The 71,388-nt window shown below is 44.0% G+C and overlaps 2 protein-coding genes and 1 long non-coding RNA gene across 15 annotated transcripts; 2 read left to right on the top strand and 1 right to left on the bottom strand.

Annotated features, from left to right (window-relative positions):
• Positions 1–10,909: 10,909 nt before the first annotated feature.
• POU3F3 (POU class 3 homeobox 3) lies at positions 10,910–12,270 on the bottom strand. Its single transcript, XM_054271904.1, has one exon. It carries the CDS (start codon positions 12,268–12,270, stop codon positions 10,951–10,953), a length of 1,320 nt encoding a protein of 439 aa, XP_054127879.1. The 3' UTR covers positions 10,910–10,950.
• A 3,176-nt stretch (positions 12,271–15,446) lies between these two features.
• On the top strand, positions 15,447–44,196 carry LOC128934372 (uncharacterized). 13 transcript variants are annotated; one of them, XR_008482843.1, is made up of 5 exons: positions 24,501–24,562; positions 25,002–25,111; positions 31,389–31,470; positions 40,327–40,412; positions 44,104–44,194. XR_008482843.1 is itself a non-coding variant. In XM_054271906.1 (3 exons), the coding sequence occupies exons 1-2, from the start codon at positions 23,979–23,981 to the stop codon at positions 40,394–40,396; spliced, it is 654 nt and encodes a 217-aa protein (XP_054127881.1). In that variant the 3' UTR covers positions 40,397–40,412; positions 44,044–44,196. The 13 variants fall into 13 exon arrangements, 4 of the variants coding, with proteins under 4 accessions (XP_054127881.1, XP_054127880.1, XP_054127882.1 ...); XR_008482844.1 differs by having other exon boundaries at positions 24,518–24,609; XR_008482846.1 differs by lacking the exons at positions 24,501–24,562; positions 25,002–25,111 and adding an exon at positions 15,447–15,779.
• Positions 44,197–51,051: 6,855 nt separating this feature from the next.
• On the top strand, positions 51,052–55,076 carry LOC128934374 (uncharacterized). Its single transcript, XR_008482848.1, has 2 exons — positions 51,052–54,049; positions 54,499–55,076. It is a non-coding gene; the product is annotated as an uncharacterized LOC128934374 (long non-coding RNA).
• The last annotated feature ends 16,312 nt before the right edge of the window (positions 55,077–71,388 follow it).

Raw genomic sequence — 71,388 nt, 5'->3', positions numbered from 1 at the left:
CGACAGCAGCAGGGTCCCCAGCGCACGCAGAGGCTGCAGGTGCGGGGGATGGGGGAGGCGGGGGCGGCGCTGCCCGCAGCCCCCTCCCCGCCACCCGGCTCGCCCCAAAGGCAGCCGCCGCTCCCACTGGCCTTGCTCACATGCACATCCGAGAAAAGCTTTTCCTAATGCCTCTGTCCCGGGGACAAAAAAGGACCGGTGGCGGATCCTCGGGATTTCTCAGAGCTATTTTCAATGCTTTGAAATTTGTAGTAATGTTGATGTTCTTTTTTCCTCCCTCTTCTCCCCTTTCTTCGGCCCAGTAGCGTTTGGCAGCGTTTGACGAGGGAGCTATTAACCTTTGAAACAAGGGCTTTAGGTTCAAACTACCTCCTTCGCAACCCGCTGTATGCCTCTCCCCTCCCCACACAGAGGCACGATGCGAGGATGGATTTGGCTGTATGGGATCCATGTAAATGTCTCCTCAGGCCTCCCTCTACCTCAGGCTGTGCTACCAAGTCTCCTTCATCTTCTCCCGGAGAACCCGGTGAAGGCGCAGGGCTCCTGGAGCTTGAACCGGGCCCCCTCCGAGCACAGCGGGAACAAAACCTGCCTCCGAAGCGGGGCCGGCTCGGGAACGAGTCCCAGGCCCCACGGCAGCGCTGCCGTGGTCTGGCCCGTGTCTCCCTCCGTGAGGGGAATGAAGGGGTCAAACCAGCCATCCACAAACTTAGGGGGACTTCTGCCCATCCCTCCTTCTGCTCCGACGGCCAACATGGGACTGTAGGAGAAGGGCAAGAAAAACTGAGTTCGGGGAACTTAATTATTTGTCAGAGGAAAAAGCTGTTCCCACTCCATGCAGCTCCCTCGACTGGGCGTGAGCAGGGGAGGCCCCTCCGGGCTTTTCTGCCAAAGACAGGGGGCTACGGAGCGGGAGCTGCCAGGCAGGGAGGGCAAGGTCGGGAAACCTGCCCCGAGGGAGAGGCTGGAAGGGCAATGGGGATGCACACAGACACACAGAGGGTCGCGTTCGCCCCTCGCATCCCCACAGTGGGGCACGGAGATGCGCTTAGGGGCCAGGGGCGGGCACGGCCGGAGGGCAGCCCACCCCACCGAGCCGCCCCGTCCGGCACCGAGCTCCCCCAGCGCGGCCCGGTCGCGGTAGGGACCCGGCCGGGCTGCGCTGGCACAGGCGGGGGTGCCTCCAACCCCATGCCCCCAGAAAACTGGGGAATAGCAGGCTGGAGTGCCTGCGCAAATTGGGATGCACCTGTGGGCTGCAGTGGGCAGCGTTTGTGGGGAGCAGGTCAGTAACACGAGTGGCCAGGGAAAGCGCAGGGAAAGGCAGGAAGGGATGAAACCATTCGCTGACTCCTTGCGGAGCGAGGGAGTGTTGTCATCTTTGTTTTGGTTGTGTTGTTTTGTTTTGCAGGAGACTGGGACAATAGCTGGAGTGGATTATTCATTCCCGTAGGGCAATACTTCCCTGTATGGGCTTCAGGATGCAGTTGGAAGCTTGGGAACAAAGCGGGCATCGAATGTCAAGGTAACTGGTCCCCTTCCTTTGTTTATGCTATTGTTAATGACGGGGCTCACTCAGCCCTGGCCTCAGCCGTGCTGTATGGCATTAATATTGACTTGAGAGAATAGGCAGGGCAATTAAAACCCAAACCCAGAACAACAGCAGCATCCAGCCCAAGCCCAGTTCTTCAGGTAAAACATGCCTCTTCTGGGCTACTGAGAGTGATATAGTAGTCTTGCCTGGTATTCACAGAAACACACACACCGTTCATAAAATTAAACACATCCCTATACAGCATTAACACGTAGGGGAGACACCGTAACCCTGTCCTTCAGTACCAAATCAAAAGGGAAAGGGCACCATTTTCAAATACCCACTATTTTCAAATACCCACTTATTAGCACGAGGGAATTCTCATCGGGATAAAAAAATCAAAGAAACTAATAAAAATATAATTTTAATTATGATAATCTAAAACTAGTAGAAACCTGAGCATTTATTGACTAATTTTCTTCTTCTCAAGGTAGTGGATGGTATTTAAAGTTCAACATTTCACACAGCTCCTTGTTTAGTTCAATTTTCTCAACAATCTAGGCAATTTCAGCAAAGTGGGTTAAAAATTTTGGTACACATCTGAATATGGTTCTGCATAAAATAGAGAAGGCAAGAGAAGTGGGGAGAGAATGTTTTATTATTTAAAGAAGAGAAGGGAGTGCATGTTTGCATGTGTGTGTGTATGCATGTGTGTGTGGATGCATATGTGTGGGAGAGAGTGAGAAACAAATGGAGAGATTTGCACCTTGCATTTGATCTGTAGCTTTAGTGTGGACTCTGAAACAAATATCTATTAGATTTCTCTGAAAAATATCCCACTCAGGCAGACAGACCCCTGTTTTGAATGAGAGCTCCAGGTGATGAAAGAAATTTATGTTATTCCAGAACAATTCTTTATCAACTCTTTTTTTATTTTTTTATTTTTTTCTAGAAAGATTAATTTCATCTCCCCTATCCTGGGCCCATTTTCTGTCAGTGTAGAGGTATAATAATGATCAATGCCCAGCACTTCTCATATCTTTTGTAGTTGGTAAATATTTGTAATGTTTTGAATGTAGAAGGGAGGTGAAGAGATGAGCCCAATCTCAGCTTCAGAGGATCCTCATGAGTACTCACACAGAGGGAGGAAAAATCCAAACAACCAAGCCAACCTGTTCAGAAGACCCTCCAGCCCAAAACTCTACAGTCATGCAGTTAGTTTTTGTATTTTATCTGCCTGCTTGGTGAAAGGGTCTGCATACATCAGGCTATCTGGGTTTATGCGACCAGTTCCAGGTGTACACTAGTACTCCAGTTGAAAATGGAACCTGGAGTTGTTGAGCAAACAACTCCTGTTTGACTGTAGTGTGGACTGAATGCTGTCTAGTCAGCTGTATGGAGCAGTGGCAGGGAAGTAGCTCCAAGTATTTCCAAAACTAATAACAAAAAGGTTACTATATATAAAATGTTTATACAGCCCACATTCCCTCAAGTTGTTTAAATTTCGGTTTGATGCATATAAATATAGCAGACATACCCAGTTTCCCATTAGCCAGTCCCTGCTTTTTAAAATCAATTCATTTCAGTTTGAAAGAATGGCCCCATACTCAAGACAGTCAACAACCCTTTGACTTTCTCCACTCAGGGTAGACCTCAGGAAGAAACAGCATCTCACATGCGTACTGCAGTGCCTTGACATTGTGCTTTAAGAGCAGGCCTACTACCAGGGAAAGGAACAGTCTCCAGCTGGTTCCCTCTTTCTAATCCATTTCCCCCCTTCTCATCTTAGGATCCTTTTGAGGAAGAAATAGTTCTGCTAGGACCCCGTGCTTGGACTTCGGAGGGCATGGCGCAGTGGTCTGATATGAAAGCTCTGTCCCTGCAAATGGAAACTCTCCTCTGTATCCTGCGCCTTGCAAGAGAAGCAGCGAAGGGACACTTGAAGCAACCGAGCATCTGGCATCGAGACTGACAATCCACTTCACACTATGTGAAGGAAAGTTCGTTCCAAACCACATACTTTGTGGTGCTCAATACTAGTGTCAAACTGGTTTGAACTGTCCCAGGTCTAAAATAAAGATCTCCATTGTGGTATGACAGTCAGCTTGTCTTGCTAAACTTTCCCTGTTTATGTTGGAGGTACAGAGCTGGTGTAATTCTGTCTTCTCAAACATGGATGGGCGCAATAGGAACAATTCAGAAAAGTTCTGTTTAGCTTTTCCCCCCTTGTAGTTGAAAAAATGCAAGATATCAGAAACAAGCCTATGTTTGAAGGTACAGTTTTCAACATGTGAGTGGGAAACATATGTACTGGCACTATTCGACAGCTCTGTAAGGGCTGTGCTTGAATTTTGGCTTTTAATCTCAACTTTGTTAGAGAGCGATGCAAAATGGAATGGAACCTGATTATTTGTGCTATAGCCTTGTGATGCTCATCCTATAACTGTTGGGGAGAGAAGCAAAACACTCTGCTAAAGCTTTGGGTGAGCCTGAGTTTCAGGGGGACTCTAGTCTTCACAAGTTCTCACTTCACTGCCTTTCTTCCCCCAGTATTTGTTATACGGGATTTTTTTTTTCCTGCTGTTCTACATTTTAAAATGAGTACAGACTCAATCCTGCTAAGAGAGAGAGCACCCTCCATCACAAGCTCACGTTTGGCAAATGCCTACCCACTTCGACTGCCCCCCATTAGGTCATCTTCCCCTTTTCAGGGGAAAAAAGAAAATCTTAAAAGAGAAAGAGAGAAGCGGTGATGGGGGGAAGGGGGAGAACCCCCTGATTCCTCATTGACCTGCACAGCTCGGACAGACCCCCAAGATCCACTCCGCCTCCTGCAGACAAGCCCCGACGGAGAGGAAAAACCCCACAAGTCTGAACTTTTAACGTGGCTTGGCGTTTATACAATTCAGGCTCAATTTTTAACAATCCCGGAGGGGAGGGCGGGGGGGGCGACACGGGAGAAGAAAGTTTGGCTTTAACTCTTCGTCGCTGAAACACCACCACAACCCAAACTCCCAGGCACCAGCAGGAGCGCCCGGCGTGCCCGGCAGCCGGTGCCCTTCCCGCACACACGGGCGGCGGCGGGCAGGCAGGGGCAGCCCCGGCGCTGGCTGCCCGCACCCTGCGTGCAGCCCTGCCCCGGGAGGGGGCCGCCCCCCTCCGAACGCCCAGCGGGGAAAGCAGCCCTGCCTGGGCTCTGCGGGGCTGGCAGGGAAGTTTTTTGGTACTGCTAAAGGCACACACAAATATATATCTATATATATAGATATATAGATATATATATAATACACACACGTCTTTATATATAGATTTATATGTAGGTGTCTAGTCTATGTTTAAATTATTCTATCTATACACACAGTCCTCCTCTGATGAGGTCATTCTCCCATATATATGAGATTGGGTGTAAGATGCCAGATTCTAACGCCAAGATCTTATCACTGCCGATCTAAAAGCAATATAAAGTAAATGTTAGCAGAAGGGGAAATAAATTTTGGAGAGAAACATTCAACAAGGTGTCCCTGAAGGCTTTTCCCCCGCCCTCCTCAGCCGATGTGCCCACGCACTTTATGCCAAAGAGAGCCACTTCTGCACAAGAGACTCCTGCTTCAGAGCAAGGACAGACTGCACCTCTCATCGTGGGTCTGTGCCTGGCAGGGGCTGCACCTTGACATTTTTAATCCCCTCTTCCCTTTCCCCAGCAATGCTCTCCTCTCTAATGCGCTAATCGGCTGCAGCTTATTTATTTTTATTTTTTTCCCTTGTGGCTCCAAATGTCTTAATTTTTTTTTTTTTTTTTTTTTTTAATTTCAGGAAACTCAAAACGGAAGAGGGGATGCTACTTGAAAGTGTGACTCAAAAAAAAGGTTTTGCTTTGCAGCCATCAGTAGCACCAGGAGACAGCTCCATTAAAAAAGTAGTTTTCCACTGCTCTTGAAAAGCCGTTATTTTTTACATCGCTTTTAGGAAGATAGATTAACAAAACATCACATTTCAAGCCACTCTGATCTGTAATTAAATGGAGGAGCCGGTTTGTATTCTCCTATGGCTTTTACAGAAGTTGCAGTGATCCAAAGTCAGGTTGCTGTGTCAGAGTGGCATTTTTATTAATGAGAATACAAAAAGCTTGCATATTCTTAGCCCGGCTTGAATTTAGTTGCTAAGCAACCGCTGTATGGTAATTCATCCGCGAAATTTAAATCTTGGAGAAAGGATCCTGCGTTTTGCTGAATGGTCGCCACGAGGAAAACAACTTGTGGGACCCGCGGCAGCTGCGGCAGCGGCACCGCGCCGCCCGCCCGCCGCTCCCCCGGGCCGCCCGCCGCCCCGGGACGGCCCTCCGGGCACCGGTGGCACCGCCGGGCACCGGGGGCGGGCGGGCAGCGGCGGCCGCGCCGTCGGCACTGCCCCGGCCCAGGTCCCCGCGGGCGGAGGAGCGCGGCAGCGCCGTGAGCCCGGGCCCGCCCAGACAGCCCGGCCCGGCTGTGGGGCGAGCGGGACGCGGGCCCCGCCGCAGCCCCGAGGGCACCGCCGCCGACCCCGCTGCTCCTTTGGGGTCGGGCAGCACGGGATGGGCGGCCAGCCTTCCCCCGTTCGGCCTTCACCCCTCAGCTTTTTGTGCCGCCAAAGGCTCTCAAGCAAAGAGCTCCCTACTGCTGTGTCATTGACACTGCGGGGCCGCTCGCCGCCCTCCTCTCCCCTCGCTCCGCCGCCTATTGAAGGCTGCGCCCGCTCCATTGTGCCAAACTGCAACTGAAAACACCGATGGGGCAATAACCACCTCCCTGCATCTCCTCCGACCGCTCCATCCAGCCACCCATTCCTCTCGCCAGCGGCGACCGAGCTCCTCGTCAACCCTGGCAGTAGCAAAATGAATCCCTGTCCTCAAGCGCTCGCCCCACGCCTGCCTCCGAGGTCGGGACTTGTTGCGTCCCTTTTAGAGTTTGATTAATTACCCTGGAACTTAGGCAAACTAAAGTACATGTGGCGAAGTAGCTCACGCCTACAGTTTGTCCTGCAGCTTGCCAGTTACAGAGGTAATCTTTACACTCGCTTCCAAATCGGAATGTGCATCTCTGGGCTTCAGAAAGGGATCCCTGTATAAATATATAGAAGTATCGATTTGGCTGTAGCTTGAAGATGTTGATCATTTATTACAAAAATAAACGAATAAATACAACAATGTATTGTTGCTTTCAACAGGATAAATATTTTACAAATATATAATTTAAAAAAACCCAAATGTAATTGTTAAAGTTATTTAAAATAGTACACTTATTGATAAAATTATCAATAGTATATACTGCATTTCATATTAGAACCAATTATTCTCTAAACGTTCCATTTAAAACCATTCATACAAAACAAGTTATGAGCATTGTAATGTGCAAACACGAGTCACTACATTAAAGCATAAGGATTCTGTAAAGATCACTTTCCGATAGGAACTGCTGCGTTTTTAAACCAAAGTAGAGCTCTCTGCTAAATTTCGGAATATACGCAGACCAACAGCAGTGACATGACTATTTTAAATACACCTGAAAATGATTTATTGTGTACAGACTTGACGGGGGAAAGATGGGATGTGAGTGAGAAGACTGGGGCGTAATAGAGGACCGCAGGATATGAAAATGCAAACTATAAATAATCACATCTCGGGATTACCCAGTCTGATCAAACATAACTTTGTAAAACATTTGGCTTTCCTTCAGGCAGGGGGGAAAAAAAAGAAGATTAAAAAAAAAAAAAAAAGTAAGGAAAACGATGCCGACTCTATTACCAAGCACAGAACACTGATATTATAAATGAATACAATTACTAAATTCATTAAGAGATCTGGCGATATATAACAATATTTTCATTATTTACACGTGTAACAATATAACCCTTAGCGCAAACCCTCTCACTTATTATCTACCTCTTGCTATCTCAGAGACTCACAACCCTGAAATTCCTAAATACATTCAAAGGATTCAGTTTCTCGGGGGCGGGGGAGGGGGCGGAGGGGCGGAGGGGGGAGCGCCCATGGCCTCACTTTTTGTGCATAACAAGTCCACGGAACGGGCACATTTTGCCGGTCCCTCCGACCACACGTTTCTCCTCCAGCCTAACCCCCAGCTTTTCGGAGGCAGCAACCCGCAAAGGTTGCCTTTTAATAGAAACCAGCGTGAAGCCTAACGTTAGCTCTTTGTTGCCATCCAAATCGAGTAACCAAATACCGCTCCGAAATTTAAATAGACTTTCTCCGCGGCTGATACAACTGCTCCCCTTCGTGTGTGAAAGCAGGATCCCACCTCGCGTGTCAGCGGTACCCGGCCCCGGAGGGGAGCCCGGCCGGGCCGCCCGCACGCCGGCCCCCGCCCGGCCCTGCTTCCCTCCCCAGCTGCAAAATCAGCAGCAGCTTCTGCTACAGCGAACAAAAGAAATAGCGTCCTTTACCCTTTCGGGTTCTCTTTCCCTTTGTTGGGTTGGCTTCTTCCCCCACCCCCCCCGCTTATTTCCTCCGTGTCAGTAGGGCCTTTCGGATTTCACAAATCAAACCGACGGTGATATTTACTACGAGCTGGTGTTAAAATAATGCATCCCGGTGCGCGGCTCCCAGATTGGCTTTGATTTATGGACTTACACAAGGCCTATCTGAAAGGAAGAAATGCTTGCTGTTCCTACAGCAGTTTTCTGGGGGTTTAACCCCTGCCTCAATAGCACGTAGAGAAGCAAGGCAGGAGGGAGGGGGCGCGGAGGAGGGGAGGAAGAGGAAGGTGAGGAAGGAGCCACAGACGAGCTGGATCATAAAAGAAAACCTTATTCTCCAGCAGACTATCAATGGGGGCGGGTGGATGCATTAGATGCAGCTCTCTACTTCCCACAACCTCCCCGCTGCAAAATGAAGAGAGTTGAGGCGGTCGTTCACTTGTACCCACACTGCAATAAATTCTAGTGGAGAAATATGACAGGTCAGCTAGTGCATCTATCGGCATCTCCAACGTTACTGACACGCGCGTGTGTTTGCAAAGAAGGCATGGCAGCGCTATGGCAAAGTGGAGGAGAAAACTAGACTACACCACTTCACACCCCACAGAAAAACCTTAAAACAACAACAACAGCCACAGCAACAGCAACAACAGAAACGGTGAACTAGGCAGACCGCACGTGGGATGCTAAAAGTATTATTCTATATATTCGATCAGGAAAAAAATTATAAAATATAATTTCCTTTAAATTATAAAGATAAATTAAATACAAATATTAATACATACATAAAATGAGCCAAAATAAATTATAGGTCAGCCCCCCTTCTCCCTCTTCGCCCCCCCTCTCCCTCCCCGCACCTCCCCCCCGTCTAGCCTCAGTTTGGAAATAGAGGAAACAAGGCTGAACTTTTGGAAACATCCCTCTCAGCAGCGGCCACGCGGGACCTGAGGACGCGCTCAGGTGCCGCCTGCGCCCGGGTGCCAGCCCAAGCCGAGGCGCCGCAGCCCTTTCGGGGCAAGGTGGCGTGTGGCGAGCTCTAACGCCGCCGTCCTTCCCGGTGGCGCAGGGTCCCGGCGCTGAGGGCAGCAGCGCGGACGGGCCCGGCGGAGCGGCGGGCAGGGCAGAGCCCCGCGCCGGGCGCGCAGCAGCGAGGGCGAGGCGGGGGCACTGCCGGGAGCACGGGCCGGGCAGCCCGCAGGTCGCACCCTCCGTGTTCCCCTCACTTTAGCAGTACGTCCCTTCAGAGAACTTTTTCGTTTGTTTGTTTTTCGACACAGTGTTTATGCATCAGACACAGACTATTTCATTCTAACAAATTTATTTTCTCAATCAGCTCTTACGGAATCACTACTCAAATTAAATTACAATCAAATTATCACATCAAAAGATACCCTTATTACCTAACAACTGTCCATATTTTCATTTCATTTTGATTTGTGCTCGTCTGAAAAAAACACGTAATACAAGATCTGGGGAAAAAATAAATTACCGTTTTGCAGCAGTTCATAGGTATTCTGAATAAAATATTAAAAGAAGTCATTTAATGAAAATATAAAGCAAATTTTTTTTTTTTAGATCAACAACGGATCTAACAATTCTATATTGCCGTCTTTTTGAAAAGTCTGTTTATTAAAACCTACCAAAAACACTGCTTGGAAATGGCAGTATTATATAATCACATCCACAGCACCCATTCAATCAAAGTTGGCAACGGATTTAGGAGAGGAGAAGTTCAGATAAGTGCAGCTGCAGATGCTCAGTCCTTCTAAATCCCTTTATCTGAATCAGTCCAGAAATAAAAAATAAAAATATTAATAAAAAAAATATTAGCAGTGGATTTTTTTTATGACTCTTCCATGATGATTGGCAGCCGTCAGGAGCAGGACTTTGACAGCCCTAAATTATTTCCCTTTCTTTCCCTGGTTCCTTTAATTCATGCAAAGTCCTTCTACAGAGCTCGAACTTTAGGGACCAACAACATGTCCTTCTCTCACCCTCCCCCTGGCGTCTGTCCCTCCCCCCTTTATCCTCAGGGTCAGTTTTCTCCGCGTGCGGGCATTTATTTCCATATTTTTGTTCTATAGCTATACCTATATATATAGATAAATATATATATATGTATTTGCTTCCCTATTCAGCCTGCTTGTTTTTAGTGCTGTGTGCATATTTTTTTTTTCCTGGAAAAAGTGGACCCTTTCATTTTGCAGAATATATAGATATATAGATATATATGTTTTCAGAGTGGATATCTGCCTTGCACCAAAATTCTACGGTTTGGCCAAGAAAAACAGGGTGCCGGAATGCAGCAGGCACTCTCTGATTAACCAGATTATTTTTCTTCTGCTTCCCATTTTTTTGACTGCTCCCATTGGAAAAAAAAATTAAAAAGAGGGAGAGAGAAAGGAGAAAAAAAGTTTCTGTGATTCATAGAAGAAAGCCCTTTTGGGGATGGGGGAAAAAGTGCGGGGGGTGGGGGGGAGGAGGAGGGGAGAGAAGAAGCGCAGACAGTGGTGTTCCTTACTGCGAGAAGGGGTAATTTGGAGAAAAATAAAAATAAAAATAAAAATAAAAAAGCCCAAGCCCACCCCCCAAGCCCTTTCCCCACAACCAACCAACCAACCCCCCGGCACATCTGCAGTTTTGGTGCATTATGCATCTCCACCCCGTCTTCCCAACACGGTCTAAACGCTCTCGCTCGGATCGACCTTCTCCACCGCTCCCTATTGGTATCGATCTTATATATATATAGATGCACGCATATATCCATATATATATAAACACAAGCAGTCTGAACGAGCCTGGATCGTGTGTGTGTGTGTGTGTGTGTGCGCGCGTGTGTGTCGGTGTGAGCGTGCGGCTGTGCGCGGCGGTGCCGGGGCCGGTGGCGGTGCCCGGCCCGGCCTGGCCCGCGCTGCCCCGCGCTGCCCGGCCCGCCCGCGGTGCCCTCACTGCACGCTGGTCTGCAGTCCGTGGTGAGGGGGCGGCGTGTCGGAGTTGACGGTGCCGACCTGGGAGTAGACATCGTCGGGGGTCTGCTGCTGGATCCCCGGGGGGGTCATCCGTTTCTCTTTCTGCCTCCGATTGCAAAACCAAACCCTGACCACCTCCTTCTCCAGCTGCAGGCTGTCCGCTAGGTTCGTAATCTCCTGGGCGGAGGGCTTGGGGCATTTCAGAAAGTGGCTCTCCAAGGCCCCCTTGACACTCACCTCGATGGAGGTCCGCTTCTTCCTCTTCCTGCCCTGGGCGGCGATCTTGTCGATGCTGGTGGGACTGCCCGTGGAAGAGTCGGCTTCCTCCAGCCACTTGTTCAACAAAGGCTTCAGCTTGCACATGTTCTTGAAGCTGAGCTGCAGGGCCTCGAAGCGGCAGATGGTGGTCTGCGAGAAGACGTTGCCGTACAGGGTGCCCAGCGCCAGCCCCACGTCGGCCTGGGTGAAGCCCAGCTTAATCCGCCGCTGCTTGAACTGCTTGGCGAACTGCTCCAGGTCGTCGGAGGTCGGCGTGTCCTCGTCCGAGTGCGGGTCGTGGCTGTTGACGCCGCCGTGGTGCGGCGGGTGGTGCCCGGGGTGCTGGTGGTGGTGGTGGTGGTGATGCCCGGGGTGCTCGCCCAGCTCCGGCGTCTCGCCGCGCACGAGCCCCGGGTGCACCAGGCTCTGACCGCCGGGGGGGGGGCTCAGCATGCCGTTCACCGTGAAACCCCCGGGCTGCGAGTAGAGGAGCGACTGCTGCTGCTGCTGCCCGCCGGCCATGGAGGGTAGGTGGGCGGCCGCCGCCGCCCCCCAGGCCGCCGGGTGCCCCTGGTGCGGGGGGCCCAGGTGGGGCGGCCGGTGGTGCAGCGCCGCGCCCGAGTGCAGGTCGTCGCGTCCGCCGCTGCCCTTGACGTCGGGCGGCGGCGGCGGCTGCTGGGGGCTGCCCGTCATGCCCACGGGGCTGCCGGACCAGGGCGAGCCCGCTTCGGCGGCAGCGGCGGCGGCGGCGGCGGCGGCGGCGGCGGCGTGGGGCAGGGCTGTCACCCACTGGTGGGCATGGCTCAGCATATGGCCGCCGTTGCTGGCGGCCATGGCGCCCGGCATGAAGTCGCTCTGGACCATCTTGGCCGCCGGGTCGCCGCGGTAGCCGCCCGCCACCGAGGTGACGGCCACGCTCCCCGGCTGCATGCCGCCGCCGCCGCCGCCGCCGCCGCCGCCCGAGTCCGCGTGGACGATGGAGCCGGCCGCCAGGATGCCGTTGCCGGGGAGGTAGGGGTTAGAGGTGGCCGCGGCCATCCCGCGCCCGCCGCCCGCCGCTCGCCCCCGCCGCGCCGCAGACGCCGCTGCGCCGCCGCCGCCGGCTGCCGGGCGCCCGCCGCGAGCGCCCTTGCCCGGCGCTGCCGGGGCCGCTGCCGGGGCCGCCGCCCGCGCCGCCGCCGCCGCCGCCGCCGCCTTCCCAGCCTCGCCGGGGCGCCGGGGCGCGGGGTTCACCTGCTAGCGCTCCGCTGCGCGCTCTCCGCCGCCCGTCCGCCGGCCGTCCTGCCTCCGCTCCGCGGCGCGCTCGTTGCGGTCGCCGGCTCTCGCTTCGCCTTTTATATTTTTTTAGCCTTTCTTTTTTTTTTTTTTTCCAAAAAAGAGAAATATTTAGCTGTACATGTAGTTTTCCTCCGCCTTCTTCTCGCCCGGGTTTGCTGCTCGCAGGGAGGAAACCAAACAAAGGCTAAAAAGCGAAAAAAGGGGGGGGGGGGGAAATCAAAAAGCCCCCGTGCCTTCTCCCCTCCGCTCCCCTAGGAGTACATCTCCTCCTCTCAGCCTTCCCCTCTCAGAGTGAAACTTTTCCTTTTCTTCTTCCTTTAAGGCTTTGTGTGTGGGTATATTTTCCTTTTTTTCTGCCTCTCTGTCTTTCTCTCCTCGGTTCCTCGATCTCCTTTTGCTCTGTTAATTGCAAGTTTTGTTGGTGTCCTAAGAAAACTTCCTGTGATGATGATGGTGGTGATGGTGGTGATGATGCATTTCTCAAAGTTGTGCTGTTGCTGAAGCACTTTGTCCCCTTTGAAACAAGAGTCCTGCCGGAGCCTTCTTGTTAGAGTCACGCTCTGGATAAGACATTTTTTCTCTCTACCTTTCCTTTTGGCGGTCGGAAAAAAAAAAGTAAAAAGAAATTTAAAAAGTTGAATTTTCTCGTTACCTCGCGAATTGTTTCTTTCCCTCTCCCGCTCTCTCTCTCGCTCGGTTTGTTGTCTTTTTTTTTTTTTTTTTGGTTGTGTTTGTTTTGCTTTTTATTTTAATTCCAGCAGTTGGTCGAGGGAGGAGGCGGAGGAGGAGCGCCTTGGTGGAGAGGTGTGTGTATGTGTGTGTGCATATATGGTATCCTTTATACACTAACTCCAGCGGGGAAGTTGGCTGCCGGGCTGGCAGCGCGCACTGGCGGTGCCGGAGTCCCGCCGCTCGCCTCTCCCCGCCTCCCTCTCCCGGGCCGTGCCCGCGCCCTCCCTCCTCCCTCCGCCCTCCCCCCTCCAGTCCGTCCGTCCGTCCGTCGGTCCCTCCCTCTCTCTCCTCCCTCCCGCCGCCGCCGCCCGCGCCGCCAGCGCCCGGCCCCGCCGCGAGGAAGCGGCAGCCGCCGCCCCCGCCGATTGGCTGCGCGCCCCGTGACGGACAGCGCGCCGCCGGCCGCGCGGCCCCCCTTCCGGCCGTTCCGATTGGCTGCTTTTTAATTTAGGCGAAGTGGCGTCGGAGATGGAAGTTGCCCCCCCTTGCCTCTATCCCTCCTCCCTCTCCCCTTCCTCCTTCCTCCTCCCTCCCTCCCTCCCTCCCTCCCTCCCTCCCTCCGCCTCTTAACTCTTCCTGCCCGGCGGACACACGCACCTCGGAGCTCTCCCGCCGTCGCCGCTCGGGCAGGGGCGAGCGCGGGCCGTAATAATTAATACCAACACTAATAACGACAATAATAACGACGCCAGCACCGGGCTGGATTCGGAAAGGCGTTGGTGCGAAGGTGTCACCACCGGGCACACGCACCCGCTTCTCTCCCGCCGGCAGTGCCCGTACCGGCATTCGGAGCTGCCCCCCCGCCCCCCGCGCTCAGCCCCGGAGGCGCCCGCCCCCCGCCCGCCCCCTCCTCCCTTTGTCCGCCCCCGCACCCCGGGGTGCGCCCTGGAGCCCGGCAGCCCGTCCGCAGCCGTCACGCCGGGGGGCTGGCCCGGCAGCGCCGGAGGAGGGCCGCCCCGTCGGCGGGGGAGGTGGCAAGGGGAGCCGGCGTCCGGGCTTGCCCTGCGCGCTGCGGTCTGCTCGCAGGGAGCCAGCCCCGCGGCATGAAACGCTGTATTATTTCTCGTCCAGCGGAAAGAGTTAAGGGGGGCGGGGGAAGGCGGGGGGCGCGGGGGAGAGATGCGACCGAGCGGAAACACTGCGCGCAGGCAACCTCAGTGAACCACGGAGAAAGAGAAAGTGGCAACAAAAACAAGGGCAAATTGAACGCTCCTCGGGGACTGCCGGTGCAATAACATCGCTCGGACACGGAGGGGACACGGCGCTGCCGGTGACCGCCCCGCCGTCCCACGTGCGCTCCCGCCCCGGGTGGCGGGGGCCGCGCGAAGAGAACGCGCGGTGCGGGCATGGGAATGGGCAGCGCCGTCCCCGCCCGGCCCTGCCCGCCCCGCTCCCCTCCTCCGCACGCTGAGCGAGCCGGCCCTGCGAGGCGGGGAGCTGCGCCCCGCTGGCAGCGCCCTCCGCGCCGTCCCTCTCCCGCCGCGCTCGGCAGCCGGTGCTCGGGGCTCCCTCCGGCCCCCGGCTGGCACGGCACGAAATACCATGGCAGGTCGAGTTAGAAAAACCATTCAAATGAAGCGTACGGATCTTAAGGGCGGTGGTAAATAACACCAAACATAATAATTATAAATATATATATGTGTATATATATATATATATATATATGTATATGTATATATATATATATACATGCATATATATATAGGTATATATATTTGTTCCCATGCGTCCTCCAAAGGTTTCTTTTTTTATATATAAAAGATCCAACACAGATTTCATTGAATAAATCTGAGATCTCCAGGTGCAGACGTTTGAATAGTCAGTGCCAGAACCCCATGTTTTCCTTTCCAGCCGATTTTGCTTGGATCAGGCTCAAAAACCGAGTGAGTCTCGTGGTTTTGTTTACACTGAATGGGGAGGATAGGAACGGTGCCATGGGGCCGTCTTTCATTAATATACAGTGAGGATTTTGTCTAAATTACTGCTATGAATTTCACAGTACACGCTTTCAAAAGCCGTCTCAGGTGGCCTGATGAAACGTGATAGCGCCTCTGCAAACAGATCTACTTTCTTAATAAAAAAGGAAGGTGTGTGGGGGGGTGGAGAAATCCCCCAAAAATACAGAAAAAAAAACCCCAAACCACCGTACACCCTCATAACAGGGACAACAAAAAATAAAGCTCAAGCTGGAGTATGGTCTTTTATTTTAAAAAATATCCCAACAAAAAACAAACAACCAACTTCGTTCCCCAACTCTTCCCACCCCCTCCCTTGCAGAGTGAGATTGTTTTGTCTGGAAAAAAATCCAAAGTATAACAAGGGGAGAACAGTTAGTGCTGATTTTCATTTGCATAAATTTTCATATATTTTGGTGAAAATAATAGACTAGTGGAGAGCGGGGCTTAGTGGAGTCAGTGCAAAGGAAAATCTTAACATGGATCGTTTCGCTGGAGTTGAGAACATGCTTTTTTCCCCCTGTCACCTTATTAAAATCAAAAATTAAAAAAAAAATTCTCTAAATCCTGGGAGTTTGATCGGTAAGTGTTTTACATTTTTTTATCTACTTTTGTTTTCTTTAAAGTCTTCTGGATATATATTTTCAAAAGCTTAGGACAAGACAGGGAAACCCATGGCAACTGCCTTGAAGGAAGCAGGCTGGAAAAAAAAAGGGAAAGAGAAAGGGAAAAAAATCCCACCAGCAACAAAAAGCACCTTAGTGAAATATTACATAAAAAGCATGGATTCATTCCAAAGCTCAAGGCAGCAAAGCAATTCTTCAGCGCTGGAAAGTCTTTCTGGTTACTACTTCACTTTTCTGGGCACTGTTAATTATTGTAGCACCGAGACTCGGGGAGGCTGGGCCGGGGCGGGGGGGGGTGGGGGGGGGGGGCGAGGAAAGCTCTCGAAAATATTACAGATTTGCGAAGGGGAGGCGAGGCAGAGATGCGGGCTGTGTTCAAACGCTGCTTCGGGGGGGCGGGGGGTCGCCCGGCGGGCGGGGAGGGGGCCCGGCCGGTGCAGCGGGCGGGAGAGGGGCCGGGGCCGAGCTGACCCGAGCACCTGCCGGCGGAGGGACGGACGGACGGACGGACGGACGGGAGCGGGGGAGGCCGGGGAAGGTGCGGAGCGGCGGTGCACGCACAGGGTTAATATTGTAACTAGGGAACAGACGGTTAAGCACAACATCTAGAGCTCTGTAGTGAAAGTCCATCAGAAAGAGTATAATCAATCAAAACTAACCAGGACATCCCTTCATTTTATTCTCCAAGGAGATTTGGGCTGGAGGATTACAGACCAGATTTCACTTTGTTTCTCTCTCTTGACAATCTTGCCTGTCTCTCCGCTTTCCCCGAATCCCATCCAATTGCGAGGTGTAGTCTAATGATCTGAAACTCTTCTTTAGCGTTTGGGTCAGTGTGATAACTAATGTGATAAACAATGTAGGATTAAATTAACAGGCCAGATACCGCTTCCGAAAACTTTACCGAACCTTAAATATCCCATTACGTGACTTTAATTTGTTTTAATTTTACCCTGTTTTTTTGCATTTATTTTTCCTTGCCACCTCTGTTGCTGCTCTTTTGGATACACAATAGCTGGTGATCATTGTAATTTCCTAGAATTAGTTACTTCTTTGGAAACGGTCGATAGCCAAATCAATAAAATGGCTTGTAAAACTACGGAGGTATAGGTTTCAATTTGGGGGGGAGAAGAATCGCTCATTTTCCACTTCTTGTTGACGTGCCCAGCGTCTCTTTTGACTGGGGTTAACTCTGTGTGCTCCATCGGAACAGATGCCGTATAGAGCTGCTCCCTCAAGATCATTTGTTTCCTTGATGGGGGAACATTTCTGAGCAGAACATATTGGTTGCCATAGAGAAAGAAATAAAAGGAAGAACACTAGTCACATTAAGCTATATGTTTGTGCACTGGGCTTTAGATAAAAGGACCCCAGTTCAAGCCAGAGAGAACGGGGCCAAAGCAGAGCTTCTTAGCTTCACTAAAACTAGCTTTATTTTGTTTTGGACTTTTACGGTTGAAACATGTAAGCTAATTTTATTGGCTGTCGTTAATTTTATACGATACGGCTTGCTGAACAAAATCAACTTTGGGCGCTCCGCCTGGCCCCGGCCGGCCGCCAGGGGGCGCCCCGCTACGCCCCCTCCCCGCGCGGACGGGCGGGCGGGCGGGGGCTGAGGGCGGCTGAGGGGGCTGCGGGCCCGGCCCCGCCGCCGGCGCTGCCCGCACACCGGCGCTCCCGGCCGCCGGGACAGCGCCCCGCCACCCCCGGGGCCGGCGGGCGGGGGGACAGCAGCGGGGGCTGCCGGTGCAGGGGCCGCCCGAAAGTGTCCCAGGCGGTGCGGTGCCTCCAACGGACCCGAGGCCTGCAAGGAGTGAGAGCGGTAATTAAACACAGGCACGGGCACCGCAGCTCGGGGCAACCCGGGGTGCCACGCGGGGCTTTTTTGTGGTTTTCTTCCTGTCCAAATAAGGCGCTTAAACCTCTGGAGATGCAATGAAACGACTCGGGTTTTTTACATTATTTAATATTTAATCGCTGTATTAAACCTGGAAAAGTGGCTAGTTTTCTTTTTCTTTTTTTTTTTTTCTTTCGTTTTTCCCTCCTTCCCCCTCAAGCTGGCCACTCCTCCCCCCGATCCCTTCAGACTTGGCTGTGTGCGGGAGCCAGCGACAGAGGTAGCGCCGGGGTCCCCCCGCCTCCCGCCCTGCCCGCACCGGCCGCGCACCCGGCACGAGTTTCGCCGTCCGGGACACTCGCAGATTAACAGCCTCAACTAAGCACAGCATCGGCAGCGACCGCAGCTTAGCTCCACACAGCCCGGGTCTCTGTCCCTTCCCGAGCGCGCCTGCCCTCAGCCCTTACTCCTTTCCTCTGCTTCCCTCGCTAAGAGGGGACAGAACTGAGAAATGTAGTTGGTGGCTTTTAGTTTTCGGGATTTTTGTGGGGGAGCGGGTTGTTTTGTTTTTTGTTTGTTTGTTTTTTTGGTTTTTTTTTTTTTTTTGGGGTGGAATTCCTGCTCAAACACGGCGGCTTCGTAGCCCCGCGCCCCCGTCCGCGGACAGGACACAGGGCACGGGCGGACCGGCGTGGCTGCAGCATCCTGCAAGGCACCTGCGTCCTCCCGGGACGGGCGGGGAGCGGTGGCCGCGGGGGCGGGAGCTTGGAGCCACTTTGTTTCCCCGTGGTGGAGCCCCAGCAGTTTCCGTGCTACAAGGAAAGTTTTATTTCTTGCCTCCATAAAGGAAAGACCAATTGGAACCCTGGAAATCACACAGCCCATAAATATGATAGAACCTGGCAAGATGAACTGCCCGCCTAAAAGCCTAACACATGCATAGCAAAAAAAAAACAAAAAAAAAGGAGAGAGAGAGAAAAGTAATCAAAGACAGAAAACGACCTACAAGAAATTACACTTTTCTACACTTTTCATTTAAAGTGTTCGTGGGGTTTCATTTGGAAAACGGAGTCAAGTCTCTGTGTGTATTGACCGTGAGGTAAAATGGTTGAGATATTTACATGAACCAAACTTTCCACCTACCGCGTTTGGCTCAATGAGCGCTAGGAATATTCCAGACTATTAAAACATATTTCCAGAGCTCAATTCTCCTCAGAAACGTGGTCGCTTTCTTGAGATTTGCAGTTTAGTGAACATTTCCCTCGCCTGTGAAGCGGGCGGGTTTTGGAGTTGAAAGAGCCCAGCAAAGTTTATCATCCCGGGGTCGGGATTGAGCGGATTTCCCCCAGCTTTCCTCTGCCCCCCCTACCCCCGATCCTCCAAGCGTAACCTGCGTTATATTTTAAACAAAACAGGGTTTAGAAGCGCAGCTCCTCTGCTGTGTGCCTGCGCCAGTTAGCAGCAGCAGGCGACTAGGTACCGCAAGCGAGAGAAAAACTAACGCTAAAACGAGCAACAAGTTAATTCGGCAAAAGTAAACTTTTCTAGCTGCCTTTGGAGGACTCCGGTCCGGCCAGGATTGCCGGCTCCATGCCTGCCGTGGCACCCCAATTGTAAGAGTGCTACAGAGTGCATTTTTTTCCTCCCCCTTTTTAAAATAAATGCCTATTTTGTCCTAATGGACCCCTTTGGAAAATGGATGTAGAAGAGATACTGTCATGGAAATAGTGAAAAGAAAGTGTTTACCGTATTTAGTATTCATTTACTTATAGTGGGAAATGATTAGGTATGTACTAATATAACCGTGGAGACCAACTGCCTAATTAGCATTTACAAATTAAAATGTTAAACATAAAGACATATTCCGTATACAGTCTGCTATATGTAAAACACATTCGTGCATAATACAGCAGTCAGCTGCAAACGTGAAGTTGACTGGCTTCCAGATATGTAGCGTTCTTGGCTAATGCGATCTGCTCTGGGTTTTGCAAGCTTACCCACGCTGTAGTTCATAGTTCTTATGACCACGTTGATAGCTGCACTAGGGATATTACACTAACCAATCTGGAGAAAATAGGAAAATACACAGATTACTTTTAAAGGCTGACGATAATAAAGATAAACACAATAGGCAGGCGGATCATTTTTCCGTACCTTTTATTCTGAAGGCTTCACTCGGAACCTTGTTTATTGTTTTGAGCATAACAAAGCATTTCGGGTTCTGTAATAAATTAGAACAGTAATACAGAACTGCACATGAAAAGCAAGATTCCTTTATTTCCCAGCTGCATAATTTTGATATTACCCAACGTGTCTTGCTCAGGGTTCATCTCACACGGACTGTAATGAGAGTTGCCAAATGAATGGAACAATCTATCTGTTGACTTGAGCCCAACGTAGACACATTACATATGATGGAAACCTAATGCTCCCACCGATGTTAAAATCAGAGGGATACATAGTTTCAATCCAGACCCTTGAACATGTAGATTTTTATTAATAAGAATAATTGTGCATGTAGCGACATTAAAAGGGGATTTACAAGTTGGAGTCTTTTAAAAGAGACTGTGAAAACCTTAGCCCTGCTTTTATTAGACATGATATCATTCCGATTTGCGTGCTTGCCATCTCAATGGCGTTTCACATGTGATAAAAAAAATCCATATGCATTACATAGATTTTCTTTTACACGCATAAGGACTGGAAGTGTTTTAGTGGATATGAGGGTGAATAATTGTGATACACCAGAAAACAGTTCGTGCAGTTTGGCAGCTCTGGTTATTATTATTAGATTTTTTGACATTTGAACTTGTCTATTGTCTGAGGAGCTGAGTGCAGATTGCAGTAGGTCAACCTTAAGGCTGCTCTTTTTGGCATTGCACACAAACATGCACACGCTGTCTGTTCTCCTTGTGTGAATACAGCAGCTAGAGTTTTATCGTGCTTTTTTTTTTTTTTTTTTTTTTTTTTTTTTTTTTAATGCACATCTATTTATATTTATCTAATCCTCTTGGGCTTTTCACGGTCCTGTGATTAGTTTGTACGTGCCTTCATTTTACACCCATTCCTCCAATCTATACATTTGCCTGATGTTGGATACTTTTAAGTACTCAGTCGCTTTTACAGCAGTATAATTCCAGCATCACGACGTTTGATAAAAGGGACTTCAGTAGCCCTGGGATTAAATGACATATTTCCCCGCAGCTTCGCTCAACTCCATCATGACTCCTACAGTCAAAAGTTAAAGTTATTCATCATCTCCTTGCATTTATTCCCTCCTCCCCTCTCTAAATTCAGCCCCACCGCCCAACTTCTGAAACAATTTCTCGCCGCCTGCCAAGAGTCAGGGGGGCAGCAGTGTGGGGGGCGGAGGCTGGAACCCGAAAGCCCGCAGCCACCCCGCGTGTTCCCGGGGGGCGACCCCGGCCCCGCCGGCCTTTCCGCGGGCACGGAACGGGCCGCGGCCACGCCAAGGTCCCGGCAAACGCCCTCCCGGGCGGGGCGGCAGGAGCCACTTCTGAGAAGGAGAACGCGAAATAGGGGTGGATCCCCCCCGGGGTGGGAGAGGGAAGAGGAGCAGGAAAACTGGATCAAACCCGATAGGAAAGTCAGTTTGCACTGGGAAAATCTAGAGATTGTGTCTAAATAACTTTTCCCCGGAGTGATTTGTGCGTCTTGCTTTCCTCTCTAGTTTGGTTGGTGTTTTAAGTTGAGGCTCTTTCCTCATCTGCTGGGGTGAAGGCACTCGGTCCGAACAACGGCCCATCTCTTCTTGTAGCAGTCTGTCATTTAAATTTGTGTCTATATAGGTATGCATACATCCAGGCATATACGTCTGGATTTGTTCCCCCCTTCACTTCCCTCTTCCCTCTTTAACAAGAGCCTGATAACGCGTTTAAGGCTTGTTATTTGAACTCTCTGATCAGCATGCAGAAATGTAATTGCAACGTTTTTCATCAGGAAAGAAAAGAAAGGGAAAAGGGGGAGGAAATCCCCCCGCTCCCCTTCACACCCTTACACACGCAGACACCCAGTGCTCTGTAATCGCTGAGTCACCGTATTGGGGGTCAGTGAGTAAACACGAAGGAGAGAGCAGCAGCTTATTGAAAACCCTGGCGCAAACCGCATCCCTCCTTATCTCCAGACTGTAGATCCCTCCCCTCCTTCTTCCCCTGGATTTATTACTCCGGACTTGAGAAAGAGTGGCCCGAGTGCTGCCAGAGCCCTTTTTGTGACACTGTATGTCCTCCTCAGGCGCAGGGGGACCTGCTTTGTTCCGGCAGGGTGGAAGGAAGAAATTCAACATTAAACTGCTATTTGGGCTGTCGGGAATGGGCGTTGTTTTGTGGGCGAGAGGAGAGAAGGAGGAAAAGGGGGAACAACGGCCAGTTCACCTAGGGATATAGAGAAAGCTTTCCCTTTCTCTGGGGCTGGGCTCTGATCTGGGCATATTTACTTCTGTTTAAACGCTATTGTTCCTGCCAGTCTTTGACACAAACAGAAGGGGGGGAGCCGCGGGGGGGGAGGTGGTGGTGCTGGCTGGAACAAAGATGCTCAAACCCCAGCAACCCCCAAAGGCAGAGAAATACTTCTTTTTTTCCCCTTTAACGTATGTGACGAGTCTTTCTTTTTGATGTTGCTTTCTGGGTTCCCCCACTCACCCTGTGAGCTGAGCAGAGTGCCTGGCTGTGATTCACTTACCAGGGCCCGTTTAGAGAGGTACATGTCCCCCCAGTAGGTGCCAGGGAGCCTTGGAGGGACAGCTTCTCCAGCCCCTGGGTCTGAAGGAGAAGACTTGAAATCGGTTTGTGGCAAGCCCTGCAGTGGGAAACAAAGAGGCAGAAATGTTGGGAGCCCAAGGAGGGCCTGGAACACAGAGAAGCATTGAGCTTCCCAGAGATGCTTCAGCTTCTCAGCGGGGGACAGGGCAGAATCCTTTTTGGGCTGTCTCTATGCATTTGAGGGCTGGACTGTACAGCCCACATTGAATCAGAGTCATTGTGTGTAAATGAATAAGTGCACATTGTTTTGAGATGCTGCTATTGTATTTGGGGTTGGGGGGGAGGAGAAGGTTATATTTTGTGTCTGTGTGTGCATGTGGGTCTATGTGCTTGCGAAAGGTGAGTGCAGATTGCAATAGTTGCTGCTCTATTTTTGTTTGTCAAACAGGGCCCTTCTCTTGGGAGAGGGGCATGTGGCGGATCCCAGCCCAGGATTACATTAATCAAAGCATTATTTCCCCAGGGATGTGCAGCACAAATGATAGTAAATCCTAATAAAATTGGATCGCTGAGAAATTGAACGCTTAAAGTAATCTGCTCTGCCTGATAAAAACTTCAAATTTATAAGATATTATGCATCCCCACCCCCAAACACCTTAGGTATCATCACTATGTGTGTATTATACAACTATCTGTAGGAGAGAAATCACTGTTCAGTTTAACAGGCCCATCACTATTGAATAGATACATAGATATAAATGTGTTTATATGAGCATGCACATAGATATTGCCCACACACACATGCGCAGAGTCATAAAAGAAGCTAAAATATTTATGCACATAACAATAATGACTATGGTCAATATTGTCAGGACTTCACAAGCAACACCTTTGCTGTGGCAGGTGCTGTAGAAGGCTTGGACAAGGCTGTACATGGTTGTGTACCAGCACTATAATCTGGCCTGGGGACTTAATTCTCTCTTGCTTTTACCGATACTCATTATGGACCTCCATGATGGCACCTGTGGTCTCAAGCCACTGAGCAGCTTTGCTTTTTAAACATGGGACCACAGGGATGGTATGAAAATAATAAAAAAAATTAAAAATATGTGAACATGAGTATTTGAAGCTGACTTTAGAAAGCTTTTGAGGGGATTACCTTCAGAGGGAAACTGTGTTGGACTGGATGGGAAGAGTTGAAGGAAGGAAAGGTATTCCCAGGCCAGTTATTAAGTCTCAGACATGCAGCATACTGTGCCCTCAGTCTTTCAGTACAGGGCCAGGCCACCACCCTGCTGGCATGGGCCAGAAAAGATCAGGGTAGCTGCTGGCCACTCGCTAGCTTCAGACCCTCAGTCTCTGCTACTTCCTCTCTGCAGAAAGAAAGTTTATTTTTAATTGCTGCCATAGGACATAACAATAGGCTCAAAGAGATCCACTGTCCAGCAGAAAATTTGCTTTCTCTCCCCCCCCCCCCCCGCCCCCCCCCCCCCCACTCCAAGATCGCTGTGCTTCCATATGTGTAAGGGGCAGAAGGCATTTCCACTCACCCAGCTGAAACTCTTTGAAAGGCTGTGAGCCTCCCCCGGCGTTATAAATGCCGATCATTCCTCCTACCCTCGCCGTCCCGGGACCCTGTCACCCCAGCGGTAGCTGGTCTTGCCTCGGGCCCCGTTCGTCTCGGCCCCCCCCACCCGTCCTGCCTACTGCTTTGTGGCCGACGAGTCCCGGAGTCCTCTCCTTGCCCCTGTCTTTTCTGGCATCGCTAGGCAGACCGAAGGCGGCTTATCCCTTTTCCCAGCGTGGGGTATTCCTTTCCCGTCCCGGCCCCGGGGGCTTGCGGAGAAGGGCGGGCGGAGGTGGTCCCGACCCCGCAGCGCCCCGCACCCTGCCCTGGCCTGCTGGTATCTGTCCTCCCTGCCTGCAGACAGGGAAGCGGCGGAGGGGAGCTGAGCCCTCTCCCAGCCCCGAAATGACGCAGCCCCTGTTCCAGCATCGTCTCCCGTTTGGGCTGGCTCCATTTCAGAAGCCGTCTCCCTCCACCCCCTTCTTCCCAGCCTTCCTCCTTCCTCCTCCTCCTCGCCTCACCGTCACTCTCAAACAACCCCCCCTCCCCACGCCTCGCTTCCCCCCGCCGCCCCAAACTCCTTCCTCAGGACCGTGGGATGCGGGCGAGCTCTGGTGAGAGTTGCCGGTCTCCATTTCTAAGCCGGGAGCCGCCGGGAGCGGTGAGGCAGCCGTGACGGGGGGGGAGCGGTCGGGGGGTTAGGGAGGCGATGACTGACGGAAGGAGGGGGGTCCGCACCCCCTCTCTCCCCATCTGGAGCGGCCGCTGCTCCCGGGAAGGCGCGGCCCCCGCGCCCGCCGCCCGGCCCCGCGCCCCTCGGGGGCAGCGCTGCCCCGCGCCGGCGCTCCCGCACGACGCCCCTCGCCCTCCCCCGCGCGTGTGCGGACCGTGCGGGCACCCACTCACCTCGCCGCTGACGGTGCCTTTTCTCACACCCCCCACCGCCCCAAAAAAATAAAACGACAAACAAAGACCGACTATTTGCATAGCGTTCGGCACCCTCGCTCAGTATTTAGCCCCACTTTTTTTTATCACCCGTCTACCTCCGCCCAGACCGACCCTTCTGCCCCACCCCACTCCCCCGCATCCCGGGTGCAACCGGATGGCAAAAATCAAAGCTGGCTCCAATTTACCCCAGTTGTCTTCCTTTGAACACTCATAAGGTAGGTATGGTGGGATGCTGCGCTCCCACTCCCCATGTGCTCAGTGAGGTGCCTTCCTCTCCACCCTCTCCCCCTGCTCTCTATTCCTTAATTGGCTGTATCTTGATGTGCACTTGTTTTGTTTAGCCTATTTTACCATTGCGGACGAGATAGGCAGGAAAAGGAGTGTTTGACTTGGTATGTCCCTGATTTTTTTTTCCCCTCTCCCTGCCTTCCAAAGTTAATTTGCATTTGAGGTCTAATCCATATTTCAAAATTCTGCCATTTGAGGACCGTATAGGAACAGGGCATTCGTTTCTATTTTTGAGGAGGAGCCTCTCCTGCATTTGCTCCTTTCTGTATAATTTCATTGTGTTCACAAGTGACAGGGATTTGCATCAGTTATTTTGCAATTTATTTTTTGAAAGAGTTGGATCAAATTTTCTTATTTTTAAAATTGCCGAGGGAGCAAATACTAGGCATTAGAAAAGGAGCATACATTATTAACAATGTTGCAAACTTAGTCATAGACTATATATTCATATATATGTATTAATCTGCATTCCTTGGAGTTGAATTTCTGCCTCCTGAACATCTGATTTTGATGAGAGAAATCAGTCAGAGAAAGTCAACTATACAAATGCTAAAGTGTATTTATAGTTCCTCACATCTATTTACAGGTGATTTTACTGTTGTTTGCTACTTTTGCTCCAGCACTTAGTAATTATTCACTTCAGCAAGGCATTTCATAGGATTAGATACTGCATTACTCATTAAAGTTTTCAGTTTATCCAGGTGTAACTTTCATCCACATCTCTGGAAATAGCTATGAGGCCACGTGGACTTAATGTAAAAACTATAAAATATAAATGAACATATAAAAAGATTGGATTTACCCATAGTTCTTTCAGTTCTTTGGATGTGATGAAGAATCCATCTATGTTTAGGACTTTAGGGTCCTTTAAGGACTACTTTAGCATATTTTATTTGTATCTATAAAATGAATTTTCTTTTTGTATTGTAGTGAATACATGAATGGCATGTTGCATAATATGCATATGAGGCCTTTCAAGTATTTCTGTATGCACACAAATTTATTTTTCACAAATCTATGTGTGTGTATATGTATGTGTTTATACATGTGTGTGATAACAAACATGCTGGAAGAGAAAACTGCCCAAAACAAAAACTATTCATAAAGGAAAAGTCATTAAGGTAGTTCACTGGGAGTTGGTATATGGTGCATTGCAAAAGTCACTTTAGTTTCAAACATTACTGTAAATACCTTCATACACCCCCATCTCAGCATAAAAATCCCTCTGTGTGTATTTGCCCTTCTAGAACTAACTAAATGGGACTATGAATTATGCCTAAAAAGATGCCACTGATATAAAAAACTTATAAAATAGTAATGGAATATGGAATTTTATATAGTGCCAACAACTTTAGCACGATTCTTGGCATAAGCAATTTAGTGCAATTTTATTTGTCTGAACCAGAATGATATTACAAAGTGAATTAATAGAACATTAGTACTGAAAAAAAGAAACAGTTCTTCCTTTGAAATAAGAAGTGCCACTAACTTGAGATGAAACTGAAAGTCAGTGAATAATATATGGGAAATATTAATATTTTAAATGTATCATATTTAAAATTGCTGTGAACTTAAACAAGATTTCATATCAAGAAAAACCAAGTAATTCATTTTAGGTTCTAATCTTATATGCAATGTTTTACAAATGAAGCAACTCACTAAAGGAGGGAAGTCAGGTATGTAAGCATATCTTGTTATTTTGCACATGAAATATGGTCATTATGAAATATAAATTTAATTTTGGAAATGATAAAAAAGAACACATTTTATTTTTTCTACTATGATTCAAGAAAAACATTTTTAAGCTGATGATTAATTAGATGAAATGGACTGATATGGCCCATAATACCTGTATGGGCTTTTATACCTTGTGAAACCCCACCACAATGGGACCTTTATAAAAAGTATGAAGTCAAGTAATGCAATCATATTTTATATTTAGAATGGGAGCTGATGTGATTCAGTTTAATGTTGTGAAAAAGTGGGCCCTCTGGCACTTGGCATTAAATTATTTTAAAATTACTCCTTCAAGTAAAGTTAGTAGAAAGACTTTACCATGGTTGAAGCCCAGCACTAAAGCTCAGGGGCAAATTTGGTGCTGCTCCTTGCCTTGCCATCTGTTAAAGTGCAGAGAAGGTGTTACCCTTGGTCCTCTCCTTAGTTCAAGGTCTATTGGCTCCAGCGTTTCACTGTCCTTCTCCAATGAGTGGGTACAGCTCGGCATCTGGAAGCCAAACCTGTGCTGCTCAAGATGGGCCAAATCTTGCTTGTCCCGTTCATTGAAGCTACATGGAGTTTTGTTTGATTGGAATGAGCAGGACCTAGCTCTCATTCTGCTCCCTGAAATATTTCCATTAGGTCTTAATGTCGGTGGAGAGATTATTGTTACATTTATATGCCGTGAATGGAGTTAGGTATGAGGGCCACATTGATCTTGCCCTTATGCCTCAGCTGTCTAAGTGTTACATCCTACACACTTAACAGTGAATCAGGCCAGCAATAATTGTGGTCACTACATACTGATAAGTAGGACATGCATTGCTGAGCATTTTGAACGATCAAAAACCCCATACCTGCGTCTTTGCATCGATGGGAAGTGCTGGATGTGTATGAGCTTAGCAGAAAGGGCAGTTGTGTGTTCTGGGAAAGACTTAAGGCTGCCATGAGGACTGTCAGCACTTGTGAGGTGTCTTGTTGAAGGACAGCAGAAGCCTGGTTAGTCTGTAGACTGGTTCCCACAGAGCCAGTTGCTCCCACCATGAGCTGGTTGCAGGTGCCACAGAAGAAGACAGAGTGGTATTGGTAGGGAGGGCACGCAGTTATCACTTGCTACACAAGCGGATCTTTTTCCGTCCAGTTTTGGCCAAAGCTCTGGGACATTTGCTATGGTTCTCTCAATTATCTCTCATTAATTTCAGTAGCTTGTGTTTTCATTAAAAATGCCCAGTGTCCTTTGGAAACTTACTATGGGTATTTTAAATTCAGAATAACTGTGGTGAGAAAAAAACCATGCTTTTCATTTCTAAGCAGCTTTACCATTTAATCACAGTTTGTTTAAATACGCTTTTCTCTGCTGTGAAATAACCTTTCTTTCCACATTTATGTGCACAATCCTAACTCATAGCAGGAAAAAACATTTTAAAACACTGTGTCATGCTTATAGGATAATTATTAATCTTGTCAGAATAAAAAGCATACTAAAAGTATTCCATACAAAGGTTTGTGCCTTAACATTTTTGAAAGTTTTTTTTTTAATAATCAGAGATGTCATAACAGGGGGAGAAACCATATATAGCAAGTAGTAGAAGTATAAGACTCCTAGAGGACTATTTAGAAATACACAAAGCTTTTTTTTTCTCCTTTTGGTTAGCATACTACTTGATGATAAGGTATGTTTTTATTTTTATTCCTGCTTGTATCTTACAGTTCTATGAAGGTGATGGGAAGCTACAAATTCCAGGCTTTAGTTGTTATATATGATATAAAACTAAGAAAGAAAAATGTCCATGATACATATCTGGAGGAAGAAAAACACAATAATGCAATCCGAAAACAGAAAGAATAATTATTTGACAATAAACTCAATGTTAAATACAAGCAGAGTAATATTGTCCTAGTAAGAAATATAGCAAATTAAATTATACTACAAAAAGACGCTTATGAAACTTCCTCTATGTTTAAAACTTTTCCAGTTGAATTTTCCTTTTTAATCATTTGTTACTGTTGAGATATAGTTAGTGATCAAGCCAGTCAAAACTTTTCTGTCTTGATTTTCTTATCCCATATCTACAAATCCAAAAATGCAACTTGTAGTAAATTCACTTGATGTTAGGAGGGTGATTTTGCTGCTTGTTTGCTTGGATTTTACTTGATTTTGCATACCCTAACTCATGCTGAAATTTCTGGTGCATGTGAACAGTGTTTATTTGGTCATCTACTTATTTTGTGCAAGAAGGACAGCTTTTTCATACTGGGGATTCTGATAGAAACAGAAAAGGGATACTGCAGGAAAGCGACTATTTTTCAAGGTCATTGGGCATTCACGCCTTCATTTAATTTCAGTGAGAACTGTGAAAACTCAGTATTTAAAAAAAGTGGCAATTTTTCTTTAGAAAGTCAAATGTCATGGAAATTTGACTTGTGTAAGTCTGGCTATAATAAATAGTAAAATTCTATAGCTGGAAATGTCTGTTTTTATCTTTGTGTGGGTTTAGCATTAGCTATATGTATATAAAATGCAAATGTACCTTTCCTCATGTGATAACTGTTTGCTTTGCCTTTTTCTTCTAAGAGGTAGAAAAAATTATTAAAACACTACTGCCCCCCCCCAAAAAAAGACAGGAACAATAGAAATCATTGTTCACTACTCAGTTAAGAAAATAAGAAGTCTGTAAACTGCAGAGGGTGAATTATGATTTTGTAAACTGCTGATTTGCCTTTCTGAAATTAGGATCTTTGTACTGAACTCTCTTAGCTATTTTCATAACTATTAGGAAAGAATAGGATGCAGATTTCACACACCTGTTAGAGGGACAGCTTTCTGCACTGTGACACTCTGAAACCTAAGGAAAATATACCAAATTTTTCGGGGAGCCATCAATGGCTGGGGAGAGGAGGGTATCTGCACATGCCTCTGTGCCAGTGAATGCTGTAGCAAGTTGTGTGCACCGGGGGCTATGGGTTTTCTTTTCAGAAAAGGACTAGCAGAAGACCCAAAACCCATGACTAGTTATTGATCAAAGTCTCCTCAGTGCAGGACTTTCAAGTTTTGGGATCTGTTTTGACTGGATAGTATTGAGCTGCAACTGGGAAAGGAACAGTCCAAAGCTCTTTGCACCCCTTGTGCCCACATTTGAGAAATAATTCCCTTGTCTGAAAGTGGTGGTTGAAGCCATGGCCCTCCTCCAGCAATGCCCAGGACAAGCTGGCCCCACAGCCCCCAGCAGGAGCTGGTGTCTCTGGGATGGGAGGGCTGCTCTGTTGTGCGGAACCCATAGGGACAGGGCTTCCCTCTGCATCCCGACGCCAACTTTGTGCTTTGGTTTCATCTCTAATCTCTCTATTACAGTTTTTAAAATTTTAAATCCTGGCTTCAGTTAGAGATGATTGGACTGTGCTCAGCACTGGCTGTCTTGATAGGTTTGAAATTCCTGGGAAACCTCAATACTGGCATTTTCTGAAAACAGTAAGCAAAGCACACTGGAATATTAATAGGTGCAACATTTTAAAGGGCCAACATCACTCTGTATATTTGTGTGTTAAAACATGTTGGCTAGGGGCAGCTTGGGGGAGTTGCGGTAAAGCCACAAGTGTTCTTCACAATTTAAAGCTTTTGCATTTTAATTATTTCTTTTTTTTCTGTCACTGTAAAAGATCCCTGGAGACAATGGAGCTGTGACACTTAGCAACAGGTTACCCTCAATGTGCAGGGAGCACCATAAAAACCACAAAATGGACACACAGAATAAAAAACAACACCCGCTCCCCCGCTTCCTGGTTTCTTTACTTTCTGGTGCTGGAGTAGTTACACTGCATCGGCGGTGGGTAAAAAGGAAAAAAACCCAACCAAACAGATGGAAATGTTGTCTCTAAGCTGACAGAGCCTCTGCAAATTTGCTTGAAGGACTATCTTAAAATAATAAAAATAATAATATACCATTCTACACTGTTCTGGAATTTATTTATTTAAACACAAATTTATGGAGCTGGTCACACACTAAAAATTGGAGAGTTTGGTACTGTAAGTTGCTTTGGTATATTTTTCACCATTGCAATGAGCTACAGGGAAACAAAGGAGGATGTGAATACAGGGCAGTTGGTATTTAGATTTGGGTGGCACTTTCATGCGTTGAAAATGTCTTTAAAAAAAATCTGTTTGTCTTCTATCAGGCTATTGAATTGTAGAAGGTGTTGAGATAAAGTTGGAATTATTTAATAACCAAAACTAAGAGTGTTTTCTTGCAGTATATTTCCTATATTTCTCATTGCCAGCCTCTTGACCGATAAGGAATTCTAAGGTCCAGGCTAAACTCACCCATAGGGTAGAACGGGCTGTTAGAGAATGAGATGATAGATGGATCTATTCCTCACCTTCCAAACCCAGTTTCTTTATAAAGCAGTAGAAAACAAACCTTTTCATAGAGCATCAAAAAGCAAGCTCAAGAACAACACTACAATCACACCTTTCACGGTATTTTTTTTCAGGCGTCTGCCCCTGATTTTAATCCAAAGGAGCTGATTTTGGAACTGGCGTGTCCGGCTTTGGTGTTTGCCTGCTGAGGAACAGGTATGCCCTTTGTCCCTCACCTGCAGATGGCTTGGATGCTTTTACTTTACCGAGGCAAGCACTTCCCAGTGGGCTGCATTCAGAAAGTGCTTTTCATAGCATTAGTACAGAACCAAGTTACAAAAGAATATTAATCTAATACATTCCAAAATTCAAATATGTGTGATTAATAAGCATTATTATCTATAAATAAGGCTCTAATGATACTTTGGCAGTGTTGTAAACACAAGAATCAGAAGCAATTATTGTCATTATTGTTCTGCAAGTACCTTCCATGAATACCAAATGGATATTACTGTCCAGCTCTTTGGCACATAGAAATCCTGTAAAGAACAGTTGTCAGTCAGTAAGGCCTGGCCGACTGCTGTTAACTACATTTGTTTAAAATGTAGTGTACCTAAAGACAAAGCTGGTGAGTTATTGAAAGCAAGATGACTGATTAAAAAAATTATTCCTTGTCCTTTGCAATACCCAAAATTATGTTAAATAAAGCCTATGAGAAAGTTTTCCCATCCTATGAGATTAACTGTCTGTGTGATGGTTGTGATTAAAAATGGAAATGGATTCTCTGACAAAAACACTGCCCTTCTTTGTGTGAAAGACACAAAGGTGAGGATGTCCCAGCTGAAAGGTGGTGTGTAAATAATGACAACATCCCCCCACTCCCCAGCTGTAAGAGGGAACTCAGGTCTAGTTTTCAAGGACACAAGATGAAAGGGGTCTTGATCCTCGTCACATTTACCTCTCCCCAGTTTATACAGGTCCCATGGACTGGAGTCACGCTGGCGGCTGGGTCCCACTCTCTGTGACTCCCCCACTCTCCTGCCTTTGGCAGTCTCACCTCCCTCACCAAACCTTGCTGCTTTAGACGGCGCCAGCCAGCAGTAGCATTTTGTGGTGGGTGTTATGTTGTTCTTCGGATGCCAGGGTGTCATTGCGAGCGGGAACAGTGTGGGTCTGACTCTCCGAATATGCAGAAAGAAAAAGTAAAAAAAAAACCCAACCAAACCCCAAACAGTAAGCTTTACTTTCCAAATGTGTTCAATTCTTCTTATCTCTCCTTGATATTTGGGGCGTGCAGCACCCTATACCATGTGGTTTAACATTTTGTTCTCTATTTGTAGGTCAACATTTCCATGATTAAACTTCATCCTTTATTCAGCCTGTTCTGGCTAGGCTTTGCAGCACATGTGATATAAGCTGTTTTCACAGCTAGTAGGCCAAATCTTACTCTGAATAAGGGAGCCAAACATATGTGACTGAGTCAGACACTTAAATCAACTCCTTGGTAAATGGGAGATAACTCCAGGTGCAGTGATGAACACTGAGAACCAAAAAAGTGGGAAGGGTGGCCAGCGTTCCTCTGTGTAGGAAAGGAGACATCCTATGCACACAGGCAGTGAAATCATAGCCCTACCCAAATTTTGCTCTCCTGCATTTGTCTGATGACACAGAACCCTCTTCACTGAAGTAATTGGGTATTTTTCCATTCAGGGTCAGGCCAGCCTGGGGTCGGCTCAGCTGCAGCTGGGCATGGAACAGGCTGTGCAGGAGGGGACGAGGCAGTAGGAAGCGAGCCCACCTTACATTCGTATCACACACAAGAAGGTTGCTGGGGGAACATGGAGCACTTCACCTACAGCATTATGTTTCCTTCATTGCCCTCCTTTCATCTCCCTTACCGATCTTATTTACGGACCAAGGCTGGTGGCTCTTCTTTCGCTTGGTGGCAGGTATCGGTTGCTCTAAGTCCATGAAGTTGGACTGGGCAACCTATCCACTTAAATCAGTGGAACAATTCCCAGAAGCACTGCCATCCAGACTGAGTGTGACCTACCAGTAACCCTTGGTGCAGAGGATTTTTGTTAAAGGACTCTACCTGCAGGGCCAGCAGCCCTCCTCCTGTCCTTCTTTGCCATTGCTTGGTAATTCTGTTAAGCTCTGGGAAGCCTAAAAGGCTCATCAGGCACAAACAGAAGTGTCAGAGGAGGAAGGGATGTCATAAATTATCCAGACCTGCTGTGTGGTTGCTGTGTGATGTTACTGCCTTCATCAGAGCTGGACTGGTCTAGGCTGTTGGGTCGCTCTGCAGCAAATACCAGAGTGAATAGCAGGAGAGCTCCTGCAGGAGGTCCAGAGAGGACCTATATTCCTCAAATGGACATAGCTGTACCCATAATATTATAGAGAGAAGACTGTGCTTCATTTATAATTTGGTGATGAATTGCAGCATCACAGAGAGGACTTGACAACAAACCATTTCTGTAGGAACAAGCACTTCCAGAGCTACACTGGGGCTGCTTCCCTCAGCTAAAGGAAATACAGGCAACATAGCAGGACTTTCAGTGACTTTTTCTTTTTCTTTTTTTTTTTTTTTTGTTTTAATGGCACCCATTCTTTAGGTTTTGTTCATTTGCTTAGGTTTTTTTCAAATAGCTTTTTTTTTCATTTAGGGAGAAAATCATATCCTGCCCAAAACTAAATCTGCTTGCTAGATCTTCAGTGAAAAAGGTCAAATGGTGACTACTGTGGCTTTTTGAGTACTGTGTTATTCATAGTTTAGAAAGTCCTGTCCTGATAAGACACACAGTAGACAACACATATAAGGTGAAGTTTATGCACTAGTCTGAGGTTTTGAGGACATGCCTCATGGCTGGGCAAATCCCTGGGCATTCGTGTGGACATCTGATCCACTTCCCTACCATTACATGGGAAGAAAAGCCTGCTGGCTACGAGATGTTGCCAAGGACTTCATAGAAGGCAGGTGCCTTCTGTGCTTGTCATGCAGTTAAGGGATGCTGTACAGAATGAGGCACAGAAGTAGATGATCTGCTCCAGTGTGCCTTGGGGACATGGAACGGTGCAAGGCAGAGGCAGGATGAACTGCATACTCCTGGAAAGCAAGAGGGAGAGTACCATGATTCTCTTCTCACTGGAGTGAAAGTTAATCAAGAATATGCTGGAATAAATCCCTATGTGCATCAAAGATACATTGGTATCAAATTAATGGAAAGGAGAAGGGAATTTAGGACAGCTAAGATCTGCTGATAGGGTCAGGTGACCTCCCTGTCCTTAGGTCTACATTTTGGAAAGACAAATTGTACTTTGGTTTCGCTTTTAAATGTGTAAGCCAAATTGTGATGCTTATAGAGACCAAGAAGATTGGAAGAAGATGGGGAAGTCCTGTAATCATGGAGTGAAAGGATTGCAGCAGGGTATGGTAAAGTTAAGCAAAAGAAAATTAGAATTTTTCTCTCCAGTTATTTAGACAAAAGAAGTAAAATCTCCATTTTCTTATGCTTAAATAACAGTCTCTCTCTTCCGTGGTATAAAAGATCCCAAGATCATGCAGGAATGAATTAAGACTGTGGTAACAGACATGACTTCAAGTTAATGTAGAGACAGTATGTTTTGTATTATCTTTTCTCTTGTTTTTGATTGCCGTTTTTGGGGGGTTGATATTACTGTAAGTAAATACATTTGTCTTTTGTTTCATTTTCCCCTTGTGACCTATTTCATTTAATTAGAAGGAAATGCATAATAGGAAATGAGTATCATCACACTGGGCTCCATCCAAAGCCCATGAAATCATCAGGAACCTTTCCTGGGCTTTTCACTATCACTGCGTCCAGCCCAGCAGAAAAGGGGGGCTATTTCCACCTTGTCTAGAAGAATGTGTGCTGTCAGTGTAAAAATATTACAGTTCTTATTTTAAGGTCTGGCCCCAATACTAGGGAAGGATTTTGCTACTGCATGTGCCTCTCTGTGCCACATGTTTCACATCTGTGGCAGCACATTAAAGGATAAAGGTTCCTAAAACTTTAACTCTGAATATATATATAAAAAGAAGATAGAAATTAAGTAAAAGATAAAAGATATTGATGGAAGTACAGGAGATGCTCTTTAACATGCATATTATTGACTCAATAGATTGTTACGGCTTCAGAGCTATTAGGGTCTGCTGTGTCAATGTGTACTTAGGGACTGTTTAATATGCAGATGGTTGACATGACAGACTGGAACCATTACAGTCTATCATGTCAGGGGGGATACATGAATACGCACTTTGCCAACACTGTAAAAAGTCCCTTTAAAATGCAGTAGCTGTTTTTTACAATAATTTAATAGGTTTGGTTCTTTGGATGCCCAGAGACTTGAGAGTCTGGATTTATCAGCAACAAAATTTATTTCCAAATTAAGTCATTTTCCATGTGGAATGTGCAGTCTGGAGGACAGGGTGTAATCTCAGATACACAGCTCCTATCAAATCTTGTAAAATTAGCTGCTGCACTTGTGCATGTGTAGAAGAGATCAGAATCTATCTGTCGGCATGTGTCTTTTTGAAGAATATAGTTTTGTCTTTTTTGAGGGGTAAGGGAGAATGTCGTCTCATTTTTCATTCAAATAATCTTCAGTAGCAATTAAATAGCTTATGCTACCTAAGAGATCAGTTATTACAAGATAAGCAGCATGACGGTTTGGAAAACTGAATAAGTCTTTGATTATTTACTAAGTTTTGATATCTGCTATTTGCCTCAAAATGCTAAAAAGTGAAGTATAAGATACAAACATGAAAGGCTCATTTGATCATCATAAGGAAAGGAATCAGTAGTTTTGCTTTTCTTTTCCTCAACAACTTATTTTTTATTAAAATAGCAAAGCCAAGTGTTGTGTTTAATAAGATATATTTTTTTCATTTGAATATCAAATGGAAAAATACAATTAAAATATTTCTGCTTTTACATTAATCATAGGCTATATTTCAGCAATGCATATATCTAAGAAGCTCAGCATACACATTTGGTATATATTAGATTCTTCTAACAGATGCCCAGACCTCTTCCCCTGATTTTTAATGTTCTTTCTTATGGCACTGGTCCAGGGACATTTTAATTTGCAAGCCTGTGAACTTGGAAATAATACTTGTAGTGGGGCATTATGTCTAGTCCATTCCCTCTAAGTTTATTGTCCTGTGTCACCTAGCTCTGATTTTAGCTGATTTGTTGAACTGGGTTGCATGGTGCAATTACAGCACAAAATTCACTGAGCAAAAGCACTCTGCCTTGCAAATAATAGTAATTGTGCAATATTATAAAGATCTTTCCTCTTATCTGTGAGAGAATTGGGGAACAAATTCCACAAAAATTTGCAATTTTAGGCAAATGTGATGGCTGATTTCTGACAGCTCCTTTTACTGCCTGGTGCTAATGGGGAGACTGTGGGGGCAGTCTGGATGTGGTGGGGATGGGCAAGTGTGAGGAGGTAGAAGGTGCAGAGAGCACATTTTCCATAACCTGTTACTCAAGTGCTCCTGGGTCTTCTGTGAGATTTCTGCAAGGACACAGGAAAGCCAGGAAAAGCTTAGGAAAAAAGAGAGGTCTGGAAAAGCCCAGGAGGTGGCTTCTTCTTATGGTGAATTCGCCCTGTGCTCACAGAGAGGTCCCTAACGGGAGATACCTCTCCCTGGTGCTGAGTTACCTGTGCAACAAGGGAGGACCAAGCAGCAGAAGCCTGAGCTGCAGGAAAATGCAGCTTCAAACTGCATCAGTACCTGTGGGAAAGGTGAGCTTTGCTCCCTCCCCAGCTCTGGGACGGTGGGCACATCCTTAAGGCAGTGGGTTGTGACCATAGCTGTGGGAGCGGCAGCTCCCCCAGCCCTTCTGCCCCCACCTCTGGCCTCATGTGACTCTCCAGGCCCCTCTGCCCTTCTCCTTCCCCAGAGCAGCCCCAGGGAAGTTCCACATCCCTCTCTGTGTTGCCCATGTGCAGGGAAACATCATCAGCTGAAAGAGGCACGTATGAAGGTATTATGTGAAGCACTGTGTTACCTGGTGCTAATCAATAAAGCAAAAATATAGCTTTTTGACAGCACTTGTAATTTTGACTATTGCAACGGTGTGCCATTTCTTTGAATGCAGTACGCTTCTGTGCCCCATTAAAGCATGGCTGGCATCGCTTTCAACTATTCACAAATGCTGAGATGTTGAAAAATGTAACATTTACAAAAGATACATCTGGTGTATATTTACGAGGCTCAGGAATCATTTAAATAGTGCCTGTGCCATCACCATATTAGGAGAAAAGTTAGTCCCAGCCGCATATGTGAAATCAGTAGTCAAATGTGTGCTGGTTGAAAGTCCATTGCTGTGATGTGGTATTTTGGGGTATTAAACGTGAAAATACCAACCTGGGTAAAATGCTTAAATTAGATAAATATAGACCTACATAACATATGTGACAGCTACCTATAGGCACCTGTGTAAACTGTGTGGTCAGAAGAGGGTTATGGGTTTTGAGGGATAAATGCTTAAATTTTTTTTTAAGTAAAGCACAATCTTTGGCTTCTCATTGCGAAGTGTCATCATACCTTTGTTCCTGTTCTTCAGTGGGAATTGTAAGATCTACCTTGGAATTGAGGACAAAGCTATTGAACAGCTTCCTTTATATCACATAACATGTCAAGGACAAAAAGGTGTTTGTCTCCTCCTGCCAGTGCAATACCACTTAAGTTACATTTGTAAACTATTTTTTAATTAATGCGACGGGTCATGTTTTCACCACACTAAGGCAGGAAATTCAAGGTAAACCAGATACTCCCTTTCTCACTCACACAAACATGAATTAAGCATGTAGCATCAGACTTAATTTCAATTTCTAGGTCTGTAATTGAATCTAGCTCAATGTGAACTCTTTTTTCTGTACCATCACATTGATATCTGGATGTTAGTGACATTATTTAAAGCAACAAATCAACCTATAGGACTGTGTTCAACTATATGTCGTTTGACAGTAAATGGAATAAAAAAATGTTACTTTTCTCTAGGGGCAAATTTGTTAAAGGGTTTTCATCTTTTGTCAAGATATTTAATCTTGGAATGTTACAAAAAAAATGCACAGTTTGTACAAGTGCAGATTTCTGCATGCACAGTTTGCCTGATTGCTAATTTGGCTGAATACACTTAGCTTTAGCACACACAAATGAGAGAGGAAAGATAATTTTTGTATATATCCTTCTGAGTCAAGTGTGAGTTGCTGGACTCTAAGGGAAGCAGGTATCCACTTTTGGGGCTGAAGGTTGTCACTCTGGATCACCCTGTACATCAGTCTCAGTTCCTGCATGCCAATGAGTACAAATCCTAACAATGAGCTGTTGAGTGATGCCAGCAGAAATGAATGTTTCTGAAAGCTTCAGGGTTTTTGGAGAAAGCAGCTGAAGCCAACTCTGTGGCACTCACCACTGTGGCCTAACTGAAGGAGGGCAAGATTTTGGCACAAGCCTCCCATGTAATGGACAGATTTGAACGCACCTTTGTTTTTAAACAGGCTGAGTAAAGCTGGTATGGGACTATAGAATTAAGCCAAAATGCCCAACCATGTTATTTCCTCAGAGGGGTTCACTAAAGAACAATTTCAACCAAATTATTAGCACTACTAGTAATTATTATTATTAATTCCTTTTGGTAAGCCTGTCCCTCCATCACAGTAGCAATCACGTGCTGGGATGTCTACTGCTTAGGACATCATACTCCTTTGGAAGTGGATGCTTGTTTAATTGATAGATTGCAAAGAAGGTCTGACCTATTGCCTCTTCATGTTTTGCTTTGTTTCAGTTGCCCGGACTCTCCCAGCTCCTTAGTAGCTTTTCTGATCCATCATGTCAGGCTGGCAGCTGTGCCTCTGCACTGAGCCTGCCTGCCCACCGTGAGCCAGATTTCACTCTCAGATGCTTGGCATACCCTCCACCCTCACTGTTCTCTCACTGGAGAGCTGATTTTGCCTTCACCTCTATTAAACGCCTTGGTTTTAATGGGAACAACTGCTTTCTCTCATGGGTCCTCAGTCCTGTGCTCTAGGTGTGCAAGGACAGAGGAGGAGGGCACATTTCCAGATGTCCCTAGATGTGTGCTACGCATGCGGGATCAGGCTTCTTCCTGACATCTGCAGACCCAGCCCTCTACCCCTCCCAGAAAATGATCCCACTCAGAACCATGAGCATTTTAATTTGGAGATGTTTTCCCTAGGCTGTGTAACTTTTGCCCTCACTGTGGATTCCCCACTTCTCTTGAGCCTAATTTTCTTGGGTCATGCAAACCCACAAAGGATGGCATCTCAAATGAGTAAACTCCATTTTACATCAGTCCACCCGAAAAATTGTCCTCAGAGGTTTCCACCCCGTCCCCAACATCAGGAAAAAAAGGTTGAAATTTTATAAGCAGATTTCCAAGCAGGAACAGATTTTTTTTTTTACTGCCAAGCTGTATAATAGGTGTTTTTGAGAGGTCGTTAACTTGAACAGTATAGTCAGAAACACTGTTACACCCCACACTGCATCCATCGTTAAGCAATTAAGTTACTGATGGGCTTTTACATTTATTTACCTTGATGGAAAGATATGTTTACTGAACCTGAGTACAAATCAACATGAGGAGGTGGAAGTTCAGAGTAAATTTGACTAATGATGTGTTTTCATCCTTAAAAGAAAGAAAGAAAAAAACCCTCTCTGCTTTTGATGCTATTTTATCTTCATTGGAAGGGATCCGAAATGATCCCAACTGTCATGTGAGCACTCAGTTAAGCTTAGATCCTCTTTGATTGCAGCTGAACATCTCTCTCCGTTGGCTCATACCTTTCCTTATATGAATACAGCATACAGCACTTCAGGTTGTTTACTGAACAGCACTTTAACTCTTCCTCTGTGAATGCCCTCACGATTATATCTTTAAGCAAAATTTGTGCTGTGGCCACCTTTGCCTGAGGAGATGTTAATGCGTCCTCATTGCTGATGTGAAGGAACTTCTGAAATACAAGTAAGAAATATTTCTTTCATGAAACTTAATTCTCTCTCCTTTTTTTCAGGCCCACTCTTTTCTCCAGTCTTGGTGTGTGGATTTCTCTCTCTCCAAGTAATTCCTCAGCATACCCTTGAATGGCATCTACCACACGTGAGCATCCTCCACAGTCTCTAAGATACTTTTCTTGTTTTTCTTCTTTGAACATTTGTTTTTTTGAGATGACATTGACAGACATGAGGCCTAAGTCTGGAGATGTTCTGTGGGTAGAACTCACATTTATTTCAGTATGTCGAGCAGTTTTAGGATCTGATCCATATTGAAGACTAGCATGGCGTAATGAGGCCTGGGCATATACAACAATATGTATTCTAACACAGCTCACTCAAAACAAATATGTTCCCTTCTCTTTGGCTGGTATAAACAAACAATCTCCATTGTGTTCTGCATGGATCTGCTGCGCCGCCTTGCACATGGCAAGAGCTTGGCTTCCCTGTTCACAGAAACAGCGTCTCTGTTCTGCGACACGGTGTGTGCCCAGACAGACCTGCAGCTTAGGACACTGGTCCCAAACTGATTGCTGCTCTGGTGTTAAGTCCTAGGTGAGGGAATGAGGGAATTTTTCTTCTGACAGATGTACTTACACAGGGTCTTGTTTCTGAGTCCTGTGCACTTCAGTCAGACAGTACCGACTCTGGATTCCACAGCTGGAAAGCAGAGAATCAGTTGTTGCAAGATTCCCTCACCTTGACCCACAAAATCTTATATCCTTGCAATAAAAATCGTCAGCTTTGTGAAAAATTTGTGATGACTCGAAGTGGAAACATTAGCAGGGGTGAGCTCAAAACTCATGTGTGAGACCCATTGTCTGTGTGAAGCAGAGTGAGTTTGAACCCAGGTGTTCCTTCTGTGATTGAGCTCAGACTTTTATGCCATTTTACAAAGCCATTACCCTCTCCTGTAACTTGTGCTGGAAGCAGAGTGAGCTGTTTTGGCACTGAAATGATTTCATTGTTAGGCTAAGTGTTACACAGATGGCATTCTTAAATGTAAAATTCTTTTTATGATTCTTTCTATTTCATATTTATTTCATTAGATCATTATTTATGTTAAAGAGTCACTATTAATCTGAAATGTGCTCAGCTTGAAAGAAAATGTTGAGAGGAGTTTCAGGTATCTGATCTTCAATCCTTTAGTTTTTGTGTTTTGCATTTTCCTACTTAAAATGGTTTTTTCTGTCTCTAGGTGCTATGTGACAGATCCACACAAACAACAGAGGGGAAAGAGCCTCACTTAACTGATTAGAGGAGAGAAGCAGTGAAAGGGAATATGCACAAAGCACTGCCAAATTCACAGAGCAAAGGAAAAGATAAAAAATAGAATAATTTCACTGGCCTTTTTTTTTTCTCCATAGAGTAATGTAAGGTATTTTTTATACTAGCACCAGGGAAAGAATTTTCAGGAAAAAATGTGATTTCTTAATTAAGGATCTCTAATTTAAAATATATTCATTTAATAAAGACTGATTATGATAGAAGCAACTACTCATTCATATCAATAATTCATTCAGAAGTAAACAATATCAACATATTAGCATTTATTTTTCCATTTAATAGGCTGTGATTTAAAATAAATCTAAATCATCATAATCATTCTGCTCCATATGCTGGGAAAGAAAAAGTCACCTTAAACCAGATGCATATTGTGAAAAAAAGGAAAAAAAAGCAAAAAAGGAAGACAAGTTGTTCTAAAGAAACAGCATATGGGAGAAAATCTTAAGCCTCAGTAAAGATGCTCTGCTTTGTAGATGGCAATTTAGTTTTGAACTGAAAGAGGGTATGTTTAGATTAGATATTAGGAAGAAATCCTTCACTGAGAAGCTGGTGAGGCACTGGAACAGGTTGTCCAGCAAAGCTGTGGATACCCTATCTCTGGAATTGTTTAAGGCCAAGTAAGACGGGACTTTGAGCATCCTGGTCTAGTGGAAGGTGTCCCTGTGCAAGGCAGAGGGGTTGGACTAGATGGTCTTTGAAGTCCCTTCCAGCCCAAACAATTCTGTGATAACTATGATTCTATGATAGCAAGGCTGAGTTATGCCAAGCAAGATTCTGGTCAATAATTTTCAAGAGCTAGAAGTCAAATACTGATTTCTTTCTTTTAGAAAATTAAGAAAAAAGGGGATTTCTGTCAGTTTTAATCAGGAAAAGGAAGTAAATGTGATAAAGAAAATTCAAGTTCAAAGATGTTTATGTGTGGAAACAATAGGCTGTTTGCAAGTCCTCATGTATGGAAACAATAGGCTGTTTACAAGTTCCAAGTTGGCTCTGCACGTGTACCTGCTCGTGTGCTTGGAGCTGCATTTATTTTTCCTGTTGCTAATTACATAGCCAATGCCTCTCCTAACTTGTATCCTTAACTACCCACATCATTTTATCAGCTGACAGCTCTTTTTCAGCTCCCAAACTCATCAGCACTTCTGAAGCAAGCTCTGCTAAAAACTTTTATTTCTGTCACCTGTCTGAAGTCCAGAGAGTGGCGTTTGGAGCCTGTGGATCAGGGCTGTACTTTGAATTTTTTTACTTTTGACATACTGAAAAAGGAATGAAGGGCTCAAGGCTTGGTCAGCCTGGGCTTCCCTGCTACAGCATCTTGAGAAGTTGGTGTAGGTGTCCTCTTATTGCTTTTTCTGTTTTTGCTTTCAGTAGGTAAGGCCAGAAGCTGTGGTGGGGAGTGGGAGTGCTCTGCCTTTTCTGCTCCCACCTCCAAGGCAGCACTGACAGCACACTCTTTGGGCCTCGGTGCTGCCATAGGGCCCTCTTGTCCTTGGATGAGCTCAGCAAAGCCCTTTCTCTCCCCCACACAGAGAGCTCTGTATTCTGTCTGGGAAAATATGACTGTGCATCCCTTCTTCCCCAGAATTCCAGCAGAGATGCTCTCGGGGGCCTCTCAAAGTGGTGGCTGCAGTTGCAATGCTGTGAGCATTGCAGGTTAACTCTGCAAAGAGGTGTTTTCTTAGCCTCTCAGGTGAGTTTTGTCACCTGTGTCATTATCCTGTTACTCTTCCAAGATTGTTGTTGCTGTCCCAGCAAAGGCTGCTCAGGGATGTATAGTCCCAGGGCAGGCAAGTTTAAAAGGTATCTGGCTTTTGTTCTTTTCCAGTCTCTGTCATACTTTATGCTTAATATTCCTCCAACAATTTTTAAGGAGAAAAGTGAGTCATGTTTGATTTTCCATACCCTAACAGAGAGGAGCCATGTATTTTCCACAAGCTATTGCATTATTTCTCTCTCCAGTGTGGCTCTGATTTAGTGCTGGATGAAACTCAAAAGGAGGATTAGTGTAGAGAGACTCCCATATGCTTGGATGCATTTCTGAACTGTGTACTATCCTCACTGCTTTTGATGAAAAAAGCTGGGCTATAAACCTGATGAGAACAGGCTTCCATGCAAGATGTTTAGTATTTCCTGCTTCCATTTGGGCCAGGAATACAGCACATCCAGCCACTTTTGGCCCTGTAGCTCTTGGTCACAGGCCTGCCTGAAATTTAGAAAATCACAGTGGTGGAAAATGAGTGGGAGAGTGAAAGGAAGTTGATTTTTCTCCACTTTAATAAAGGCTAGATTAGGGTTTTGTTCCAGTTTTGGCAAAAGCTTTGCTGGGGGAAGGGCACAGGTAGAATGTTTTTATATTAATAGAATTGGTTCATCTGTCTATTAGATGGCTGCACTGGAGTGCAAGTCCCTTTTTATGGTCTTGAGTAAAATAACTTGTGCTGCTTTTTAAGGGCTGTCCTTTCTGGGAAAATTAAAGCTGAGTGTAAAACTCTCACTATATTGTATTTAAGGAAATTGGGAGCAGAAGCAGGGAGCAGGAAGAAGAGAATAGTGAAAAAGGGAGAGAGGGAGGCCTCCCAAAGATAAGCTGCTACAGTGAGTTGTGCCACTGCTTGGTGCCACACATGGGGGCTTCACTATACCTAATACCTGATCATTTTTCTAGCTGGTAATTAAATTGTAAACAGTGAAACACAAAACAGCACTAAAATTGACTCTAAAACTGCTGGTGTACTGCCATTTGGGGCAATCTTCTGTAGTATTTTCTTTTTTTAGAAAGAATTTCCCAATAGTACTGTTATCAGGTGATCATTTTTGCTGATTTTCCTCTCCATTACAAAAGTTTCTGAGTTTGTGAATGAAAGGCTATGAAGGGCCAAATCCTTTGCTCCTCAGTCTGTTAGTAAACTAATGTTAACGTACAAGATTTGACTGAAACCTCAGGCTCTGCCAGCTGGATGTTTGAGGAGTCCAAGCTGGCTAGGTAAAGAAACACCTTTTCACATGACCCAGCTCGGCTCCCGAGTTGCCCCACAAGTTTCCATCAGTACAAAGGCTGACTTTGTCTGCAAGGAGCAACTCAGATTACGGTCCCTTCCAGCTGCATTGCCCCTGACCCCAGTCCTGCCCCGGGCTGCCCACGCTCTGCCCTCTGTGCACACACGGAGGCTTCAGCTGCAGCTGACAGCATTGAGTCTGCTCTTGAGGGTGGCCTTGGATGCGTTTTAAAAGGCAGTGCAGGCGCTCTGTGAGGATAACATGGAATGATTATTTTAGGGCAGATTTTTCCCTAAAAAAAAAAATAGTTCTACATGTGCGCAGTTTGATCTTCACACAAAAGATTTATATAAGAACTCACTTCTCTCTGTCAGTTACAAAAAAAAAAAAAAAGCATGCTGGCAGGATTTAGGGAAGTGTGCAGGCTAAAGGATAGAAGCAGACAAAAGGGAGTTTTTCTTCTAAGAACATCTGCACAGCTGGAACCCTGGCAGTGCTGTGGTTTGAAAGCCTAGGTGTTGCCTGGCTGGGGCAAGGGACAATGTCTGTTTGGCACCCTCCTGACACGCAAATTTGGCCAGAGATTCTTAGAGCAGTCCTTTGCCCTGTCCCTTGCTGTGCAAACACAGATGCATGGACATTATTTTGCCATCAAATGCCTGTTTTGGGGAATCTTCCACCCTGGAGGTAAACTGTACATAGATGATCTGAGGGTAAAGGTGAAGGGAGAAACTGTGATTTCGTTACATGCTAAAGTAGATATAAACCAGGCACAGAGTTAACAGGAATAGAATATCTGCAGTGCCTCTAGATCAGCAAAACCCAAACATCCTTGACTCCTAGATGCCCAAAAACGTGCCTATAGCTCAGGCTGGAGAAATCTAACAATAGGTCTGTTAGAGAAACAGCCCTGAGAGCCATCTAGCAAGGATAGGAAGGCTCCCTTGAGGCACCTGCACCCCAAATATCTTTGTAAGGTCAGATCACCACCTATGGGTAGAGCACAGGCTAGCTCAGTCTGATCTGCTTTGTGGCATGAAGGAAATGCATGTGTGAGTCTGGTGTTGTCTGTCTCCAGTCTGGATTTTTGTCTGTCTCAGGCTGGCCCCATTCAGCCATCTCTGCCCTTGCTGGGGAGCGAGTCCCAGATCCAAAGACAGATTCTAACAATACAGCCTGTGTGCATGCCTCTAATATAACACGATGCTTATAACTGAATATAAACAGGGATGAGGCTTTAGATCTTCCTCAAATCTCACTGTAACTTTGAGATTTTCAGACAGTGCTGAAGTGAGAGATCTGGAGTAGGAAAATTAGTGAACACAAAAGTCATGATATTTACTCAGTTTATGCATTTTCTCTCTTTTTTTCCATAAAACCTGCATAACTGGCATGTAATTGTTTTGCTAAGTGAGTCTTGAAAGCAAAAGTCTTGATAGCTGTCACATATCTTCTTTGTAGTACAGTGTGTTGTCCTCAGAAGATAATCAGTAGAACTTGCTCAGAAAAACTTAATCAGCAGAACTGAGCACATTGTCAGTGCTTAACAAATAATAAATTATAATAATAACTGCAGTTCCTTTTGACACAACCTATCAAACTTTTGCTTTATTTCCAGGAGTACCTTACTTACCTCTGTTTAAGATTTAATACCTTCTACAACTCTGCTTGTTATGGTTGAGAGAACTGGTAATACAAACTAACAGGGTGGAAGTATTGACTGCATTAAAATTTTGACAAAGGGCAGAAACAAAATACAAAGAAAATTCTTGAACTGTTCCTTTCTACTTACTAGTGCTGCTTTACAAATCTTAAAAACTGAATTCAACAATAGATTTTATCTATTCTATTGTTAAAATGTTAAACACTATGCTTACAAGTTAATAGAATCACACTTAAATTTTCTGACAGTCTGTGTTTTAAAACACAGACTCATTAGGCTTTCTTTACAGAAAGGTGAATGTGTCCAGAAGCATATCTCTTATTATTAATTATTTTTATTATAAGGAACTTGGATGGCTCAGAAAGTTGTTAACATAGCTGGGGCTATCACTTTGCCACCATTGTAGTTTGGTCTTGGCTTGGAGTTACTAACACTCATTTTCTGATCATTTGGCAGTTTTTATGCAATTTGTTGGTGGGTTTTACTCACTTAGAACAAGACACATATTCATGTCATAGAGAAAACCATCGGGTCAGCTCTAAGCTGCTGCTAATTGTCACAGGCTTAAATGGACGCGTTTCAATTTAACCCAGTTGAGGATCTGACCAATGATCACAACTGGCATTAATTAGCAGATGTGTTATCAGACTCCGTGGAGATGTCCTGGGTTGAGTGACAAGAGAAGCGCTCAGCTGCTGCAGCCGGTGGAGCTGTGCCAGTTTGGCAGCTGATGGCACAGCACCCGATGCTGGCAGGTGGAAAGGCCAGGTCACCCCTGACAGAGGCACGCTGGGGGCCTCTGTCACCAGTCTCCAAGTAGAAGGAGCTGCAGACAGAGACCAGAGCACCAGGCGTGTGGTTGTAGTAAAGCACAAACAACACAGGACTCCTGGGAGGAGGACGGCAGGCAGGGAAGACAGGGAGGATAGAGTGCTGAACTGCCTTGTCCCTGAAGCTGGATATGCACAAGATATTGCACTGCTTGAGAAGCAAAAGCCACTAGCAAATGTGTTGAGGCTCTGGCTTTCCATGTGTGCCATCTGATCTGACACTGTAATGCCAGTTGCAAGTGTGTGGCAGAAGGGTGAGGGAAACACATTTAAAAGCAGGGGATCCTGAAAACCAATTGAATTTCACAGAGACAGCTACTGACAGTCTCAGTGCTATTATGGCTGTAAACTAGAGGTTTGGACCATGACTAGAAAAGTGTCTTGAGCAGGTCATGGGGGTGAATGAAGAGCAAGAATGAGAGGCTGCAATTTTATCAGGGAAAAAGGGCATTCTATCAGGGAAAAAGGCATCCTCCCTTTGCACTTATCTGAGTGCTGTGTGGGTTAACACCAGGCCAGTAACCAGCCCAGATATCGCTCAGTAGCAGCCAGTTCCTCTTTCTCGTGCCTACCTACCTCCACAGGATGGTGGCAGGAACAGCTAATGGCATGGGACCTTTGTAAAGATTTATGGTTTCTTAATTTTTATAGGAAAAAACTGGACATCAGGTAGCTCAGGGAGTAATTTTTTCAGCTCTTGACAGAGTTTGGAAATTAGCTTAACTGACCCCATGTATTTTGATGCGCTGTGAAAAAAATTATTTTAATTGTGAGATCTTTCTATCATAACCCAGGAAAGGAAAACAGCAAGAGAGTGAGTTCAGTAGTACTGGGACTGGAGAAGTTTTTAGACTGGTTGCAGACCTCTGACCCAGCTGATAGGAAAATGCAGACTATCCAAGGAAGGCACTACCACCTGCAAATTCTCTGTTACCCTTTCTGCCATTTCTCTCACCACTCAAAGCAAGATATTAAAAGATGTTTATGCATCTATTTGCTGTGAAAAATCTGCATTCTTCTCTGAATAGTTATCTTTGGGCCCAAGGCCATGAAAGGGGATGACTGAAACTTGTGTGGGATATAGATGTCCAAGTCCAGGTTCCCAATCTACTCATCCTTTGCATTTTTTATCACCTGCATTTTTGATACAAAAGTTCTTAAGACACCTAAAAGCTTTTTTCTGCTCATGTCTCTTTGACAGTCACCAGCTCAGCTAAGTTGAACTTCCCAGCAGTTAATCCTGATTCATCTCCTCAAACCATCCGCTGCTTCACCCATATGTCTTCCAAGAGTTCGTGGTAAAGCACATGTAACACATGATCAGGACTGAGCAGTACACAAAGTACAGCAGCTATGTTCAATGTCATTCAAAGGCATTAACTTCAAACTCCACCCAATCTTCAGGGACTTCAAGCCCTTATCTCTTATCTGCAGAGAGAGCAGGACCCTTAGGTAGGAAGCTGCATGCTAAATATTCATGGGGGGAGAGATTTTTCATACTTCCTGCAGAAGTGGTGCTGACACATGTAAGGCTGTCTGGGAGGAGTTTAAGGCAATGAGGTACAGAATACAATCTCCAGCCCTCCACTGCAGAATTAGCTTGGTGTTTTGGATTGATGCAAGATAGAGGATCTCTTTTGGTATACTCATTGCTATGTAAGGTGTTTCTAAAACATTGTCTTCACAGCCTAATGAAAATACAGTGATTTTTCAGAAAAATCAGTAGAACATAACCTCAAAGGATATGATGATTATTGGAGTTTTAATTAAAATAGCAGGTAAAATAAGTATTATAGTGTGCTATTACTTCTAAAATAACAACAGAATAAAGATGCCCATTTCTTTTTTGAGTGCAATTTTCTAAATGAAAAAGTAAACATTAATATCTGCAGAGATCTTACTGATCTTGTACAATAATTTAGAAAAATATCCCTATTAGGGATAGTTATATATGCTTTTTGTTGGAAATGCAATCACAGGATATGCACATAGCTGCAATCTGTAGACAGATTAAGTAAATTAAATCACTCAATGTCTTTTTTCAATAGCTCTAAAGTTAAAAGTAATTTGCAAAGAAAATACTCAGTTTCAATTGGTTTGTAATATCTGTTAATGATCTTTGGAAAAATTTCTGATAACATGCAGGAATTCCCTCAGGGGCAGGGTTGTGAATAAGTGGATTTTTTTAAGTTTGAGATGTCATTAGCTAGTGATTTCTTTGAAGTAAAAAGCTGTTACAGAATAAATTGCAGAGGTATACAAGTGAACAGGACAATCATTTTTATGAATAATATACATTATTTCCACTGTGCTTTCTGGCCTCTAAAGAAATAATTTACAATCTAGCTTGCCATTACAAACATCCTGGAAGAGCAACTGCATGAGCATTTTCTGCTTACTTTATGTGTATTCTTTGACTTTATGTAAAAGAACACCTTGATGGTATAAAACCACCAGTGTAAGGAGCTGATTTGCCCCTTTTATTTTTTTTTTGTTTTCTTTTTCTCCCAGGAGATAACTTTTTGAACCCACAAGACTGAAGCGACTTCGCTTAACTGAAATGACCCCAGCACAGCTATTCACTAGAAGACATCCTCCTTGATTTCTCGGGGGGCCCATAAGATGACTGAAGTTGTAGGTAAGTGCAATCATGCCAAAAAGTGCCTCTATTCTCTTGGTACCTTGTCAGCATGAACATATTCTTAACAGTTCAGAGATGAATCGGGTATGTATCATGCCCCACCACAGTAAGGTAATATGAGATAAGGCAAAAAGGACAAATGAGATCTCCTGGTTCTGCTCCCACCTTAGGATATCTCAAGTAGAAAAAAGTGCCTGAAACACCATAGAACACACTTGTCCACGGGGAATGTTGCCCCGTTCCAAGGTTCAGTTAGCAACTCAACCATGGGCATCTGAGGATGGACCTTCTGCTTCCACAGGTTCCTGTGGGTGGTTCTGGGTTTGGATGGGATAGAAGGGATGCAAATGTGGGTAATGGGGCACTGGGACTCCAGTGTGTGCTGTCACACCAGTCAAGAGATTGACCTTTTGATTTCCTCACCTTCCTCCAAACCTTTTTTGCCCTTTTTACCTTGTTGGACTTGGTCATCCTATTTCTGCAGACCTGCAGACAGAGCTGAAGACCCACCATGCTAGCATGAGTATGACTGATGCTTCCAAGATTCCCATACAGGGCTGGAGGAGAAAGGATTTGTCCCATTCTAGAAAGAGATGAGACAGTCACCAGTTTGAAAAGCCCGCTGGACTTTCCTGACCCTCTGAAGGCCCAGTGTGATGGTTTACCATGTGTGAAGGTGCTGTCCTGACACTGCCTATTGATTGGCACGTACCATGAACCACTGCGATGATTGGGCATCATTGTATAGTAGCAGCTAGTAAAATACAGATTTTTTTAAGGCTACAAGCAACCATTATTATTATCTAATCTGATCTTCTGCTTTCAACTGAATTTAACCCAACCTGAGCTTTGTGTGAAATTTTGCTTTTATGCCTAAGATTGACTTCTTGTTTACAAATATGATGCTGTTTCTCTCAGTACTAACCATATGATAGCAAGTTCCATTAATTAGCTGTACATTGTTTGGAAAAGCAATTCCTTTCATCCATTTAAAATTCAATACCTTTTTGTATCACCTTGCAGGATAGGAAAGACTTTTTCCTCTGCTGCTAATTAAGTTCAAAGATCCTGAGGACAAAATGTTATTTATATTATAGTCATGCTTAAGTAGAACTCTGATGAAGCCTGGGGATCCCATCACACAAAGTGAGGGAGACTGTGCAAGTCCTTTGGGACTGAGACTGTTTTAATAGACACATGGCACATTTTCAAGGAAGATGAGTGATTAAACTGAAAAAGTTGCCAGTCAAGTCAATGGATTGTTATCTCTCAACCACCTATGCCTTTCAGAAGAGAAAGGTAGGGAAAAGAGAAGTTTCTACAAAAAATGAGTTAGGAGTGTAGTCCAGTTCCTTGGAAAGGACTTTTCGCAAGTGCATGAGGGTGACAGGACAAGGGACAATGGCCATAAGAAGAAGAAATTTAGATTAGATATTACGATGAAACTCTTTACTATAAGAGTTTCTAAGTAAGGCACTGGAACATGTTGTCCAGAGAAGTGGGACGCCTCACCCTTGGAAATGTTCAAGGCTAGGTTATAAGGCACTCTGAGTAACCTGCTCTAATGGAAGGTATCCCTGCTTATGGTGATGGGATCAGAATTAGATGATCTTTAAGGTCCTTTTCAACCCTAACCATTCTATGATCCTATGATTTGACAAAGGAAAAGTGTTTCTAATATGTAGCTCTGTGTCCTGTCCACTGTTCATGAGTCAGATTGGCCTCCAGTGGCTGAAAGTTCTTTAAAACAACAAAGTGCACTGAGGAAAATACCTACAATATCTGGTTCATGAAAGGTCCCAGGGCTCTCCAGAACTGCTGGGGTCCAAGGACATTTTCTAGATTGTCTGAGACAACAGCATGTGTTCTAAGTTTATGGAGAGGCTTTGTTCAGTTCAGTATGATTTGAATCATAGACCTCTAAGATCAAGTCCAAACATTAACCTACCACTGCCAAGGTCACCACTAAACCATGTCCCTAAGTGCCATATCTATGAATGTCCCATGAGAATATATTTTTCCTGAGAGACAAGGGGATGCCTATTCTTTCTCTTTTCTCAAGAAATTTCCCATCCTTTTGACTTTTATCATTTTTATTACCATTCTCTGGACTTGTTCTATTTCTACTTTCTTTTTTCAGGGATGAGGTGACCAAATTTGAAGACAGTATTCAAAGTGAGGATGTGCCACTGATTTATATAATAGCATTATAATATTTTCCATATTATTCTCTAAAACTCTTTTCTTTGTACAAACCCTGTAAGATTCTTTTAATTCTTTGAACTACAATGCCTTTTAACATCTGTAGTTTACTCTGATCAGATTTTAACAAAGGAATAAAAGGCTCCATTTTTCACATAGAATTTTATTTATTGTTTGAACTTTAGAGGAGAAATTGGTTAACTTACAATTTAAAATTCTTGGCAATGTAGACCATTGGGCAAGGATTTCATTATCTATATGTATTTCTATACTTTCTGTAGAAGTGTGTGAGGCTGAAAGTTAGTGTATAGGATCTTCACTCAATAGGCTTGTCTTTTGCTTTATAGACATGGACAAAACCTAATTTGGAGCTACCAGCATTCCCAAAATGTCAGAAAGGGCATTCACCTCTATCTCCTTCCTGATGAAACATGCTGGAGCCCAACATTTACATGCTGTTTATCCAAGACCAAGTGCACATGCAGCACCTGAATTTTGCCATCTCCCACATATTGCACCTCAGACTTCCATGCCAGGCCAGGGAAAGATCCCTTTGCAAATGATGCACTTGATGGCTGCAGAGGGTGAGGATCTTGCTCTTGTGTCATGGCTTGGCATTATGCCTTCATCGGGATATTAGAAACGGCTCAGGGAAAATGGTTACAGCTATTCTATCACCTGAGACACTTCTGCCAGCTCCCGCCTTTCCTTAGAATTTCCAATCCAAGTGGTGACCCTGCCTGACCCTACTTATCTTGTAAAACCTGACAAGATCACAGCCTGAAGCAGTATAGCCACAGGCTCAATACTGGCTACCAAAGTGTCTGTTTAGTATTTTCAGAAACGTTGTTCTAAAGATTAACAATACCAGCTGCTAGATATATGGACAGCACCAACACAGCTCTGACCCCTGGACATTCAGCCCCACTTACACAGAAATTTGTGTCTCTCAAGGGGCCAACACTGAGCTGCCACAAACTAGTGACTCTCTACCTGCAAGCAAGTGGATTTTAAGTACAATTTGATTATATATATAAGACATCGGGTAAAAATATTTGAAAACTATGGTCTTGAGTTCAGAATTCATGGTTAGTTTTTTTAATCAGTTGCATTACTGCTTTAGTGATAGAAAGGTCTCTGACATTTCTGTGTAATGTATAGAACTTACTTTTAATTTGGTGTAGAGAATTTTCTTCACTCTTCCATGACCAAAGCAGTTTTTCATTAGAAGGTATTTTTAGATGAACTGTAAGTTTCCTCACCAGCAAAAATTTTAGCTGCACCAAGTGAAAGCAAATGCACATTTCCTCAGATATCTCTAAGGATAAACACAGGTTTAAATATACAAAAAATTTAAGGGTTCAGTTGCATATGGGTTCATGCACCGGATGCATTAAGTTCTTGCAAAGTTGTGTGGGCTTTTTTCCCCTCTTCTTTTTAGAACAGCAAAGACTTGGAACAGACATCGAGGTCCTATTGCTCCTGTCAGAAACTTCTGTTGACTGCAGCATGAGTTGGATGGGACCCAGAGAAACCAAATACAGACAAGTAATGATGAGTTGGCCATACAAGCAAGGAAAATCACAGATAACAGGTGCACACCAATTAGCAATGTATCTTTTGGGTCGTCCAGTACATCTTCCTGACACTATGAAGTTGTTTCTTATGGCATATTTTTGTGGTTTTTTGTGCCTAGATTAAATTTCCTAAGTGATGCCATATCTCAAGGGAGAGGTTGTGTTGCCTAGAGCATCCTGTTGTCAGGAGTTTTTTCCTATTGTTAACGTCATCATATTTCTTCTATTTATGTCCCTTTGCAAATTTCCTTCTTTCCCTTTGATCTCTTTTAACTAGTGTGATGTTGTCTTTAGTTAGCATTAAGGAAACTCATAGATATTTAGCTCACCTAATCTTTCCTAATGTAGCAGTCCTTTCACCCCTCTTGTTATTCTTCATTTCTTCTCATCACACAACTGCCTGTCAGTATCTCTTTTAGTTATGAGATTTTAAAGATGTGGTGCATTTCTCTGATCTAACAACAGATCTGGTATAGAGCTGAGCCCCCTTAGTGTCTTGTCACTGTGTCCAGGGGAAAGCTGCAAGCATTCTGAACAGGCACACAGGTATCCTGCTTGAACCACTTCCTTGGTGCCACTTTATTGACCCACAAAACACTACTAAAACAGTTAACCTAGGAGTTAAAAAAATAAAGTACATGGCATTTTTTTTTTTAAATTTCTCATAGTGTAAACAGACAGAATAGCACAGATAAAACATCTTTGATGCTGTTGAGATTATCTAACTCTTGGTCATGAACATAACAGTTTAACATTATGGAAAACATCATCTTCCATAACTACATCTGAATGCTAGAAGAGTACATTGTAGAAAGTAATTATATACACAGAGACAAGCCTAGCTGTTCACTTCAGGCAATAAGTTCTGATCTACAAACTACAATGCTCCTTTTGTGGTAGATGAGATCTTGGTTGTAATTGACTGTCTTTACCTTTGTGTTCTGTTGGATGGGAGGAATATAATTTTAATCTGCTCTCTTTAAATTTCCATTAAGGAATGTTTCGGCTACCTGCAGCCTCATCCGATGATGCTTAATGAACTCATCTAGCTTGATCTTCTGTGCACCAGCAGGGACTTCTTTAAATGGGTAAACTGTATAGAACGTTGTTTTCAAGTTTAACGTACTTGGAATTAACCTTATAAAATAATGGCATCTCTAAAGACAGGTTATATAAATAGCACAGACATGTATGTGTGCATTTATATGTGCATGTCTGTGTATACATGTGAATATATATATGTAAGTGCACACAGATGTATAGAAATGCTGATGTTATTCACCTTTTTGAAATCTTTACAGCTAGTATTAACATGAATGTGCTGTTAAATTTGGCAGTGCTATACATTTTTGTTGGAGTTTACTTCTGTAACATAAAATCATAAAGATAAGCTGTGAAACTCGTGCAGCTGATGACATAATTCTAGAATCTCATGATGCTGAATCTTATATTTCTATGAGTGTGGGATGGATGTTCCTCGCTGAAATAATTATCCTGCCTATTGCAGTGTATGTTTCCTTGTTTTATGTGGGCACTGAGATGTCCAAACTATTAAACATATATAGTACAATGAGTCCTGTGTTTCTTATTTATTCTAAAGAAGGCAATTAATTTCTATGGTTTTATTGTATAATAAAGCAAATTACTCTAAGAATCTCTTACAAGCATAGAAATAATCTGTGAAAGTATGCATATTTACTTTTAATAATGATGTCCAAATATACATATGTGCATATAAATATGCATATATGTATATACAAACACAGAGAGACATATACACAAATTAAATGAAACCAATTAGAATGTGGCATAAGCAGATTCAGAGCTTACCTGTTATGGTTGTGTGAAGGGCTAATTTGAGCTACAAGGACATGCAAGAAGACATAGTTCAGTATACTCCATTGGCACAGTCTCATTATGCTCACCCGTGACAGGCTGTGTGCTAAGGCGGGGTACCAGCAGACATTCGTAATGACAGCTGGCTCAAAACAGAGCTTTCAAAGTAGTGCAACACCCCTAACTTCCTTCCAAATCTTGGTGTTTGCCAGTGCTTAACTGAGGCTGGTTCTTAAGGTCAGATGTTCAGAAATAAGTTATTCAGAAAGAATATGATTCTTTATGTTTGAGCTGTAGATATGTTCAACATATAGGCTTTTTGTTGCCCATGAATTTGCATTTTAGCTCACATATGGATTATGCTTGTCTACTACCCGCAAAAATGATGGATGTTTCTCCCTGATACCATACCTTATTTGCCTGGTTTGTCCTCTATCAATTTCTTCACTCTCTTGTGGGCTACATAAACTGAGATTCAGGTGAGAGCCCTTTCTTTTTACTGGGACTGAAAAATCTGTCAGCTGCTATACTGAGAAAGGGAGGAAAAGCAGCTTTACTTTAACACCCCCCATACTACACCCCCTATCCTCAACCAACCAGGAACACAGCAAAAAAAAGCCCAACTGAGCTTCAGTTGTTGTGTGTGACTTTTCCTGGTGGATGCGAATAGATTCTGGAAATACACATACTCCTCCTTGGGAGAGAGAAGCAAACAGGTTTTATCTATTTGCAATTGAACTCAGTGAAAAATAACCAGGCAGAGAAAGCACGTTTGAAGGTAAGATATGAATATGAGTAAAGATAAATAGCACTACGCTAAATTCAAGGGAAATGTGCCACATTGTTATAATTATTACAGAGAACATGTGCTAATTAACTGTTACACTGTGCTGGTGCAAGAGTTGAGTATTCCATGTGGGACAAAGAGAGGAGCTGACCCTGGGATGCTGTTGACTCTTGTTTAGGAGCCAGTGTGTGAGGAGCATGCCATGAATGTCCTTGTGAAAATGAGACTGGTGAGCTGATTTGGTCTTAGAAATTACTTTTCAGAGGGGTTAGAAAAATATTTTAAATCTCTGATAAATTTTTGTTGTACTGGATGACTGGACTGCTGAGTGTGTGCAGTGTGTGCAGTGTGTTCAAACGCAGTTTTGTGTTTATCATACCACCTGGGGAACCTAAGCACTAAGTGTCAGGCCTTCTGAGGAATTCAGACAAAAAATAGCCCCGCTATTAGGTGATCTTCAGTGCTCCTAGGACACTTCTCTGTAGATGAAATCAAGGAGACCTGAGCATCAGGGGGTTCATAAAAGCATTGACCATGTGTCTATCAGTCCCTTTTGTATCTGCACTCATTTCTGGAGTATTGACTCTGCTTTAGCTGGATGTGCATCTGGGGACATGTTGAGGGGAACAGGATGGGTCTGTCCTCGTTTCTGGAGGAGGTATGGGTCTCCTGCAAGCCAGAGGTCTGTGCAGGGCTGTTTCCCTGCAGCAGGCTTGCTTGGCTTACAGACACCCGTCGTGCTAGCTCCAGCATGGTGCGTGTGAGCAGTGTTGGCCACGCTCACAGGCTGGCGATGCTCCTGTTTGCCATCAGCCTTCCCTCCTGGATCAGGGCCGCTACCGATTGCTGAGGGGTGGCCAGGAGCAGCTCCCTCTGGTGAAACTCTTTTGTGCTTTTATCTCCCTTTTCTTGGCAGTAAACTGCCACTGGCTCCCAGCCATGGCCCTCTCGCCCTCCCCAGTGCCCAGCTTGCATGCTCAGCCAGTGCCTACATCTCTTCCAGCAGCTGGCCCTACTCTTCCTCCACAGCTGGCTGCTGCCCCCTACTGTGGTAATTATTATTTATTATGGATATTCAGTGTACATTATGTGTCCAAAGTCCAGTACAGTCTGAATCACTACCAGGGTCCCACTGTGTGGGCAGAAGCACACAGTCATGCAGAGTTGTTTCACATTGATATTCACTTGACTCTCACACAGGGAAAGACTGAGGGGAAAGGGGTGAAGGTGGCTGTTGGCACCTATTAGCACTATCTGATGTGACACCTACTCTCTGTGCTGTTATGTGACTCCTGCAGCAGCACAGCTGAGCGCAGAGCTCCTTTTTCTCCACCTTGCTATCATAGCAGGTCTCCTGCTATTCCTGTTACATAGCTGGAAACACCTGAGGTGTTTTCCAAAAGTCATGGTTGCTTCATAATCACAGTTTAACTCCCTGTTGCTGTGAATGCAGACATTGCTTGGCACAGCGTGGCTACGTAGGATACCATTTTCTTTCCTATTTCTCTCCATCACCTTCTTCCCTGAGTTTCTTTGTTCATGCGTCCCTCTCCTAGCACTTCAACATTCCATCACACCCTGCCTCCCTGAAGACACTACCCTCAGTTAAAAACAGAGGAGCTGTAACTCCCACAACCTAGTGCACAAGCAAAAGTACCTGGAGGGAGAAGCAGATTTCTGTACATTTGGAAAAATACAGAATCCTGGATATACTCCACACATGTATGTGCATGTGTGAGAGGTAGGCTCTCAGCTGTGTCCTGTTCAAGAGGATGGAGCAATACTGCTCCATGGCAGCTGAGGATCTGTCCCAATATGTAAATGTAAATATCTATTTTTACAAACCCTCCTACAGTTTGCTTTTAAAAAAAGCTTTCTTTTTAGACACTGGAAACATACAAGCTAGTCAGAAATGTCCCACTTTCTATATTTTCTCTAATTCCTACCTGTGACTTCCTTTGAAAGCTTTCAAAATCGAATGAATTCGAGACAAAGCGAATTAAAACTGGAAATGCTTTGCCTTCAGTACACTGGGCCTAGTCTAGGAACTAAAAAAAAAAATAGGAGAGAAGATGGAAGGGTACAAAGCCATGTAAATCCAGATAATTTTAAATGTTTGATGGTAAATAGGTTACCAAACCAGCAAAATCCCCACTGTCTATTACTTGTAATCTTGTGTCCTTTCAGCTAGCTGCAGCAAGTTAATGTAAAGAATAAATACAGTCTCTGCATCAGAGCACTTTTTGCCATGGATCATTTTTTAAATTGTTTTGGGTTTATATTTAATTGCTTCCTTTGCATGCTATGTGTACACATGCACTCCTCCCACCCCCCATATTTCATTTGTAACTGTTGTGTAGGCTGAAGACTTTGAATATGGAGTATTCAAACCTCAGAGCACAAACCTCAGGAGTTTCAACCCAGGAATTGATTTGTCCTCTTTTAAGATGGGAACCACATGTGTGACATGTGAATCCAGATCTTGGGTGGATTCTGGATACACTAATTTGAATGCCTTGGGGCTTGGGATTCAGACTCATTTGTTATGACACTAGTCCTGATACCTACTACTGGGTGTTCACCTTTCCCTGCCTCAATAGAAATTCTTCTCATATTCACTCCTTCCAGACTGATTTGTAGTTCATTCCAGGATGGAATCATCATCAAGTATTATTCTCAGTTTTATTTCTTAATATTCTCTGTGACAATTGCTCATTATTGACCTCCATGTAACCTTTAGAATCTTTGGATCATTTGGTCGTCTTTCTCTGAAAAGACTCTGTCATCCCACTTTTCCTCTGAAGGCTGCTCCACTGGTTTTTCAAAGTAACTGAGTGTACTTTCCCCCCTTGTAACTGCCTTAGTGGTTTGGGAGACTGAAGAACACCTTCATGGGGTGTTCTTGTCCAACAAGCTCTCTCTTGAGCTGTTGTTCAGAACTAGTATTTTTGGTCTCCCTAAAACTGTGGCAAACTTTAAAGGTCTTTTATACCCAGGATTTTCCTCATCTCCTTTTGAAGACAGGCAACATAATAGGGCTTCCCAGCCTTCTTGTGCTGCTGCATTTTTCAAGGGAAGAAGGCATCCTCTTGTCAGTATTTTGGCTTTTTCTCACTTTATTTCCGCTCAGAACTCCCAGATGAACACCATCCGGTTGTGGTGATTTACTGCACTTGAGTTTCTCAAGTTACTCTACAACTTCCTCCTTAGAGACTTCAATCTGTATAAAGGCCACACTCTGATTTTCTTTGCAAAGTGCCTTTGGCACAGGAATTTCTACACTGCTCTCAGCAGCAGACACAATGCAAGAGATTAATTTAACTCCTCTGCTAGCTTGTTGCACTCTCCTGACCCACCGTATATAGCTTTGTGGGGATTTCTGCAATGTTTTTGTGCAAAGTCCAGGCTAAGAATAGTATTCACCAACAGGTGAGGCTTGTCTCTCAACTGGTATTCTCTTGCTGTTCCACTGAAGGATATTTCTTTATGTTACTACAGCCAATCCCAGCACATCTTACTTGGCTGGTTTACTAAGCCCAGTATCATTCCTCTGCACTATGTCTGTCACACATGGGTTAAATTCTCACCCATGCAGACTGGCTCTGTCCCTAGAGAGATGTTCAGGAGAGGAGCTGGTCCTGCAGGAAATCCTTCCCTAGTGCCTTGGCAATCCACGCCCTGACAGGTCACAGCAAAGGGGCAGGATGAGTGCTCAGCACCACAACCCAAGAGGAGCAGGGTTTATATCCTAAACCGTGGTCTGGCCCTCAACAAGTGAAAAACCCTTTGGTCTTCTGCCTTTCATAAAGGAAAGTTGGAGGGCTGGGGCAATCCTTTCTCTTTTCTGCTCTTTCTTTTATATATTTTTATTTCTGTTTCTTCCCACTCCCTTTCTTCTTTTGAGAAAGATGGAAACTGCCGTATGGTAAATTCAGTCTTTAATTATTTTGAAGGACAGAACTAGAACATCAGAAATGGGGCAAATACTCTCCATGTCCTGTTTTATTCCCTGGCCAGTGTAGATTGGCCTTCAGTCCCAATATTTCAAAAGAAGGTCAGTTCTATGAAAAAAATGCTCACAAAAACTACTGAGTTTTGTGACTTAAAATATATTTCAATGAACTTTGATGCCCATTACTTGGCTTGTTTATAGATTCAAACCCAAGAAATTATGTTAATTTGTACTGCATTCACTAAAGAAACATATGTCTTATTTGAGACACAGACAAGAATCCCTTTGATATGGTATGGATATGAGACTGATGTTCACTAGAGCTGCCTGAAGCCCAGATATGGAGACTATATCAGAAATCATTTCCATGACCTTCATCCATCAAATTGAAAAGCATTTATGCTGTTGAGTTTGTCCTAGCTTTCTGAAAGGAAAAGCTGTAGAAAGCCTATTGTGGGTATCCTTATTTCACTTTCTTATTTCCTATGAAGAATTAAATTCGGAAAGCTCTATTTCTCATAGGCTTTTGCAAATCAAGACCCTGAGCTTCCTAAAATTTCCTAAATTGAAATGAAATGTGTCTCAAGATTCATAACTGCAGAGCTGCCAGCTGAAGCCCAGCCTATGAAATCTATGTCAAGATACAAACAGGCATGCTCATCCCTAGCACATCTGTCTGTAATAAATGAAAATACCTTAGAAATTAGTTGGGTCTTTCATTTTTTAAAATTTGCCGCTTCATGTACAGACCAGGATTCTTTATAAATTGCTGTGGCTGTCTTAGAATTAGCTATCTAGTCTCAGATAATTCTTCTTTCCCTGTCTGTCATGGGTAGCACCTCCAGATCTCTGTTCAACCATTTCATATGGCCATTATAGGATGGTATCTCGTGCAGCCATATGAAAATAAGTCTCTGTTACTGGTGGAGTCTCTTTCTCTCTCAACAACAGAGGGAGCGTAGGCAATTGCCTTAGAGCAAACCACTAAGGTGATACTCTCTCTTTGCTAATGTCTTGGTTTATTAACATTTTAAATTCAAGGAAAGTAATTCTGATTTGATGTATGTTTCTCTTTTACTGTAGTCTACAATAATGACAATGCCTCCCAAATATCCCTATTCTAATCTGTTTTTCTTGAAATTATTTCCAGTTTTTCTGCTTATGTAACAAGAAATGCTACTTTATTGGTCTCATTTTCATAATCTGCAGGTATTCTTATTTTAACTTACAATATTTTGACTGAATGTAGTGATATACTAGGATCCCACTTAGCACATGAGCAAAATGATCTTGTAGTACTGCACAAAGTTAAGATACTGAGAAAAAATTGCAGGGAGGCAATTTTAGGATGCTTCTCCTAACTGATATAACCAATTTTGTACAATTGTAATATTGACAAAATATATTAGAATGCATATTTGAATTAATTGGAAAGCATAATTTCAATGGCCAGAACAAATATAATGTGTTGATATTTATAAAATATGGTTAGCAATAACTTAGTGAAATAATTGAAATCATACTATCTAGCACATAAGGCAATTTCTCAATTTTTGCACTCTGACTTCTCACAAAACAAGCAGGTTACACAATGCCCTAAAATTTAATGTTCTAGGAAATAAATAATCTTTCAAAGGCCATTGGAAAGAGACACCAAAAGGTATACAAAGCACAGAAGACAACAATAAAGAGTAGTCATGTAGAGATCTATAGCTCCTCTTAATAAAGAAGCAAGGAAAGACTTGGACTTTTATTTTAATAATGCTTCCAGAACTTGAAAAGCCTGTTACATGGCCATGCTGGTGAGAGAAGAGTACCAACTACTGCTGTTGGAAAGGTATAAAAAGCAGCAAACCTTTATTTTGGCTTTTGGGTTACTTTGGAGTCTGTTTACTGTGTGGAGTGTATGTGCTGTCAGGACACAGGCTGGTCCCTTCTCAAAGGGACTGCTGCTCTGCATCAGCAATCAATTTTTCTCATTAAAACTTGTATGCTATTCTCCTTCTCCATTCTCTCCCTCTATAAGATACTGAAATTATTGTTCAAGGCTCAGATTCTGGTTTACCTGCCAGTGGTCTGATCACACCCACCATCACATCGCCCCAGCTCCTTACTACCCCTTACCCAGGAATGTGCAACACCTTCCTTTCCTCTTCATGGGATTTTTGCCAGGACTTAGCAACACAGATAGGTCAAGACAGATAGTGTCTGGAAGTGCTGCCTCCTGTGTCAGTCAGGCTTCTAAAAATCCCCCATGCCCCTATATGGCTTACTGTGGGCAACTACAAGAAATCTACATGGAATGCTTTTTGGAGAATGTTTTCTTTGCATTGCCTTTCTCACACATTTCTGCATATTCCCATGCAGTAGTCTGCACTTTTGCTTGGGATGATAGGAAATATTCACAGACAAATAACAAGCAGCTGCTCTCATCATCTTCATTGATGTCAAAGGCTGTTGTGTAGGTGAACCAGGAGGGAAAGCCTATTGTAAAGCGTGAATCGAGTAAAGACTATGTTGAAACATTCCACACAATTGAGCAGGTTTGCAAGGATGATTACTTCTTCACTTCACAGTACCCAGAATACTGCTCCCTTCTCTCGGTAGGACCTACTCCCTGCTGAACTACTACTGGATGGAGGAAATCTGTGCCATAGGTATGATGGTTGATCCAAAATGTGTGATTAGGAAACATCATTCAGTTGGTGTTGAAAACAGAGATGAACAAGAAATGAACTTTAAATGCAAAGAAATTAGTTGATTACATCCATTCCATTCATGGAGTGATTCGTGGTTGTCTTCTCCGTGGAAATTTTCGTCAATATTGAAAGGTTTTGCCAAATCTAAGAAAATGTCAAGATCTTGGCATAAATCTCTTACTTGCTCATGAATTTGAGTCTAGTCAACAGTTTCTCATTTAGTTACAAAGCATTTTTAAATTTATCTATTACTTCTGGACTCTTTAAGATTTTAGTAAAGTTCTGACAAAAGTTTGGATGTGGAAATGGGATCTTAAGGATAGATGTACATCACTCTCTGAAGAGTTACAATGTAACCTTGGCTTGCAAGAGCCTGTTCTAGGAGGAATTTTGATTAATTTTCAGATGCAAATGTCACAGTTTAGGGCCATTTATTAAATTTTTGAGTCTTGCAACTGGCTCTGAACACTAGTGTACTTGGGAGGACCCATGACACCGTGTGTGATCTCTAAGTGGTGTCTTGGAAAGCCAGGTTTTGTTCTTCTTTTTCTCCCCATAGATCCTTAAAAATATGCAAATCTATGTGATCTGCTTCTCATACAAAGAGTTGAAAATTCAGCTATGGATCAAAGATTAGAGCATATGCCTATTATTGCAGCTGCCAGTTAACTGATCCAAATGTTTAACTCTTTAAAGAAAGAGAGGGTCAGCAGCTTTCTGAATAATTGTTTCCAGACAGTCTTCTGTTAGTTGGATTTCTATATCACATTCAACTTCAATTGCTGCTGTCATTTATCTCCATTCCACAGAGTTTAACTTTACTAAATTCACATGTTAGTAGTTGAGCCACTTACTCTTAGACACATCCAGAGCATGCTCCATGCTCATTGACTGTTTTTTATGTTCTCATAGATTAAATGAGAAAAAGTGATGCCATCCAAACACCTGCCATGTGTCTTTTGTCATGCTAGAAAGTGCAGAGACAAAGAAACCAGGCCATAAATGAATCAAAAATAAAACAAGTCAGGGTGTGTACCAACCTTTTTGAAAGCTTGTCTTCACTTCTGTATTGACAGTCAGAATGAAAGGTGTTTTGATGACAGCCATGGTGCCACACTGTGGGAGAACACTGGGCTGCACTTCTTTGTCTTTCAGTCTTGTCTTGCCGTCATGAAGAAAAGATCTTCAGAGGTTCTCTGATCATGTTCTTTGTCCCACTTTGGTGGGCACCACCTCAGTCTCAAGTGCCCCAGACATGGGACCTTGTGTTGGGATCAGCATTACCATCCACATTTCAGTGCTTCCTGCTGGGGAGTCACCCACTGCTGTCTGCAGGCTCTCGTGCTGTGCCAGTCTCCTTTGCCATCTTCCTCCTGCTTTGGTGCAGTTGCCAATCAGGCAGTTGTTATCTGAAATGTTGCAAAAAATGATGTAGGGAACTTATTTTTAGGTGATGGTAAACTGAAAAATAAAACATATTGGAACTCTGTTCTTATTCCAGTTTTGGTCTGGACTATTCAGTGCCAGCATGCCCTACTTCATCAAGAAACCAAGTCTCAAGTGAAATGTTTTCCTCAACAGATACTTGATTTTGAGAAAGAGAGCAAACATGCTAGTCCAAATCAAAAAGGACTAAGGAGACAAAAGTGTTAAGGATAGGGTCTAGACCCTTAGGATCTCCTCAGAAGAGAAGATAAACACCTCTCTCTTTGGCCAGGTCCAGTTTCCTACACCTTTCTGAGGAGCAGTAATGGAGAGTGCTATTTATTATGTGTTGGGATGAACATAGGGAATGTTTTCCACCATTTAAAAAAATAGAATCCAGAATTTATGGGAGTTTGAAAAGCAATTTCCTTTTAAGGTGCAAATTCCTAATTTGCCACATAAAAGTACAGGAATTAAGTGCTAAATCCTTCTTTGCCAGTGAGGCTTGTGAAAGGAGGTACGAAAAAAGAGTTACTGTTAGGTTTCTATTCATGTCTCCTGAAAGCCAATGTATGCAAAAGTGCTGAAACAGCCCTGATTTTTTTTTCAAAGCCTTCCTGCCGTTTCTGACTGACTTTTAAAAAATGAACCCTTGTCCAGTTTTATTTGTGTGGTGGGTTCTGATTTTGTTCTGCCTGTACTGTATCACTTTTCTCTCCTCACCATTAATCTTCCATGAATGTTCCCTGGGGCATAGTTCTCCCTTTTCTGCATGGAGAGTTTCTATTGAAATTAATGGACTTTCTTCTCGTGGGTGGAAGGAAGAATACACCCTTATATCAGCCCTGTTGCAAAAGAATATTATTCATTGAAAAAAAGTGTTAGTCTCACTCCTGAAAGCCCAGGGTCTAGTCAGGCAGATTATAGTGGGAGATCCCAACAGGAGGTCTGGTACAGAAGCAAGAACTACTTGTCCAACATGAAAACAAAAGTCAGAACAGAAGACTTTTTAAATGTTGGAACAAAACTCCATGGAAAGTCAGTGGATATACTATACGAAGAAGTGTACTGTCCCAAACCTAACTCTAGGGCAGATCCATCTAGTGGAATCAACAGCGCAGTTGAAGATATCCATTCATGACCTGCAGAACCAGGCATGTTCACAAGAACAGCATGCCACCAAAGACTAATTTGATCTGCAAAGAGGCACTGCAGATTGGCCAGAGGTGCTGGGCCATGCAAATAAAGGTACATTGTGCTGTGCAGATGTATCACCTCATTTGGAACGCGGGCTTGGGAGCTTGGGCATCTTTGACACAGCTGAGCATTGCACAATGTACACATGCTAATAAGCATGGCTACATGCCCTTAGAGGCTTAAATGGAAAAGTCTTATGTTCCTTCACAGAGAACCCTTTGCTGAATTAAAGAGAGTGTTGACAACCTTCAATTGAAACTGCATAAATTCTCATAGGAAGGATAGTAGCTGCAATATGAGGTCTTGAAGCAGGCGGATGACCTTATAAAATATACTACAGTATCTAAGTTTAGTAAAACAAACACACTTTATTTAAATAGACTATGGAAATGTAAATATGCTTCAGGACTGGCCCCAAGCAGTTTATGTTACGGTAATACTGCTGTCACAGTTTGGATAGATCATTGCTGTAGATACTATAATCTAAGGCTAGAAGATAGAATTTAATATGCATGGAGAAATTTAAACAGAGGATAAAAAGTCTTATTTCCTCAACAATATTTTCAGGAATGAACCTCACCTTCACCTTGTAATCCAAAAAAAAACCCCAAGCTTGTCTAATGAGGCATTATATAGATGGGCTAGGCCAATCCAATATCTTTAATAATTTGGAATATTTCACAGGGAAGTCCTTCTAGTAAGCATGACTCCTTCCATGGTGCCTGTTTGCTTCCCATGATTCTTTCTACCATGCAGTGCTAGAAAGGGTAGCAAAGGTTTGACAACCACAGTGGCAGACAAATAAGGATTTCTTGTGTGTTTACGGTTTGTGAAACCTTGATTGTTGTATAATTAACATGTCAGTCACCCTTGGATTTTCAGTTTTAGCAACCGATGTGTTTTTAATGTTTATGTTTGATTTGAGCATCTCTGACAAAGCTCTTGTTACTCATTTGTGTGTATTTTTGGTTGAAGATTATATACATATCTATCAAGATGATTCCTTTAAACCGTGGTCTATCTGCTCCTTCCACCAAACCTGGATCGCTTGCTTTAAAATTAGCCTTGTCAAATTTACTTAAAGTGACCAGGCAAATACATACAACTAATTTTGTTATAGGCAAAATTAACTAATGCTCTTTTTCATGGTGAGGTGCTGTAATGATTTTATATAGCAGTCAAACTATTTAAATACTAATGCTGTCTTCATGTTGTAATCACCATTCTAGTCAGATGTCATTTTTAGTAGCCTATAGGGAATTCCATCCCTTAATTATTCTTCAATACACAAACCAAGCATTCTTTAATTGGTGTAAATTGAACAGTGTTCCAAGGCAAACAAGAAGAGGACAAACTAATCAATGATTCTGTGCATGTCTATTGGAAAGCTATTGCCATTAGATCAAGTAACGAATCCTCGACTCCATTAGCTTCAGAGGAACGATGGGGGAAAAATACTGCTAATGCCACTTCTTACTATCAATCAGTAATGAAAAGTGTGCAGCAAATCCTTTAGCAGAACTGCAGTTTTTCTTGAAAGTGCTCATGGAAATTTAAAATACGAAGATATTTTGACTTCAGACTCCCGAGTCATATGTCTTTGATGGGGATTTGTCTGGAAACAATGTGTTTTTGTTCTCTGCTGCCTTTAGTCATGTGGCCTGTTTTCTATTTTTCTTTTTCAAATAAATGATTCTTGAATGATAACATAACTTTTTTCAACTTGTCAGGAACTTTTGGGTGAATTTTCTGTCTCTTCCAGGCTGTTCTCTGTACATTCATATGTATTCACTACTGCAGCACAACATAAATTGGTTGGCTCTCCCATCTCTTTTTTTAATACAATCTGAAATAAAGGTGCTGTATTTAAGAAACAGATGAAAAATCCTTCTCATAAATGTGTCACACTCACTTTTCATTCTTGTCTCTTTTTATCAGTTCTCTAAAACTGATTATTTATCTCTGGAGAGGAAGGAAAAAAAAAAGTAAAAGGCCCATTACAAACCTCTGGCCCAGATCTGCCAGTCTTAGAGTTTTAGTTAGTGTGGAAAGTGAAACTCCTCTGGAAAGAGATATACTGGCTACGGTTGTTCACTTTTTAATCTATTTGTTTTTGATATAATATGCTATTTACTGTTTAAGGACCTTTCATGTTGCTTCAAATTGAAGTTTTTAAAACGAGCCTAGCATAAAAAGCTCTAAGTGACATAGGCTGAGTAGAAAAATACAGCATCTTGTACAGACAGCCTTTGTTCACCGCATTACAGTTGAAAGAAGTGTAGAGCAGGCTTGGTAGATAACCTGCCTTCTTAAAACAAGAGGGTTTCTAATTTCCACACATCCTAATCACAGTCACATTACTTCACTCTCTGTACCCGACCCCTCAGGGCTGGCTCTAGGTTTTGCTGTGAAGTCACATGTGTGGGGCCTGAGGCATTTTTCCACTTAACTTTTTTCTTTTTTAATCCTTTTGCCGGCTGGGACTCTCTAACTGGCTCTGTTGTCATGGGTGGCTGACTAGGGTGGTAAGGAAGAGAGCAGCACAGGTAATCACTCTCAAGGTTTCATACTTGTTTTCTTCTTAGAGGACGAAGATGCTGCAATATGCGTTTTCTGAGGAAAAGAAAGCTTCTCCCCTCACCTCCCTTCCCAGACCAGTGTGTGATTTCCAGGTAATTAATTCCCCTCTGTTTCCCTGCTTTTTTCCTATGCTGGTTGGCTCTTGTGTGTGGTTGTACTATTTCTCAAAAAATTAAAGTGTGCCATCTGGCTTAAGGTAGCTTTCCTCTTTCAGTTGCTCTTCAATATCTTCTGTGGTAGCTGTTAGAGGATGTTGATGCCAGCAAGTGGTTATGACACTTGAAGTGGGGATTGTAGAGTGCTGAAGAGGATTTTCAAGAGTGATAAAATCCTCACTCTGCAGAGAGCATGATCTGAAAGCCAGTTGGTCCTTTGGAGTCTGTATCTGCTTCCTTGGTTTGGAGATTCGGCCCCTGAAACAAAGGGATGCCAAATGTCCAGGGCCCAAACAGATGTGACACACTCAAGGAGAGATTGTGGGGCAGCTGTGGGGTGCAGAGGGGATACATGCTCTGAGATGATAACAGGCAGTCTAGAGTCTGACTGTACCTTGTTATAAAAAAAGAGGCCTTTTATAAGGCCATACTATGCATACTATGTTACAAAGGGAAAACTTTATCTAAGCAGAATGTCAGATAAGATGTTTCTGTAAAGATTTCATAAAGTTAAACTTTGTATTTTTTGGTAAATCTTCTGAATTTCATTCATTTATAAAAGATAGTTGTACCACTATTTTCATATACATGAACAAGCCTTACTGGAGTTGAAATCAAATAAGAAAAGAATCAGGCCAACTTCAAAACTACACTTGGGATCCAAATGACACAACTGGGAGGATTTAGCATAATAAGTTTACCTGAGGTTGGAACCTGTGTTTTCGGTTGCGTGCCAAATGGGGTTTAGGCTATAAGAAAGGGCTAAGATTTGTCATCTGACATTCATGAAAAACAAAGGAAGACATTTTTATTTTGGTTTATTTTTCAAAAAATGCCAGCCCCAGGTTGTTGGGAAAGCTTCAGTAGAATAATTTCTTAATCACCTTTATGTTCTTAGGCGTAGCTGGCCTTCAAAGACCATATTAAAACTCCCCACTGATTTCCTTGGGATTATGCCCCTCAGAATGGATGACAGGAGAAACAAATACTCATCAGGCCTCAGCCATTGCCTCCGATCCCCACAAGGAAATCCTCAGACAACATTTTATAGGATAAGGGAAATCTCTTCTTTCCCAAGGATGACAGAGTGAAAGACAGACCATGTGAGGAGGGATGTGCCGCTCCCTTTCTGAGACAAAGAGAATGCACTAACACACCAGCAGCCAAGGGAAGGGAAGCCAGGAGAAGGCTTTTGCAAAAGGCTAGGATAGTTAGTATGGATGCCTCAATTTAAACAGATACAAATGTGTTAATGAAATAATGTGAAAAGTCCTAATTTTCGAGTGTGACAAAATTTCAAAATTCTTTTTACCTTGTTGCATACTTTAACCCTTATGACTCCAGAGATCATTCTGATTTGAAAAAATTATGTTTTAAATGATATATTTGTTTGCTTTTTTTTGTATTTAAGAGTGAAGTAAATGTTATACAGGTATGACTCTTGGGGATGGTGATAAACAGGGGCAGAAGCTGGACTCAGTGGTCATTGTGGATCCCTTTCAACTCAGCATATTCTGTGATTCTGTGGTTATATGATGTTTTTTCATCAAATATACAGATACTACCCGAAAGAAATAATATTCTCATTCAGACTTGCATTATACAGGTTGTATTCTGTGTAGTTTTGGCAAAGTGCTATTATATCAAGTTGCTATTGACATTGGAACAGAGTTTGGGATTGCTTTGCTTTGTACTCTCTGTTTGGTCACAGTCATAGAGACTCTGCTTCTAAAATCTGTTGTATATACCCCAATTCTAATGATAAAGTTATGTCATATTGACTTGCTTTATTTTATAGTACTTCAGCCAGCTAATTCATCATGGAAAGATTCTACACTTTTATTTTTATTTTATTTTATTTTATTTTATTTTATTTTATTTTATTTTATTTTTATTTTTATTTTATTTTAAATTTATTTTTATTTTTATTTTTATTTTTATTTTAAATTTTGTTCTGTTTTGTTATGTTATGTGAATGAACTCACCTTTGGTCATGCAGACCATTCTATCCATCCTGTTTCAGCAGATAAGTCCCATCCACAATTCCTCTCACTTATAATGGCAGCTGTACTGGGCATTTATAGTGTGTTTTTTGCCCTAGATTAATTCAAAAGATTTATTTTTTTTTTTATGGTACCACAAAAGCAAGAGTTCCATCAGCTTCTTAAAATAAATTAAATATCAATGTAATAACTGCTAAGGAATTGCTGTCAGCTAAAAACTATATTCACATTATTCTGGAAAGTAGCTTGCGCAGACTATTCTTAAAGGTCTTCAGTGGGGGAGACTCCAGACCCTCCACAAACAATAATTTCCACAGCTTCAATGTCTTCACTGTTAGAAAATTTTTGCCAGCATTTGACCTGACGATCCTTTGTTTCAATGTAGTACTGTCACTTTCTGTCATCTGGCTGTAGTCCTGAAATACAAACCCTTCCCTGCCTCTTCCCAGAAGGCTTTTAACATTTGAAGTCCTTGGATTTTATGTCCACTCATTTTCTTTTCCAGATGAAATCACCCCAGTTCAGATTTCTTTGTAGGTGACATTTCCCAAATTTCTGATCATTGCCATTCCTCTCCTTCGGACACTTTTGAAGGCAGCTGTATCCTTTTAGAAAAGTGATTTTTAATGGGGTCCCTGCCAGTGTGCAGCTGAGCAGCATGATCACTGCCTTATCTTACAAGAAAGCTTCTGTCTGCTCAGCTCCCAACAGCTCAGCCCTCTGGCACCCAGATATGCTTCTGATTTTCTTTCCCACAACTATGGGAGAGAGAAAAAGAGAGATTCTTCCTCATTCAAAATCAAGCTCCAGTCTTGTGTTGCCTGCTCCTACCTAGTGGAACCTTCAAAGTTCTTCAGGAGCTGATAAGAGGGAAAGAGGGTCTTGGATGTTATCTTTTGGAAGAGAATGGAAACCAAAAGATTTTTCTGTGTACATGAGACACATTTGACCCCATGCAATTTTTCTCTTTCTCTCTGTCTTTTCCTTCCAATATGAAAACCGCCTAAAAAATGCAATGTTTAATCTTATTTTCTATTTTTTTCCTCATGCAATTATTTGCATTACTAATTTAAGCGAATGTCATATGAAAGCATCATTTTAAACCAAAAAAGCCCAGAAAGCCAAAAACCTGACCTTTTTTTTAACCATTATTTCTTCCAAAGTGGCTTGCATCATTCAGCATAAAAATTTTTTTCATCTTTAGGTCAGTAAAAATTTTGTGAAAAACCCTCACCAAATTTTTGAGTGATT

This window comes from Melozone crissalis, unplaced genomic scaffold (assembly GCF_028551555.1).
Source record: "Melozone crissalis strain CALT ecotype California unplaced genomic scaffold, PUWL_Pcris_2 ptg000013l_1, whole genome shotgun sequence".
Taxonomy (NCBI): domain Eukaryota; kingdom Metazoa; phylum Chordata; class Aves; order Passeriformes; family Passerellidae; genus Melozone; species Melozone crissalis.
The sequence above is the reverse complement of the archived record's forward strand: the minus strand, read 5'-3'. Positions and strand labels throughout refer to the sequence as shown.

Coding starts and splice junctions, on each gene's coding strand:
- POU3F3 (XM_054271904.1), bottom strand. CDS start 12,270: ATGGCCGCGGCCACCTCTAACCCCTACCTCCCCGGCAACGGCATCCTG.
- LOC128934372 (XM_054271906.1), top strand. CDS start 23,979: ATGCCGATCATTCCTCCTACCCTCGCCGTCCCGGGACCCTGTCACCCC. Junction 24,563..40,326: donor TGGGATGCGGGCGAGCTCTG/GTGAGAGTTGCC, acceptor CCTTTTTTTCAG/GCCCACTCTTTTCTCCAGTC.